This window comes from Herpailurus yagouaroundi, unplaced genomic scaffold (assembly GCF_014898765.1).
Source record: "Herpailurus yagouaroundi ecotype Mexico unplaced genomic scaffold, PumYag 166, whole genome shotgun sequence".
Lineage (NCBI taxonomy): Eukaryota > Metazoa > Chordata > Mammalia > Carnivora > Felidae > Herpailurus > Herpailurus yagouaroundi.
The window spans coordinates 28,339,582-28,403,321 of NW_024412407.1; the positions used below are offsets into that span (position 1 = coordinate 28,339,582).

Here is a 63,740-nt window from a genome sequence, read left to right on the forward strand (position 1 = left end):
CTGTGCATAAAAGGCAAAGATTCTTATACCTCCGGTACACAAAATGTCAATCTCTGAAGTTTATTGGGAACTTTATATTTTATATTACTAGAACCTAAAATAGATTCCTGAGGATTTAAATTAGGCTTCTAGGATTCCATTAGAGGTTAGTTATACTGGGAGTATCTAGGACATTTAATTTTATAAACTTTGAAGCTAGAAAAATATTAGCATTTATAGTTTGGGGAAAACAAAGGGAAACGGTAATAAAAAGGAAATACTCTGTTTATGCTTTCTTTGGGATTATGTATAGAATTGCATTTTGATACTTTGCCCAGAATTTCAAAACCTTGGATGTAAATATCAAAGGTACTACATCCGTGCTTTCCACTTTGTTTCTATTACCCCAGACACCCAAGTTCCCTCAAGCAGACATTAGAAGCCATGACTTTCTATCCAAAACATGCATATCAAGGTAACATGGCCTGAGTCAGGAATCGTCACACTTTCTCAGCTCTTCATGTTTTCTCAAATGCCCAAATAGACACAGCTCATTTGTAAGACAACTCCACTTTATAAGATGATGGCTAAATGTGAACCCATATCGTCCTTATAAAATGTGAGATATGGTGTAGAAGATCACTGAAATGGACAATTTCTGTCAGCCCACATAATGTAGGTGCCATGTTTATTCAGTTCCTTGCAAATTCTTCCAAGTTACCAACTTCTTCTTAAGTTTCAGGCTCTAGGATTGTGTATCCCACAGTTTTAAAAGCCTAGCTACTGCTGAACAAAGCAGGAATACCAGGCTTTGTGGACTGTTCATACAAAGCATGTTTACACACTATAGCATCATGGGGCTTTAAAAAAATGCAACCTATTTGACACATTCTAAACTTCTCTCTTAAATGAGTCAGAATGCCTTTAGATCCTGCTGTGGTATGAATCACAGCAAGAAGTTCCTAAATAAGAGAAGGAATGAACATAAATTTCACTCAAGCAGCCCTTGTTATCACAAGCAAGAAAGGCCAACATGTTTTTAGGTATTGCAAGTGATAAAAGAAATCTTTTAAAAATGTTGATAGTAAATGTAAAATGCAAAATTTTGAAATGCCTGGAAGATAACATAGGAGAAAATCTAGATGAACTTGGGTATGGCAATGACTTGTTAGATACAATATCAAAGGCACAATCCATGAAGGAAAGAATAATAAATTGGTCTTCATTAAAATTAAAAGCTTCTGTTCTATGATAAGACAACAGAGAGAGAATGAGAAAACAAACCACACACTAGAAGAAAATATTTACTAAAAACACAGCTGATAAGGGACTATTGTGTAAAATATACAAAGAACTCAAACTCAACACTAAGAAAAGAAACAATCTGATTAAAATATGGGCCAAAGACCTTGACAGACATCTTACCAAAGAAGATACTAAAGATATTCAGACAGCAAATAAACACATGAAAAGATATTCCATATGTCATCAAGAAAATGAAAATAAAACAATAATGAGATACCACTATTTACCTATTAAAATGGTCAGGATTTGGAACACCAACATCATGAAATGCTGGTGATTATGTGGAATAACAGGAACTCTCATTGATTGCTGGTGAGAATGCAAAATAGTATAGTTACTTTGGAAGACAGTTTGGTGATTTCTTCCAAAGGGAACATATTCTTACTATATGATCCAGCAATCATGCTCCTTGATATTTACCCAAAGGTGTTGAAAATTCATATCCACACAAACACCTGCACATAGATATTTGTATCAGCTTTATTCATAATTGCCAAAAGTTAGAAGTAACCAACTTATTCTTCAGTAGGTTAACATCTGTGGTACATCAGACAATGGAATATTATTCAGCACTAAAAATAAATGAGCAATAAAGCTATGAAAAGACATGGAGGAACCTTAAGCATATGTGATTAAGTGAAAGAAGTCAATATGAAAAAGCTACCTATGCATGACTCCAACTATATGCCATACTGAAAATGGAGACATTAAAAAGATTAGTGATTGTCAGGGATGGGAAAAAAGGGAAGGATGAATATGCAGAGCACAGAAGATTTTTAGGGAAGCGAAAGTGCTCGGAATGATTCTATAATGATGGGTACATGTCATTATACATTTGCCCAAACCCACGGAATGTACAGCAGCAAGAGTGGATCCTAATATAAAACAATGGACTTTGGGTGATCATGATGTGTCAGTGGAGGTTCGTCAATTGCAGCAAACGTACCCCTCTGATGAGGGATGTTGTTGATAAAAGAGAAAGCTGTGCATGTGTGGGGACAGAGGGTGATGCGGAGAAGCTCTGTACTGTCCTCTCGATTTTGCTGTGAATCTAAAACTGCTCTTAAAAAAAAACTAGTCATGGGGCGCCTGGGTGGCGCAGTCGGTTGAGCGTCCGACTTCAGCCAGGTCACGATCTCACGATCTCACGGTCCGTGAGTTCGAGCCCCGCGTCAGGCTCTGGGCTGATGGCTCGGAGCCTGGAGCCTGTTTCCGATTCTGTGTCTCCCTCTCTCTCTGCCCCTCCCCCGTTCATGCTCTGTCTCTGTCTGTCCCATAAATAAATAAAAACGTTGAAAAAAAATTAAAAACAAAAAAAAACAAAAAAAAAAACCTAGTCATTAAAAATAGTAATGAAATATTTTTTAAAGTAAAAAGAGTAGAGGGTAAATGACTGTCCCAACATAATTGCTAACAAAATTCAAAACAAGGAGTTTTGCTTCTGTAGCTTCAGTCTCCCTTCCTCTCATCAGTATAAAGATTACATGTGGATTCTGATGCTAGTGGGTGGAGCAGGTCTGGGATTCTGCTTTTCTCACAAACTCCAGGCAGTGTTGCTGCTGCTGGACTGTGGATCGTGCTGTGTACAGCAAGTCACGCAACACCTTGAGGGTCAAGGCGTGCCGGGTGTCTAAGGAATCACGCTACAGCAACGATGAGTGGAGCACAGGAACTTGTGTCAGCAACCCTTTCTGGACAACCTGCTGCTGAGTGAGCTGAAGAAAAAAATTACTAGGAGGAGGACCTGAGTTAAAATGTATGTATCTACCCATTGATACTAGTACTAAAAAGAGAACTCTAGGTAGAAATAAAACTGGGATGGTTGTAAACAGACCAGGATTATGTCTACTGATTATCCGAATGTCTTTCGTAAGCTACATAACTTCTGTAGAACTTCTTTTATTTAGCTTTCCAATTAAGAGGTTGGATTTAAGTAAGTCTTGGTCGCAGGGCAAAAAAGAGCAAACTGGGGTGGGTGGAGGGGTGGCGGTGAAGATCTGAGGATGTGTCAGGATATGACAGTACCAACAATGACTGGTTGAATGTGGAGAGCAGAGTATGGTCACAGCCAAAGCCTTAATATAACTGTCAAGTTCAGAGTATAAGACAGAGGTAAAAATAGGTTAGTAAAAAAAGAAGTTTAAGAGCAGAACATAGGGTAGGACAGGTTACTAGATATAAAAAATGAGTCAAGGGAGACTATTAAAGATGTATTCTATGAATCATGAATGGAGACTAGAGAGGCCATTCTATGTGATGTTTGTGGCAGTAGGGCCATCAACTTGAAGGACTGCTGCAGACGGCATGTGACTAATCTTTCAAATCCCTCCCAGACCTGTAATTTCATGATCATTGCTTCCCTTTTTCTTCTTCCTTAGAATCATCTGGGCCCATTTGCCTCATGGGATCCCATCTTCAGAGAGCATTCTTAACCTCTCTGGGGAAACTCAGAAGGTTATTGTCATAAGTCTTTCTTGTCTTTAATTGGCCTAATTTCTTATATTTATTTTGTTTGTCTTTCAACACACATTACATCCCCCTCTGCAGCATATTTTGTTAGGCCATGTTCTGCTTTATTCTTTAACATTTTTTAATTTCATGATCACACCATTCTATTCCTTTGAATTTCCATTGGAAGCAGTTTTAGTGGTATATATAATAACATTCTTCAAAACTCTTGTCCTGTTTTCTTATCCATAAGGGAAAAGTCCCAGTATAAGTGCTTTCTATGTATTTTTTTTTTTTGGTGCATTGATTTTTTTTCATACTTAGCAATGTTATAATTAAGTCAATAAATTCCAGTCCATAGACGAGTTCTAGCTCCAGAACTCTTCTTTGATGATTAGTATCCAGAAAGCTATGTGGTAACTTTATATTTAGTTACTGTTTTCAACCTCCTAAGAAGCAACATTTTTGTTTTATGAACTATAAGCAAATAGTAAAAAAAAATATATTAAACATTTTCCTCAGAGAATCTATAGTAGAAATAGATATGTCTTGTAAATGCAGATACAGAAATAGCTTCACATTTGTATATTCTATTACAATGACATATTCAAATACCGCCTGTTTGGGTGGATGTTTGTTTACATTACTCAGAGTTTTATCTATTTCTGTGTATTCTAACACTTGTAATTGACAAAAAAAAAAACCCTCTAAAATCCCCTAGCCAACCGTTACTGCTAATGATATGATTAAGGGAGACAAAATATAAACAATCCCTTAAAACCAATCTGCTATAAATAAAGAACATAAGCTTTACCTTGTTGTACGTCATTTTTTTTCAATTCAAAAAAAAGTCCTCCTATCAGCTCTCACAATACAAACAAATATTTTTATTCAGCTCCTTGCAATTCCTTTCCAGTTCTTCACTTACGATTCTCTATCTTAAATTTTAGACTCTGGAGCTGTATTACACACAGGTAAGAGCCTTGCTCCTGATGAACTGAACAGGAATACTGTTCACTGTGGACCTGGGATCATCCCATTCTCTCAAGACCATCTGCTTCAGAATCTCCTAGAAGCTTTTTAAGAATTAAAATACCTGAGCTCCCCTAGACCCACCAAATCAGAATTTCTGCTGATGCAGCCTATGAATCTACCTTTTTTTACTTTTTTTTTGCTACTTCTGGTGATGCTTATAAGCACTAAAGGTCAGGACACACTGTCCTAGAGTAAAAAATCTTAAAATAGCCATTTTCAAACATCCTTCTGTTTTAAAGACTTCTATTATCTGTTCTCTTTGCTAACCTATGAATGAGATTTGATTAATAAGAAAAACAATTATCTTCCAGGACCAAGAGCAATTTCTACTTTCTCCTACTTTTTTTTTTTTAATTAAGCCTAAGTGTGCTGATGTGTCAAACCCCAAATATGTTCCACAACAGCACTCCAAGTCACAAATGTATTACCTAAATGGAGGATGCATTTACTATAGAGCATCATCAGTTAGCTTAAAGTCATTTTTCCCATTTTTTATAAGTCTATGTATTGGGTAGCAGGACTCCCAGTAAAGTAGGTGGAAAAGAAACTTCTAGGACAAACTTCTAGCTATCTTTTTTTTTCTTTTGGGCCGTCCTACCTTACCCGTTTCCTTTCCTCCCGTCCTGAAGAACAGAATAATAGCTATATCTGTCTAAGCCTGCTTTTATTTATCTTCATGCATTTCTCCACAGCAATATCCACTGGAATATGCATACTTTAGCCCCTACGTTCAAGAAACATAATGAGTTATGCTATTTCTTATTTCAGACTGAGTTTTATCATGAAACATATTATTTTTCAAAAGATATCGAACTGTTCCTAGGTCCTTGTGCATACATGCACAAAAACTCAAGTTTGAAAAGCATTCATTCTCCTATATATCAGAGTCCTGGGTGATTCTGATTTCTTTTAATTCTAAAGTATTATTGGAGTGTGGGCTACATTTACTTGCAATGTGTATCCCCTCCTATTTAATTTTTGCTTTTTCTTGAATCACTGTGCTTGCTTTTCAAAGTTCAGTGTATTTCTACAGCACAAATTAAATTGTAACAAAATTCAAGTCTATACTTATCTTTATTATAGCTTTTTTACCAGGGCCTGAAGAACACAAGATAAAAGAAAGAAAATCTGGACTAAGCCGACCCAAATTTTAGTGACAAATCCAGGGCCACCACATTCAGCCAGATTGGCCAGACACACCTACCATTATAGAGAAACCCTAGGTTGTCAGTCCAGTGGATGGACAGGCCTCCCTAACTCCCCAACTTATAGCCCATAATATATGACCACACACCTGCACTGCCCTAGTAGTAGCCAATGTTTGACAGTGTGTCTGCACTGTGAACACATTTCATGAATTAGCCATTCTGTGCAAATGAATAAGACTATGCCTTTGATAATCTCAAATTCAAAGAGCTTAAACTGGATATATAATATTTTCCCATGATATTTTTTCTCTAAAACTGCCACTGTATTTCCCGACATTTAGATTCGATATCTAGGCTCAATCAATAGATATGGATGTGTTTTAGATCCCTGAGTCACCTAATACCTAAGTGCTCTGAACAGGTGTCTGCTAAGAAACATATAATCCATTTAGTGGAGACCTATAATACTCATTTTGTTTTCACAGATGGTGTTGGATTATTAAAGTGGAAATATGCCAAGAAGTTTTGAGAGTACCTTTCCATTTAAGGTGGACTTTGCATTATTTAAAGCTATGATAATTTAACTCAGCTCTAATCCTCTCATAGTCCAGTCGGACCAAATCCATTATTTTCTGTACCTCCTAAATTTCAGTTTTCCTGTTACTAACCTCCTGCATCATACAAAAAGCCTGGGGGAGGAAAACACATCACTCAGCTTCAAAGTGTTTCATTTGTAGCCATATCCTTTTCTTTTCCAAGGGCAGGTAATGGACAGTAGTAGGTTGAAACAGAGTCAGGAAAAACAAATAATGGTAAATCTACTATCGACTATTTGCATGGGGAAGCCATTTAGTGTCTCTTTCTCTCAGGTTGGTCATCTGTTACATAAAGTAATAAATTATTCAAACTACTAAATTTTTTAAGTGCAAACAAGTGTCAAAGTGGTTCAGGGTTTGTTTACTTGCTGAGAAATGCTATAAATCCAAAATATTATCACTGTTTACCTAATCATACACAGTATCTACCATGAGTCTTAGAGTAGAAAGAATTGCAGTTGGACTCTTTCACTTAGCTCAGTGACTTTGGGCAAATTACACTTGTGTTTCTTTGGCTGCCTAGAATCTGAAATACCTTTGTATATCTGGAGAATTCCCCATCATATGCCTTTGTTGAACTATCTCCCACTATAGAAGCTGAAAAGAGCAAAACCCACTCCTGTATTTGTCTCCCACTCCCAGCACTTAGGGTATTGGCATCTCCAAACAGACGCTTCCATGTTAGACTCTGAACTTGTATTGAGTAAAATAGGCAAAGAGGATGGAACTCATTCTGTCAGTGGGAGTTGCAGTTGTGCTACTATTTGGTGATTCCTACCAAATGGTGCTTACTGCATTAAAAAAAATTTTTTTTTAATGTTTATTTATTTTTGAGACAGAGAGAGACAGAGCCTGAATGGAGAGGGTCAGAGACAGAGGGAGACACAGAAACTGAAGCAGGCTCCAGGCTCTGACCTGTCAGCACAGAGCCCGACATGGGGTTCGAACTCACAAACCGTGAGATCATGACCTGAGCCAAAGTCAGACGCTTAACCGACTGAGCCACCCAGGCGCCCAGTGCTGACTGTATTGATCAAGATGTTACTATGACGATCCAGTTGGTTGTTAATGATATCTACTTCAACTTTATATGGAAGAACTGAGAAAATCCAGAGAAGGGACTTAGGGTATGATGTTTCATATCAGGATTATGCTTAGCAACTGACCTCTCAAAAATTCTCACTCAACAGTGGACTCAGTGGGGCCGGTTCCCAGCAATTAGTTTTAGCTCAGAGTTGGTGCCCATTAAGTATAAAAAAATCTGTGTATGTTTTTTAAGCTGCTCCAGAATATAGGGCAGACTAGAGGACCTGGAGTCATACTTCAGTGTGCATCCTCAAGCCAGTTAGCCTCCCCTCAGGTGACACCAGATCTATGAAAGTGCAGTCAGAAAGTTACAGTGACTTGCCCCCTCAATCTTCTCCAAGCAAATCAACTTATCAGAAACTACTTTGAATGTACCCCCTAAGTTAAAGTGCATGTTTCCAATGTGCTGAAACTTGATTGTCTAAAATAGACTAAAATCTCAAGCACATGCAAAGACTAAGCCTCACTTAATTAGAAAATGTGAAATCTGTCATTTTTATCACCAAAAAATTCACTTTGAGGTGTAAGCTGCATCAGGCCCATTTTATACTTGGAAAAACAAGTAGCAACCCATAAGTATCTTTGGTGAACACTAACCTTGAATTTAAAACTTGTGGTTCTTTAGTTTATAATATGCTGACTCTACAAATAAAATCCCAAATATACCAATAGTAAGAAGACATTTTTATTTCTTCCATACTAGAATATTTAATAAATGTCTGGTTTCAGAATTAACTAATTCCACTCCTTTCAAAAATGTATATTTTCAAAAAAATGTTTACAATGGATAATACCACATGCAAAATATATTTCATCCATAGAGATCATTTTTTAACCTAAGATACTACTTAAGGAAATTTAAACAATTGGAGCTTATGATGACACCAGGATAATTAAGACAATGGCTGCCATAGTAATAGAGACCAAGTGACCAGCAGAGTAGATAAAGAACTCCCAAAATAGGGCTACTTCAGGGTGGAAATTTGATATATGCAGAGGTGGGAAAAAAGGAACTGTTTAATAACTGGAGTTGGGAAAAAAGTTATCTATTACAGAAAAAGGCCAAATTTGATCCCTACTGCATATAATAATAATAATATTTAATAATAAAACAATTCTAAGTGAAATAGGGATTTTACATGCAAAAATGGAAATATAAAACATCTAGAAGAAAATATAGATGAATATTTTTAAGATCTTAATGGTAAGGTCTTACTTTTAAGTCTTTACTACGTATAGATTTCTTTTTTTATTTTTTTTTTAATTTTTTTTTTTAACGTTCATTTATTTTGGGGACAGAGAGAGACAGAGCATGAATGGAGGAGGGGCAGAGAGAGAAGGAGACACAGAATCGGAAGCAGGCTCCAGGCTCTGAGCCATCAGCCCAGAGCCTGACGCGGGGCTTGAACTCACAGACCGCGAGATCGTGACCTGAGCTGAAGTCGGACGCTTAACCGACTGAGCCACCCAGGCGCCCCAAGATTTCTTAATTTACAAAAACCAAAAACAAAAACAAAAAATAAACAGTACTGTATCAAAAGTAAGAAATTTTGTTCATACAAAACACCTTAAGGAAACAGGTGGGGATGGGGAAGGGTTATGATGAAGGAAAACATTTGCACATTTGCAACAACAGAAGACTGCTATAAAGAATATATCTTTTAAAACTCCTTAAAAATCAATAAGAAAAGCAGAAAGTATATGGATAAAAAGACACAGACATTTAACTGTAGGTAAAATGCATATTGACAATAAATATATGATAATAGGGGCACTTGGGTGGCTCAGTCAGTTAAGCATCTGACTCTTGGTTTTGGCTCAGGTCATGATCTCGCGGTTTGTGAGTTGGAACCCCACATCGGGCTCTGTGCTGCTGGTGAGGAGCCTGCTTGGGATTCTCTTTCTCCTTCTTTCTCTTTATCCTGCCCTCCTCCCTTCTTCTCTCTCTTTCTCTCTCTCTCTCTCTCAAAATAAATAAACTTAAAAAATAAATATATTAAATATTATTAATGATTAGTGCAGGGAAATTAAGACCATAATGAGATACCATTTTACAGCCATTAAGTTTGCACAACTTTAGAAATGCGAAAATGCCAAGTATCAGGGAGGTTGTAGACTCCCAAGATTTCTTGTATATTACCATTGTAAAGGTAGTGAAACCATTGTGGAAAACAATTTGACCTTGCCTCCAAAACTTGAACATTCACACACTCCATGACCAGAATTTTTAGTCCTAGGCATACATGCTACAAAAGCTCATGCATCCGTACAACAGGAGACATGGGCAAGAATCTTCTAACAGCACCAGTTAAAATAGCAGAGTTGAAAACTACCCAGGGACCCATCGATATAAATAAACTGGTGTATTTACACAGTGAAATATTACACAGAGGTCATAATGTCACAGCAATATAATTTGTGGTAGGCTGAAAAACTGGGTCCCCCCCCCCAAATACTCACTTCCTTATCCCCAGAACCTGTGATTATTACCTTATATGGCAAAATAGGTGGTCAAGTTAAGGCCCTTAAGATGAAGAGCTTATCCTTGTTAACCTGGTTGGCCCTAAATGGAATCACATGTCTCCTTATACAAGAGAAACAGAAGGAATTATGAGATGGACACACGTAGAAGAGAGAAAACAGTGTGAAGATGCAGCAGACAGAGAGATCTGAAGATGCTGGTGATGTGGCCACAAATGAAGGAATGCTAGCAGCCACAGAAGCCGAAGGAAGCAAGGAACAGATTTTTCCCCGAGAGCCTCTGGAGGGCTCAGTGCAGCCATGCCAGCACCTGATTTGCCTAGTGAAACTGATTTTGGACTTCTGGCTTCCAGAATTGTGAGAAAATATATTTTATGCCACTGAAATGTGTGGTAATTTGTTACAGCAACCAGAGGAAACTAATATACAAGTCATTGATACATTCATCAATACAGCAATCCATCAATACTGATGATTAACTGAAGGGGAAAATTAAAATAAAAAGCTTAATTGTCCAATGTGTAGATTTGTAAACTGAATTATGTTAACATAAAAGGATGTTAGGCCAAAATAATAAATCTAGAGAAATGGGGGAAGAATCTTCCTTAATTAAGACCTCACTGTATCAAGGCCAAAGTCCTTTCCTGGGCCTTCAGCACACAGCCTGATGATGCATAAAATTAAAATAGAATATGAAGCACCCTAGTTATGGTAATTAGATACAAGATAAGGTAGAATGGTTATGGAGTGGTGAGGACATTAGTTCTTTAGGATGTAAATAACTGAGACAAAGGAATAAGGTTGAAACACAGACAGGAAGAATAAGCAATTTGAAAAACAGGACTGAGTCCAGTTACAGATAACTTCCAGAAGGGATTCTGATTTAATTTGCATTTAGCAAGCAGCTCATGACACAGCCTCATCCATTTTTCCACCGACAAGACAGTGGTTCTCAAACCTTAGATGGAATCAGAATCACCTGGGAAGTTGGTATAACTCAAGAAGCTCAGGCTTATTCTCTTCAATAAGCCTACTCTTCAGTGTTCTTTCTGAGTTCTCCAGGTGTTCTGATTTGCATCAACATGTAAGAACCACTGATCCAGGAAAACACACAGAGGGAAAAGTATACTGTCACTGAAACAGTTTCCCTAGAATTAAACAGAAAATTCTGTTCTCTTCCCTAACTGCTCATTCAAATCTGTTCTGTGAGACTAATCCTGTGCCCCTTCAATGAAGTCTAAGCAGATCCCAAGGCTTTTCTGATCATTCTCAGAAAACAAAAAGTCCTCTGGTCACTTTTAGTCATAAAACATTTAATTTTAGTCTTTAAATGATCATTCCCAAATAATGGTCAAGACTCCCAACTGCATTTAAAACTTCCTCCATTCCCCAAGTTTTTGCAAGGATATAGAGAAAAAAGAAACTTGTGCACTGTTGGTAGGAATGTAAATTGGTGCAGCCGCTGTGGAAAACAGTATGAGAGTTCCTTAAAAATTAAAAATAGAAATACCATATGACTCAGTGATTCCACTGCTGGATATTTAACAACAACAACAAAAAAAACCCCGAAAATACTAATTCAAAAAGGTATATGCAGCTCTATGACTATTGCAGCAGTATTTACAATAGCCAAGATATGGAAGAAACCCAAGTGCCCATAGATAGATGAGTAGAGAAAATGTGGTATACACTGGATATGTACCATACACACACACACACACACACACACACACACGCAGAGGAATATTAATCATCCGTAAAAAAGAATGAGATCTTGCCATTTGTAACAACATAGATGGACCTAGAGGGTATTCTGCTAAGTGAACTAAGTCAGACCGAGAAAGACAAATATTATATCATTTCATTTACACGTGGAATCTAAAAATCAAATGAATAGACAAACAAAAAGCAGAAATAGACCCATAAATACAGAGAACTAACTGATGGTTGCCAGAGAGAAGGGGTGAAGAGATGGGGAGAATGGGTGAAGGGGAGTGAGAGATAAAAGCTTCCAATTATGGAATGAGTAAGTCACGGCCATGAAAGGTACAACATAGGGAATATAGTCAATGGTATTGTAATAGTGGTCCTTGTATGGAGACAGATGGTAGCTACATCTGTGGTGAACATAGCATAAGGCATAATCTTGTCCAATTACCATGTTGTACACCTGAAACTAATGTAACATTGTGTGTCAACTATATGTCAGTAATATATATGCCTGCCAAACAAGACCCACAATAATAGTTATTAAAAACAACAACAACAACTTCTTCCCTCCCTGCTCAGGTTAAGGAATGGGTTGTAAGCCTGCAGTGTGGGGAGGGCTCCAGTTACCTCCTTTATTTCACTGTTTCTCCTCCTTGTTGACAGCCTGGATCCTGATCTTCTGGATTTCACAGAGGTGTTAGCCGTAAACTCCAAGAAAGTTCTTATTTGACAGGCACCAGTGTCATCTGGCATTGTTTTCCTCTGGGCTTGGCAGGGATTTAAGGCTGATTCTTTCTCATGGAGCATCTTTGTAATTTCTATGGAACTGTCACTGGGCACAGGGTCTCCCATTATTGCATTCATAACACAAGTGAGGTCTCCTTTGCTTGGACATTCAGGACTTCACCCTGATTTTCTGAGGCCCATTACATTTTCTCAAGAGCTTATCACCCCTGAAAGGGGGCTGCAGTTATGTCTCTCTCTTCTATGTGGCCCTCAGGAGTTGCCAGAAAGCATTCATGAATTCTTCTTTCCACAGACCTCTGGCATTGCAAGTTTTTCCTAAGGCAGTGAGTCTTGTAGCTCTTGGGGCAACAAACTGTGCCCCAAACCCCAGCACACAAGGCAACCTCTTTAAGGGGCTTCCTTGAATCCCCTCTCATTTGGCTTGAGGGGAGACAGAAGGGACATTTCACAGCACTCCAAAATCAAATGAGCTTTACTTAAAAAGAACTTAAGCAAACCAGCAAGGAAAGGTAACACATAAAACAGTGGGTGGCAGTGAGTTAGGCATTATTAAGAAAAATGAGACAAATAACCTTATTAGTTTGAACAAAGTAGAACAGAAGGTAGATTTTTTTAACATGGATGAAAGAGGATCTTTAAAATAATAAAAAATAAAACTTGTAAAATGTGTCAAAATACATAAAGAAAATTTCTTGGCATTTAATGATAATAAGGCATAGGCACAACTAAATACACATTTCTTAGCCCTTAATTATATAAAATATATATAATGAAGACTAATAAATTCAGAATTGTATATATTTCAGATTTTGTAAGGCTTTAAACAGTTAACTAGTATACATGACCCTTAAAACATATCTATATATAGCAAAGATATATTTTGCCCAAAAAACCTACATAAATTCCAAGTGTCCAAAAATTGCTATCTATATTTACTTTGCAAAAGACTGAAACTAGATATTTATAGAAGAAATATTAAAGAAGGATCCCAATCATTTAACAATTCAAAAAGTCTTTTAAAGGGGCAGCTGGGTGGCTCAATCAGTTAAGCATCCGACTTCGGCTCAGGTCATGATCTCACAGTTCATGGGTTCAAGTCCCACGTCGGGCTCTGTGCTAACAGCTCAGAGCCTGGAGCCCGCTTCAGATTCTCTGTTTCCCTTTTCTCTCTGCCCTCCCCCACTTGCACTCTGTCTCTCTCTCTCTCTCTCTCTCTCTCTCAAAAATAAACATTAAAAAAATTATACAAGAAGTCTTTTAAATATTAGACAAAAACTATAAATCTGTAATTATAAACTATTCAGGAATTAATGATGATGACTAAATTATAGCCAAAATTTACAGGAACTAGCCAAGGCAATGCTCAAAGGTAATTTAAAATTTTTAAACCATAATTTAAAACAGCAAAAAAAATTGTTTTTTATTACATAAGCTTAAATTCAAATATTTGGAAAAATTCATAGAAATCTAGAGGAATCAGGAATAAAACATTCATGATTTTGAGTCTTTAGAATACAATGCTGAATAAGACAAAACACCTACCTTTCTGTTTATGAAAGAATATTGCCTGGTTAATTTGCGCTCAGTATTTTTCTACACATAAAATAGTGAACAAGTCACAGGTCTTGTCTTCAAGAACTTTAAAGTCAGTAGGGAATAAAGTAAATAGGTAATCAAAATCTAGGGGATCAGTTGTTCTCTGATAGTACAAGGGGCCAGGGAGCAGGTGGCTTGACTATGTACAATCTGCAAGGTGGTAGTGAAGGTCTTCCAAGGGACAGGGTACATAACCTGAGTCCTGAGGGTAAATGGCATTAGGGAGGTATGTGTTGTTAGCACAGGAAGAAGCATGTGAAAGGAGAGAGAACAGATTTGGAGAACTGAGAACATTTCAATATTGCCAGAGATTAAATGATGAAATGTGGCCTTGGAGAGGTGAGCCTGGACCGTATCATGGAAAGTCTCACAGGAACTGTTAAGGAATGTCAGCATCATCCCAGGGAGGTATTAAAGGATTGTAAGAAAGAGCATGACATGAGAAGATGTGCATTTTAGAGCTGTGACCAGAGGGGGTGTGACATGTTAACCCCTCCTGTCCAGGGTGTGACGCTTGCCACACTAGGAGCAGAAGGGGCTCATGAATCCTAGACACATGTATGTAGAGTCATATGCACACATGGCAGATGAAACCAAGTAAGGAAACGAATACTCCAAACCCCAAAATGACATACAGGGAGCCGGAACTGAATGTCAACAAATACGACTTAAAACATAGAAGTTCCAAAACCGAGGGATAAAAATAAAGCAGCCAGACTAAAGGGCTTGAAGGAAGAACACAAAATACAAGAATGGAAGTGCAATACTATAAAATGAACAGAGAAATTATAAACTATTGGAAGTGAGGACAATTGGCAAAGCATCCACTGGTAAACCTAGGGAAAACAATTTCATCCTCTTGGGTTTCCTTTGAGGTCAACTGGAGATGACCAACTGAGGTCAGCTTTTTAGAAACTGGCTGTTCAGTCCTATTATATAAGTTTAACTCCCTAATCAGTTAAAAACATGGACTATATTCCTACTCTCAAGATGCCTAATGGGCTGAATGCTAATACTTATAATTCAGATAGGTCTATGAAATGGATGTGATTCCCAGGAATTGGTAGTGGTGGGTACTCTAGGTAAGGACTTTAAATAAAACAAAATGAATGCTATATGGGAAATTTGAGAGCAATCTTTCAACTGGGTCATTAATTTTAATAATAGTAGATTTTTTTTTTTTATTTTAGAGACAGAGGGAGTGTGCAAGTGGGGGACAGGGGCATAGGGAGAGAGAGAGACACTATTGTTTTTTTTATTTTTATTTATTTTTATTTTTTTTTATTTATATATGAAATTTATTGTCAAATTGGTTTCCATACAACACCCAGTGCTCATCCCAAAAGGTGCCCTCCTCAATACCCATCACCCACCCTCTCCTCCCTCCCACCCCCCATCAACCCTCAGTTTGCTCTCAGTTCTCAACAGTCTCTTATGCTTTGGCTCTCTCCCACTCTAACCTCTTTTTTTTTTTTTTTTCCTTCCCCTCCCCCATGGGTTCCTGTTAAGTTTCTCAGGATCCACATAAGAGTGAAACCATATGGTATCTGTCTTTCTCTGTATGGCTTATTTCACTTAGCATCACACTCTCCAGTTCCATCCACGTTGCTACAAAAGGCCATATTTCATTTTTTCTCATTGCCACGTAGTATTCCATAGTGTATATAAACCACAATTTCTTTATCCATTCATCAGTTGATGGACATTTAGGCTCTTTCCATAATTTGGCTATTGTTGAGAGTGCTGCTATGAACATTGGGGTACAAGTGCCCCTATGCATCAGTACTCCTGTGTCCCTTGGATAAATTCCTAGCAGTGCTATTGCTGGGTCATAGGGTAGGTCTATTTTTAATTTTCTGAGGAACCTCCACACTGCTTTCCAGAGCGGCTGCACCAATTTGCATTCCCACCAACAGTGCAAGAGGGTTCCCGTTTCTCCACATCCTCTCCAGCATCTATAGTCTCCTGATTTGTTCATTTTGGCCACTCTGACTGGCGTGAGGTGATACCTGAGTGTGGTTTTGATTTGTATTTCCCTGATAAGGAGCGACGCTGAACATCTTTTCATGTGCCTGTTGGCCATCCGGATGTCTTCTTTAGAGAAGTGTCTATTCATGTTTTCTGCCCATTTCTTCACTGGGTTATTTGCTTTTCGGGTGTGGAGTTTGGTGAGCTCTTTATAGATTTTGGAGACTAGCCCTTTGTCCGATATGTCATTTGCAAAGATCTTTTCCCATTCCGTTGGTTGCCTTTTCGTTTTGTTGGTTGTTTCCTTTGCTGTGCAGAAGCTTTTTATCTTCATAAGGTCCCAGTAATTCACTTTTGCTTTTAATTCCCTTGCCTTTGGGGATGTGTCAAGTAAGAGATTGCTACGGCTGAGGTCAGAGAGGTCTTTTCCTGCTTTCTCCTCTAAGGTTTTGATGGTTTCCTTTGAGAGACACTATTGTAAGCAGGCTCCATGTTCAGCACAGAGCCCAGAAAAGGGCTTGGTCCCACGACCTTGGGATCATGACCTGAGCCAAAATCAAGAGTCGGGCACTCAACAGCCTGAGCCACCCAGGTGCCCCAAAAGTAGAGGCTTTTAATAAAATAATGTTAACTTCCTTAATGTTATTGTTAGCAATTAAACAGACATCACATTGAACTATAACCAAAGCAGTGTTTGTTAGAAGTGAGAGGCTAAAATCCAAAATGTGAATAATGAGAACATATAAAATTGCAGTAATAAGCTCTTAGGGGTGTCATTAGTGAAGCATCACTTTCTCTCTGTTGATGTGGCAAATCTTTTCCCAGGGCCACTAAGCCCTCTGACTCCATCAATTTGATTACCAATTATTTCCTGATATCCATCAATGCCAGCAACTAGTATTATTTTTCTATTTTCACGGTAATTTTAAAGTAATTTTAAGGATGAAATGGAATGGAAATAAATCACGTGCCTTGCTGTAGCAATTGGCCAACTCAAAACATTGCCAGGTTTGAGTGAGTGTCATTATGGATACCACATTAAATACATCAAATGCCCATACTGATTATGTTGATACACTCATGGATGAAGTTAGGATTTGCAGAATTTCAGCAAATTAGAATTCTAGGGTTATATATGCCTATAATTATTCATTCACTTATTTATTCATTTATTCAATCAGTTCTACATAAAATATTTATTGGGCATCTACCATGTGCTAGGTCCTGTTCCAGTTGCAGGGAGTAGAGTGAACAAAACAGACAAAATTTTGCTCTCAGTGAACATCCTCATGTTGCTTTATATGAGAGTTCATTCCATGAAATAAGAAAAATTCATTATGCGTTGACATTGTGCCTCCTTTGAAGAGAGGGCGTGGGTACTTTGAAAGCTTCAGAGGTTAGTTTGTGATATATGTTTTCACTTCTTCCCAAATGGATTTAAAATATTTATTATCTCTCTCTGACAAAAAAAAAAAAAAGAACAAAAAGGAATAATGCTTATTTTTTGAAAGCAAAGAAAAAGGGTCTGTAATATAATTTAATTTATTGCTCATGAGAAAGAATTCTAAGAACAGCACAGGATATTTAAAAAAAACGTTTTAAGGAAATTATAATTTTAAATTTGGAATCTGTCAGCCAAACATTCGATTCACCAGTCATCTGCTTATCTGAGGATTCATTCATCTCCAGATGCCATCTTCATTATACCAATATGTAAGATGAAATATACGTCAAGGTCTGTTTTGCAACTTTCATAGCTCATGTATAATATCTTTGTTCTGGTGACCCATTTTTAAGAAGTGTTCACCTTTCTGCACGTTCGTGAGTGGTATCATATGAAGACATTATAGAATTGAGAACTTTTCACAACTTTTTTACGTATTCACCAAACAATATCACTTGTAAATTCAAACAGGCATGATGATAAATGCATTATGTTTTCTTCTTTCAATTCCACAGGTACTTCATTAAAATCCCCACAATTTTGATTTTGTTGCAGGCTAGGCCACACATTTTATTGCAACTTGTTGCAGAGAAGTTTTGACACACTTACCTAAGTTGTTCCCAGTTATCTTTCCTACTTTGATGAAATGTAGGAGTTTCTTTTCGATCAGGATAGATTTTGACATTTTCATTGGGTCCCACCTACATTTTCCCTGCACAGTTTTCTCATAATGTGTTATTGAGTAAGCTGAGAAGAAACTGATCTCATTTACTATGTTTGATGATATTCTTACTTTTTTTCACTTAGCATTGAAGGTTTTCCCTTTTGTAGAAAACTACTTATAAATCACACATTGAAATATTTCTTTGTCTCTCATTCTAATCTAATATAATCTAATCAACCAGTTGGCTGGTTGATAACTCCAACGATTTTTAGACCTTTTACTTATCACTTTTCTCAGTCATGTTTGGTTCCCTCACTATTCTGGGAAGCCAGGATTCCCATTTGCTCCAGTCTTCTTCTTCCCTTCCACTTGATGCTATGTCATGCATGAAATTATGTAGCAGGCTCACCTTCATTTTCTAGCTAAGACCTTGTACATTAAAAATCATGCAGCATGTGTCATATGTTGATCATATGACACATTTTTTTCAAATTCCAATGATTTTCAACTGCTGCTTTACTGTCCGAGAGCATTTTAATTCAGGATAGTTAACATTACTGGAATTGCCACATCACTTAATTGGTAACACTATAGGTTTACAAGCAAAATCAAGCCTTGCGCTAGAGACAGCAAATCTACAAAACACTAAATAAAGAGAACAAAACCATCACGTTTTAAAAGTTGATGTCAGAAATGTCTCATTTAGTTCAAATAAACTGCTATGAAATAATCCTTTAAAACATGTGAATAAAGAGCCAACAACCTAAAAGTGGAAATAACATCTAGACAGGAGGTAGTTTATATTCTGTTGGATGATGGGATTAAATAACATGAAGACCCAAAATATTCTTTTATACAAAAGTCTGGTTCCCAAAACAATTATTAAATATTTCCACCATCTCTAAGGGAATGACTGGAATATTAACAAAGCACTCTATTAAAAAGAGCTTCAAAGAACATCTTTATTGTTGCATTTAATTTATTTTCTGAAACTCTGAGGAAATTACAAATCTATTATAGACGTTTATGATCCTTCATAAGTCAAGAACAGAAATTATATTATTTTTCATAATTATCAATAATAACAAAATCACTGAAGACATTCAAATAAAAAGATATACTTTTAGTTTGGATGCAACTGAACAAAAACACAATTTAAAGAGGCTGTACTTTTTTTAAACAAGCCAACATAGAAGTTCAAGCTACATATTAAATTTCCATTTCTACTCAAAATCTTAGGAGATTTTAAAAGACTACAACACTAGCATGGCAAGTGACATATCATATCCAATAACAGTATAATTAGAAACTCATTTATTCTATAACTGCAAAATATTAAAATTTTGCTGACTTTATTTCAGTCTTCACCACTTTAATTAACTTTTTCCCCCCATAGCTCTATTCACAGAAAGGCAGTATATAGGGTATTATGGTTAAGAGTGGTTAGTCACACTGTCCTGAGCTCAAATCCAGGTTCTATGCCATCTGAATAACCTTGAGCAACTTGTTCCTCTCCACTTGCCTCATTTTTTTTTTTAATTTTAACGTTTATTTATTTTTGAGACAGAGAGAGATAGAGCATGAACGGGGGAGGGTCAGAGAGAGAGGGAGACACAGAATCCGAAACAGGCTCCAGGCTCTGAGCTGTCAGCACAGAGCCTGACGCGGGGCTCAAACCCATGAACTGTGAGATCGTGACCTGAGCTGAAGTCGGACGCTCAGCCAACTGAGCCACCCAGGCGCCCCGTCAATTTTTAAAATGAGAAGAATAATATTTACTTCATAAGATAAGTAGCTTAAAGGGGTAGCTTATAGGGCTCAGAGTCTCAAATGAGAAGTGGGCACAAATGTCCAATACTGGTCTCATTTGCTCTCATTTATTTACTCGTTTTGTCTTTGAGCAGCAGCCCACAATAAAAAAAAAAAAAAAAAAAAAAAAAAAAGAACACACATTTCTGGCTGAATTTTAACTTCTTCCTTTTCTTCATCCACCAGTGTTCTTGATACACTGAAAGGAAACTTAAGGAATTTGAAAAATCTTATTTTCCATGTCAGAAGCTATTACATCATCCTTCTTGCAATAACATGTCTTAATCTTCTCCAGGTTTGATGAATTTTTGGGCCAACTAGAATAAATGTCATATACTTGAAAAGCTAGAAAAGAAAGCGTATTTGAACTTTCATTGTATCACCTCCTTCCCAACAGTAAAAAAAAAAAAAAAAAAAACAACGGCGGGGGGCGGGGAGGGCTCCTGAGTGGCTCAGTCGGTTAAGCGTCTGACTTCTGCTCCGGTCATGATTTCAAGATTGGTGGATTTGAGTCCCACATCAAGCTCTGTGCTGACAACTCAGAGCCTGGAGCCTGTTTCAGATTCTGTGTTTCCCTCTTTCTGTGCCCCTGCCCCACTTACTCTCTCTCTTTCAAAACCAAATAAATGTAAATTTTTTTAAACGAAAAGCTGAGAGATTGAGCTAAAGGGATAGGCAATACTTCTACATATCTGAAAGGAAGCCCATCAAACAATGTTAAAAAGTGATGTTATCTGGACTAAAGCCCTTGCTAAGCTGAGGTTGGCAGACACAGTGAATCTGTCCATTTTAGATCTGTCAGTTCCAGCTGCACACTTTACTTCATAGTTTGGGTACATCTATTCTTCCCCCAGCCACAGTGGGGGGAAGTGCTCAGCAATCAATAGAGAGGCTATTTAACAATTAGTGAGATTTTCTGGGATGTGCCCAAGAGGATCTCCTGCACTTCTTTACAGTTTCCTCCCCAAATCCTGGAAGAATGTCTACAAATAAGTTACTTTCTAAAAAAATTTTTAAATTAATTCCACATTAGGTTCTGTATTACTATGAGCTTTACTACTATTTGTGGAGAATTAACATCCAGTTACAAAACAACAACCTCACTGATTTAACTTCACATGGGCTTATATGATGGACAGAAGACTCCTTTGTACCGGTACTTCCTTATTCTGTTTGAGGATTATCAAAGATTCATGAATTCACCTTAGAAAATGTCAATCTCTAACCCACTTTTTAAACACCTTCTAAAAATCAATGACCTCATCTTCAATTAATTAAGCCAAGTGTACCATAGAAAAATGTTCATCTTGGTCATATCTCAGCAGTTACTGTACTTCAAGAAGCTGATTTTTGGTTTCCATGTGTCTTCTGTTATATGCAGAACATTAAGCTCTACTTTGTGGTTCTATATGTTAATTCTCATATTTAAAGGTAGAGGCATATACATTACATTTTAAAATATATTTTAAAATTTAAATTGCAAAGTCAAGCTCTTAAAAATTTTATATTACATCACGGTAAAATGTTTATTTTGCCAATGGAGCAGTTCCAACATGACACTAAGATCATTTAGCATTTTAGGAAACCAAATCCTGTAAGAAATGCTAATATTGTCTTCAAGCTTCCTGGAATGCAAAGGGATTTAGCCTCTCTTTTTCAGATGCAGGTGATAGCTTGTTAGGTGTTATTCTTAGAGAAATGATTCTTCTTGGCTTATTTTTTTAATCCCAGCTTTGGAGAGACAAAGGTGCATACTTACCCTCATATACACTGAGTCATACCTTCAACAAGTCACAAAGCCTAGGTAAGACCTATATATGTTCCGGTATGTTATCTATCACCAAGAAAACCAGGTATCACCTCCTTCCTCAACCCTCAGTATACTACTTTTGTGGGCATAAAAGCAAAGTGATGACAAAGGTGGCCAATGCTGAACACTTTAGGTGGTTAAGTGGCCTCAAAGAGGTGAAAATAGCGTAACGGAATGCTGAGCTAGCAATGAAAGGAGCTGTAAACCTAAATCTTCTCAACAACATTTATTTCCTAGCTATGACTCAGTCTCAGTTTGTTTTTGTATCAGGTAAGAAAATAAAATCAACACAGGTGACACACTGGAACCAGTAAAGGGTATACTTAGACCATGTAGGAAGGCAATGATTCATACCATGTAGAGGAATGGGGTTAAAGAAGTCTTTCCCAGAAGAGTTGATGCTTCAAAAGGCATAGGACTGAGCTGGCTGATGAAGATGTGGGGAGAAAGTCATCTTAGAAGATACAGGGCTATTGTGAGGATTAATGAGATGACACCCAAAACACTTACCCCCAGTGCTTGGTGCTTAATGCTAATTCTCGCTCTCCTTAGTTTGACAAGACAGAGTTTGCCTTTGATCAATGTGCTGCCAATCCCATTCCTAGCACTCAAATGAGAGCCCCATAGAATTATGGGAATGTACAGTAAAGGCCAGCTTCACGGCTGTACAACCTGTATAGTTGCACACACCCCACCTTAGAAGAGGTCTGAGCTTGGTTTAATGCTCTACTTTCATTGCCTTAAATTCTCAGTAATTCTGAGCAAGATGCCCCACATTTTTATTTTGCACTTTTATTTTCCACAAATTGTGTAGCCATTCCTGGGTATGGTATCAGAATATCCAGATTTGTGTTGATCAGACTGATTCACATCCTGATTTTCTTACTTCCTAGTTTCATGAATTTCTTGAGGTTCTTTTTCTACAGCTTTAAAAATGGCAAGATTAACAAAATCTATTCATTTGCAATGATCAAATAAATTATGATTGTAAAACTAAGGTTTGTTTTCTAAGGTACTGTAGAAACAGAGAGGACAGCAATCGTTCAGCTACCAGGACCCTTATGTTTAAAGAAGTTACTATTTGGAATGGTTTTAAATATCTGGAAATTAGTATATGCCCACTGCCCTTTCTTCTCTTTGCTTCTCTTTATTTTTCTCCCTTCTCCTTCCTTCCTTTGCAGTTGATCTCATACTATGTGTCAAATACTGCACTCAATGCTGAAAATGCAGGTGCAAGAAGACAGAGGTCCTTCCCTCAAGGAGTTTGTATTCACCTAGAGGAAAGAGAGGCATAAATTGACAGTGATAGTGAATTGTGATGGGTACATCATGGAGGAAACATGCAGTGTAATGAGAACAGTGACTCAGATGTGGGCACATGACGTGGACGGAGGTGGCTCAGAGAAGTCTTTCCCAAGAGAGCTGACGCTTTAACAGAGGGACAGGATTTAGAAGAAAGGAGAAGGCATTAGGAGGAAGATGTTTAAGGCAAAAGAGACAGTGTGTGTGCAGTCGTAAAAACTTGAAACGCATGACAATTATGAAGAATGCCAGTTGTTCTATAAATCTGTGCCAAAGATATACATAGAAAAGTGAAGGATGTTGAGCAAAATAGACAAAGCGCAAATCCAAAGATATTAAAGGGTAAACCAGAATATTTGGTTCACCCTGAACTTTCCTTGGGAATTATGGGAAGATAAAGAAAGGAGAGAAATGATATGGTAAGATACATATTTTACAAAGATGTGTAGAACTGAATGAGAATGAAACCTGAAGGGAAGACATTTTCTTGAGTAGCTCATGTCTCGAGCAAAGGTAAGAAGTATATGTGGAAACACAGCTGACTCTACCGATGCTATCGAGGGGGCATTTAGAGCAAGCTTCAGGCCCTCAAGAAATATTTTATGGAGCAACTGTTATAGAGCAGGTACTCTGTTATGTTCTGAGAATGTAGAGACAACGAAGATAAGCTTTCCACTTCTCAAAAAAGCAACGTTGTCAGTACAGTGAGGGGGCTGTACTCATAATGTTGAGAACAGAAGGGCTTCTGACCTTCCCAGGGACATAGGCAGTCTTTCCAGAAAAAAAAAAAAAAAAAATGACACTAAGACTCACAGGAATCTCCTGAACTGGGATGTATAGGATCCAAAGGATTAACCAGACACAGGATAAGGTTAATTTGGGGGAAAGAAGTGTTCTAGGAAAAAGAGATAACTTATGAGATGTGTGAATTTATATTGACTGTGCAGAGGTGGTAATGAACTGAACCAGGACAGTGACTGTGGGGATGGAAAAGAGAAAGAAAAGCCAGGTTTGTGAAATGTCTAGGAAGTATTGGCAGAAGTTGGTTATTAGTGAAGTGTGTGCAGTGGTGCAGGGGAACTACACACAACACTTCTGACATGAAATATGTGGGGGGAGGGTGTCCCACACCAACCAATTCTCCAGCTCTCTGAACCAGGTGTCATATAATTGAATTCTGACACTTACAACCCAGAGTTAGTGCAGGCACCACGGGATTCAATCCCAAGACTAACTCCCACTTCAGACACCAGTCACAAGACCAGGCCTCCAAACCTTCTGACTGGCCAGCGATAAATCAGGGGTTCCCACAATCCCCTCCCTGTGTTAGATAACTTGCTATGACAGCTCACAGAACTCAGGAAAACAGTTTACTTACTATTACCAGATTATTAGAAAGGATACAATTTAGGAACAGCCAAACAGAAGAGATGCCCAGGCAAGCTTGGGGGAAAGAACACAGAGCTTCCGGCCTTTTCTGAACACTCCACCTTCTCAGCACCATGATGTCTTCACCAGACCAGAGCTCTCTGAACCCCACTGTTTAGGATGTTTATGGAAATTCCACTACCATAAACTGGACTGATTAAAACCAGTTTATGGTTTAATGGTTTAATCATGACTGATTAATCATCACCATTAGCCATTGGTGATTAGCTCAATCTCCAGGCCCTCTCCTCTCCTGGAGGTTGGGTGAGGAGGAATTGAATGTTCCAAGCCACCAATCACATGGTCACTTCCTCCGCCAACTTTCCCTCATCCTGAAACTATCTAGAAGCCCACCCAGGGTCACCTCACTAGCATACTTAGGTGTGGTTGAAAGGGGTTTGTTATGAATAACAAAGACACTCCATAATTTTGACTCCGGGAATTCCTAGGGTTTTAGGAGCTCTGTACCAGGAACCAGAGGGAAAGACCACATATGCATTTCTCATTATACTGCAGTATCATGAGGGTGGGGTCAGGGAATATTGCAGTTTCATCTTGCCTCTTTCACTCCACAAATTATTCACAATAATTATTAAAATAATCAAATTATTCACAAATAATTTCCCAAACTATTCAGGTTAGTTACTTTTCCTCCTCAAGTTGTACTGAAGAGGGTCTATGATGTATATCTATAAGAACTGCAAATGTATACATCTACCAGTCACATTACTTTTTAATTCCAAGACAGATATACTGGAATCCCAGGATAACCTTGGTTGTCACAGGTTATGTCTAACCTGTAGACATAATCGTGGTCAAATATGTCCCCTTGTCAAACAACAAGTTACTGTTACCTTGATATATCATATATAAGACATAACTATATCTCCTCTCCCAGATCAATTTCAGATTTCCACCATGAAGTCACAGAATCTCAGGGTTGGACAGCATCTTAATGGTTGCAGAACTGAAATACTGGGGGCATTCTGGGGTTTAAGTTTCATCTACTTATTTTGTAAAATCAACAGACTACAGAACAAGGACCACCTGCTTTGATAAGTTTATCATTAACTCCTGGTTCTGAGAAATAAAATTTTGAGAAGCTGGGAACAATAATACATGACTACTATTTCAAGGCCCCCTGAACTTTTAAATTCACTTCCCTATTTCATCAAACAACTGTCAGATCAAGGTTGAATTTTTTCCATTCCTCATTTAAACTCTCTCATGCTTTCTGATATAAGAATCATGCTCAGATGAAATTAGGTCACCGTTTGCTTTTATTTTGCCTAGGCTTTTGACAAGAAAGAATAATGTAGCCTGAAAGGAATATAAACCGGAATGAATGAGTGAAGTAGGAATACACGAGTCATGGGGAATAAGGCTGTTCTATCAGAAACAATGAGAATGCCTGCTATATAGTTACCATGCTAGAAACTTATACATGATCTCATTAAGTTTCATTTTTAATACTGAGAACATTCAGTGTGGGGATGATAAAATATTTTAAAGTTCTAACTCCAGCAGTACAGTCATTGTAGTTAAAATTATTCAATGAAACATAATTTATCAACTACGTATAGGAGAGACAAAAACCTTATTTTTTGCCTCTTGGAAAATGATTACTTAGAATGTTCCTTCTTTAAGAGCCCAGAGGAATCTTTCAATATAGAGAATTACATGAACTTGTTTAACCTAGAAAACACACACACACACACACACACACACACACACACACATTCCATTCATATACACATACACCACACCAAATTTATAGTTCGTAGAATTTGGAGCAAGGAAAAAAGCTTGACATTGAAACAACAGGAAAAGGACATGTCACTTTTGGTATTTCATAAGTTAATCATACATTTCTGACAAAAATTCATGATTATAAATGCAAGGTATCTTTCTAATATATTATATCAGGTATGCTGTAAGTTCTGAAATATGAGATCAAATAATGACAATGGCTACATAAAAATTATGACTGAAGAAATGGGAAGACAGCCAAAGGAAAGACTCCCGTGGAGTAAAAAAAAAATAGTTAAATACCACCTGTTTAGCTTATTTTAATGTAATATTTTACTTGTTTTCCAAAATATTGCATCATTCAATGAATATGTGAAGTCCTACTATGTGCCGAATGGATTATTCTGTTTGTGGCAATCTAACGGTGACAAAGAGGTGCTGAAATCTAATCCGTCTCTAAGAGACTTTGTCTCATTCACTGCAAATCTTGTGCTCTTTTTCGTTGTTGTTGTTGAAATTGATAAATGTTCACCACATTCAGTAATGTTTTCCAGACTTCCAGACAAATTAATTCAGAGCATATGCATTCACTTCCCCTTGAAAACGCAATTTTTACAGTTTCTGTTTCCAGAGAATACAGAGTAAGCTTATTTTTCAGAATTAATGAAATAAGTAAACAATTGCTTCATTGAGTAGTCTAGCCTCAAAGCCACGGATAATGTAGAGAACAACTCTAGTGACGTACTTCGTTTTCCACAGGGGCCTGTTCCAATTAAAATGAATCTAGTCTCCCGTAAAGCTCTATTTTTCTAGCCACAATGTACTTAATGAGAACTCCACTACCTGCTCTCTCCTAATCAACTATGCTTTCAGGACAAATTCCTACATTTTGCTATTTTAAATGTTGACTTTGTAATGATTTTTGTATAAATACTTTAAATGATAGTCTTATTTCTTTTCAATTATTCTACTATGATCTACTAGAAGAGGGGGCAATAATTTTAAGAATGTAATTTTCTAGGGTTTTGTGTGTGTGTGTGTGTGTGTGTGTGTGTGTGTGTGTGTGTGTGGTTGTTGTTCCCTGCAGGTATCTGGGTTTTTGGTGGTGGTGGTGGTGGTGGTGGTCTGCCCAAATTTCACTTCAGGGCAAGGGGTGATATTTACAGTTTTACACTGCACTACAATTGAAATATCTTTTCAAATCACACTTCATTTGTTTACTATTCTCTTGGAGATTATATACGTTTATTTAGACATGTTATATTACACCAATCTAATAATATTAACATAGATAGTAGTGATTTTGTAATGTGCCAAACAGCTAATTCATTAGGGTTTCATAAGATTGACACAGTAGAATTGGATTTCTCTAAATATTAGTCTGCAGAGATAGCTTGTGCAATTAGATTGTGGACATATACTAACTAGTGTTTAAGGCTCACTAAAAGAATCTTATTAGCCTTAATTCTTCTTCAGTTATTCAGTGTTTTATTAGGTAACTTGATTACAAGATCTATTCCTTTTTTCCAACCTCTGCTTTTTTTATTGTAATAAAATAGAAATAATGCAAATTGTACCTGTTTAGCCATTTGTAGGTGCACAGTTCAGTGTCATTAAGTATATTCCCATTGTACAACCATCACTGCTATGCATCTCTAAAACTTCATCTTTCTGAACTGAAACTCTGTACCCATGAAACACCTATTGCCCATTCCCTCCTCCTCCTAACGCCTGGCAACCACCACTTTACTCCCTTTCTCTATGAATTTGGGTACCACATACATACACCATTTGTTACGAGATCTATTCCTGAAGCTCAATTGATATCTGTCTCAATTTGACTTGATTTCTTCAACAATTTGCCCAAGGTCCCACAGCAAACAACAATTTAGAAGTAGGCTCATATAACTAAAGAGCTTGTACTTTTCACACTAGGCAGAATTATATCAATGCCTTGTTCCTAACCTCCACCCACAACCTGCTTCTTTTCCTGTGTTTCATTCATGAGTGAATAGCAACCGAATCTACCAAGGCCCCCAGGTCAGAAATCCAGAAGCCATCTAAGACTGCTTTCTCTTCCTCAGACACCTTTTATAATTAGTCCTTAAGATCAGTAGGGTTTACTTTTTTTAACATTCCTGGTACCTGAACTTTCATTTCCATTTCTATTTCTCCTGTCTTAGATAAATTCCTTATCTTTTTCCAGTTAAAGTTTTCTTCCTTCTCTCCCCTACCCTCCACTATCAAATCTCCATGTCACAGACACATTTTCTATAAGGAAAAACTAACTTTGCACACACCACCACCATTACTACCATCATAAAATTTTTGAGTGACATCTAACCAAATCAAGTTCAAATCCATTAGTATGTCCTATGTTGTTCTCTGTGATCCAATCCCTGCCTATCTCCCTCTAGCCCTTCCTGACATACCACACCCTATACTTTACTCTGCAGTCATGTTAAACCACTCATTCTTCCCTCAATACATTAAAGGTTTTTATGTTTCTGCAACTGTGTTCAACTTCTCCAATTATCTGAATGTGCTTTGCTCCCTTCAATCTCTTCAGGTCAAATACTGCTTCCTCTGTGAAGCCTTTTCTGAGTCTCTCCTATGGGGACATTATTGACCTCCTACCATGAATTTCACCCCGAATTATTGGCTTAAATAAAGATAATCTCATTCCCCTGTTTTATGTGGCCTCAGGATGGGGTATGACACTAATGCCAAATTTAGTTCCCCTGTTTACAAGATTGACATCTTTTACAAAGTTTTGATTTCTTTAATGGCAAGACATCTATCACATTCAGCTTTGTAAGTGGTCATTTGCAATTCTTAGGCACAATCATATGTTCAATTGTTTATATGGGAGGCTCTGTCATTTACTAAGCAGAATTATATTTATATTTGTCATATAATAGACTACCATGTAGAAGACTCAATCATACTTGCAATTGTTATATAGTAGGCCCTTGAATGAGCACATAGTAAATCGATATCTGAAAAGCGGTATTTATATATTAATTCATGCAAAGATATGAGTTAATTTTTTAACATTCTTCAGCATAATTAATTTTCGCTACACTAATACCATAGTTGGTGTTTTAATATTGCACTTTATCCAACATTTTCATATTCTTGAGTGCTTGTGATAAACTTATCATCTTTCAGATAGCCCTGTCCTTAAAAAGATCTCTATCATATGTCATTATACTGTTTACTGCTTTCATGAAATTATATACCTAAGTCAAATTTTTTAAATCAATTTTTAACCAAAGTTTTAAATCAAATTTAAATAATATTTGCTTTAGTGTATTTTTTACGGCTTTATTGAGGTATAATTGATATATTTTTAAAACTGCATACATATTTATATATTTAATATAGGCAATTTTATGAGTGTAGACATAACCATATACCCGTCACTACAATCAAGGTAATAAACATGTCTATCACCTTGTGTCCCTTTGTTTTTGTTTTGCTTTATTGTTTTGTTTTGTTTGGTTTTTGTGTAGTAACAACATTCAACATGATATCTGAACATGAGGGTACTGTTAACAAATTTTTAAGTGCAAAATACTGTATCATTAACTTTGGGCACTATATTGAACAGCTGACCTCTAGAACTTACTTATCTTGCATAACTATAACTTTATAGTCTTTGAGTAAGAACTGCCCATTTTCCTCTCCCCCCCGTATCCTGGCAACCACCGTTTAACATTTTGGTTCTATAAGTTTGACTATTTTAAACATCTCATGTTATGTAATCATGTATTGTTTGTCCTGCTCTGACTGACTTATTTCTCTTAGCATGTTAAATTATAACCCTGTATACTATTGGTTGAAATGCAAAATGTTGCAACCACTGCAGAAAACAGTATGGAGAATCCTCAGTTAAAAATAGAGGGGTGCCTGGGTGGTTCAGTTGGTTAAGCATCCAACCTCAGCTCAAGTCATGATCTTGTGATTCACGAGTTCAAGCCCCATGTCAGGCTCTGTGCTAACAACTCAGAGCCTGGAGCCTGCCTCGGATTCTGTGTCTCCTTCTCTCTCTGCCCCTCTCCTATATGTGCTCTGTCTTTCTCTCTCTTAAAAATAAACATTAATTTAAAAAAAAACGTAAAAATTGAACTACCTTCTGATACAGCAATTCTACTTCTGAGCAAATATTCAAAAGAATTTAAATTGTGATCTCAAAGAGATATCTGCACTTCCATATTGATTGTAGCATTATTCACAATAGCAAAGATATGAAAACAACCCAAATGTCCACTGACAGATAAATGGATAAAGAAAATGTGATAACATACATACAATAATGTATTAGTTAGCCTTACAAAAGAAAGAAATCTTGCCATTTGTAACAACACTAATGGACTTAGAAGACATTACGCTTCAGTATATTCTTAAAAGAGCTGATTTGACACTGTGTTGCCCCATTTCATTTATGGGAATTCTAGGTACTGAAGAACTTATCTGGCACTGTGGTATTGTTCTAAATATTCATTCATTTAAACATTAGTTTTTGAACACCCACTATTTACTTGCCAGGCTTCATGGGGGCAGATGAAATTTCTTGCATTATAGAAGATGAGAGAGAAATAGAACAGTTTGGCATTAATTAAACCATATAAATGTCAAAGGTCGACGTACCAAGATTCAAACCTTGGTCTTCACTTTCTAACCACTTTCTAACCAGATCTTGAGCAAGTTACATTATGTCTGTGAAATTCTCAATCCTTCTATCTGTTATCTGGGGTAAATTGTAGGGTTATTATAAGATCAGATGTCTGTGAAAAGTATTTTGCATTGCGCCTGACCCTTAACGAGGAATCATTAAGAGGTAACATTACAACTTAAATTAATACTTACAGGTAGACATGTGGCACAAGGAAGAGAATTGTTGAGGGAGGAAGATGAAAGCTTAAGGGAAGGAATGTCACAAAAGGTTTAGATGTGGAATGTTAGTGTAGTTTAGTAAGCAGACAATGGAGAAAGAACACTCAGGTAGAGAAAGCAATGTGAGCAGAGACATAGATACTCACATGAATGGGGACCAAATAAGAGTTTGGTGTGGCCACCATTTCTGTCAGCAGACTGGCTAAGTTCTAGCACCTTATCGTTGGCCATTTATATGTGCCAACTAATGAAAAGCAGATAGGATTCATGAGTAATTCAGGAAGCTGACAGTAATCTTTGGGCAATGCTCAAACCTCAAACACATAAAAGATGGAATGCTAGCTATCATCTTAAGATGAGCCACTTGGTATGGGGAGTTCTGTGTCATAGTAGCCAATATACCATTTAGAGTTCTGAGCTGCTTTGTTTTTCTATTTCTTGCTTAGTCAGAGTCTTGTCCTCTCAAATACATTCTCCAAGGCAACTAGAGAGGCCCACAAATTGAAATCACAAACCTTGAAATGTTGGCCACAGTATTTAAAAGCCTTTAATGGTTTCTTATGACTTCAAAAAACTGAAATTTAAACTTTTTAGTATGGCAAAACTGTCGTCCAATGCATATTCTTCACATCTCTCTCTGACTACAATATTTTCACCTGTTTCTGCTTTTGCATTTTGTAATAAAGAAATAACAAACTGCTTAAGATTCCCTGTATACATCAGGCTCTTTCAAACTTTGTACATTTTCTCACCTCTTCCCTGTACCTTGAATACCATTTTCCCCTTCACTGTCAGCCTAGCATTCTTCAAGACATGTTCAGATGTCTTTTCCTTCCCTGATATCCAGCCTGGACTGAGTTCACCAACTCTGTGCTGCCTTAGAACTTGTGTCCAAGTTACTTGTTTTTTTATCTGTTCCACTAGAACACAACTTCCTGAAAGATTGTGAGTCTTAATCATTTATTAATAATCCCAGCACAATTACTGCTTCATGGTACCTAATCAATATGCCTGTTCAATGAAAGGTAACTTGGAATATAAACAATCATTCCAATGTAGCAGTCTGCAGAAAGTCATGTTGTTACTGATTTATAGCCTTTTAACATATACATTAAAGTTTCTTCTAGGCCCCTGGCTCTGTCCTAACCAAGCTGGCAGAGAATAGGATAAAAATGGACCTTGTTGGTTTGGATTTTATTGATTACAATTAACAGGAAGTGTAGAAAAACATCAATTTGTTTACAACTAGTCACACCATTATGAAACATTTCAACAATCAACATTTTCACACACACTAAAATGCCTACCACATGGCACACCTAAGGACCTTGGGGAACTTCATGAGGTAGACGGTACTGTATAGTAACTGCTACTGTCCTTGTCTTCTGATGATGCCACTTATATTGAAGAGACAAAATACAATTAGTTCTAAGATTTCCCTACTGCCTTTGCACCTCTTTATCTGCTGAGAAGGCAAGAACACAGTGGCTCTATCACAAGTTGGCCTGTGATCCCAATGTAATGCTAGGAATCTGTTGATAGATAGGGCCAGTCGCCCATCCAGAAAGTCTCTAACTATGAGCTTGGCAACAAATAGGATATGAAGAAGCCAACAGTTTTGCCTCATAATCAGTTTTGCCTTCAGGGCTCTAGCAACTCTATTTTTACTTCCATTTTTGCTCCATTTGTATAAGAGTTGAGCGGCTGCCACTAAATCAACCTGATACAATTCATACCACTCTCTTTCATCACAGAGTTGTTCCTCATTTCTGTCCAACCAATTTCCAGAGAACAGCATGCTTAGAGGTCAAGTGCATTGACTTCTGTTTTCAAATAATCTGCTGAAAACCACCTGAGTTATTCTCTGAAAACCACCTGAGGTATTCTTTTCTTGCTATCTTAGTGCTTCTGTGTGTATTATTGTACATTTCTGAGCAAAAATAACATTGCCACTATGGTCTCCTATGAGATTCCTTTCACCGACAGAATAATATTATCAGAAATGCCACCAATACCAGAAGGCAGAAGTTCCTTACCTTTTGAGTTTAAATGCAGGCTGGTCTACCCTCTTGGGTTTTTTCTTAGGATAGAGGAAGATATGGGAATAGCATTCCTATAAGAATCTCATGATAGTTCTTCCATCTTTACATAAGTGGCTCATCAGCCTATCAGCTGGGAATTTCCTCAGACTGGCCAGTAGTCAGATTCCACCTCCAGATATACATTTATTTGGATAGCTTCTCCTAGAGGTATTCAAAATTAAAAACATCCTGTCATTTATAACCAAAATAACCTTAAATTTTCTTTGTAACAATTTGCAAGAGAATGCTTGCTTTGAAATAAAAAACAAACTAGGTTTAAATACCAGGTCTGTACTGAATTTCATTAACATAGAAATAATACTACTAACATCAAATACCTCCAAGGAGTAAATGTCAAATGTTTCAAATAGTACCAGGAACATAGCAGTATATGAAATGTTTTATAGTTGTCTACAAAATGTTTTTTTTCCCTTAAAATGGAACATGAAGGGAGTCTTTGTTATTTTTTACGTCAGAAAACATAAAGGCACGTGAGATTCAGCTCACTAAGGCCAAAACGGTCTCTGAATCTTAAGTGTCCTAGAGATTCTGAGCAATTATACAAATGTTACAAGTGACCCTACATGGTCTCACAGTCACTGGGCTAAGTAAGGTATGTAGCCAGGAGTCTGATGTAAGTGGTGAAGGAACAGACACTGTAGCTAGGTTACCACTTACAGCCGTTTGATCTTGCTCAAAGAACCTCACCTCTCATATGTTTTAGTTTCCTCATCTGTAAAATAGTTTTCTGCTTCATAGGTTTGTTAAGAAGATTTAAAGAGTTGATACATTAAAGCATGCCAGAAACATGGGAAGTTCTTAATTCAATGTTAAATACTATGGTTATAGTCAAATTAGATAACTAAGGCAGAATGATTAACAGGGAGTAAAAAATACAGGTGTCACACTGATCCACTCTCTCTAGACCTTAGAGAGTTTACTTTGGCCTGAGGATAATTTTATGTGATTATTAAGAATGGCTATGCACTTTCTACATGCTGAAATTTCACTAGCTCATACATCATGTAACCTTTCTTCCCAAGTGGTTTCTCTTATTGAGCCCCTCTTCCCAACTGTTTTTCATGCATAAGGCACACATGCTTCCCTGGAAATCTCTACCACGTGCACATTCAATTCCAACTAGACTCAGAATTTAACTCTTCATTCCCTTGGTATCTTTTTCTTTGCTTAGTGTTTAATCATGCTGAGTTAATAAAAACCTGCAAGGGGGCGCCTGGGTGGTGCAGTCGGTTAAGCGTCCGACTTCAGCCAGGTCACGATCTCGCTGTCGGTGAGTTCGAGCCCCGCGTCAGGCTCTGGGCTGATGGCTCAGAGCCTGGAGCCTGTTTCCGATTCTGTGTCTCCCTCTCTCTCTGCCCCTCGCCCGTTCATGCTCTGTCTCTCTCTGTCGCAAAAATAAATAAACGTTGAAAAAAAAAATTTTTTTTAAAAATTAAAAAAAAAAAAAAAACCTGCAGGGATATTTCTATTCCGTGTTTCATGTTTGCCTTTTAATATATTTTAAATGCTTCATCTCAAACATTTTTGATGAAACAAAAATTCCAAGATTTTAGATACTCCATCACACCCCATTTAAGTCATCCCCAAATCAAAGAGACTCGTGATTCGTAAACCATTCATTCTCAAAGAAAGGAAAACATAGACCAGTACAAAGAAAAAGAGTCAGGAACAAATATTGGTGTGACTGCACCTCTTAAATAAGTTCTGCTTAGGCCCCTTGTAAAATTATGGTTATCAGGAACCAGCAGGTTTTGACTGATAGCTCTTATTCTATTTAAGCCCAATAGGGCCAACTAAATGTCATAAAAGTGCAGTGTGGTGTGTTTTGTTTTGTTTTTTCCTTTTCTTACTGGGGTTAAGTCAAGACATGCCTTATTTGGAACAAAAGTATCCTTATAAGCAGCTGACTTAGTTTCATTTAAGAGAATCAATAGGCAAAATTTAAAGGAGCTGACCAAGATCAAGCAAGAAAAACTCAAGACTCAATACTCTCAAGAGCCCACTGCAGTGTAAGATTTATTAAAAAAAAGAAAATTAATGTTTATTTTTGAGAGAGAGAGAGAGAGACAGAGCGTGAATGGGGAGGGAGGACCCAGGGGGAGACACAGAATCAGAAACAGGCCCCAGGGTCTAAGCTGTCAGCACAGAGCCCGACACAGGGCTTGAACTCACAAACTGCGAGATCATGACCCGAGCCCAAGTCAGACACTCAACCAACTGAGCCACCTAGGCACCCCTGCATAAGATTTATTTTAAATGAATGTGGTATCTTGGTTCAGATGTCTCAGTTTAGGATTCTATGATGGCTGACAATCATACCACCTTATCCTTATGTCCTCTCTCTATATTTTTTAATCATTCTATCATGCATTTTATTTTAACAAAGTAAACCCTAGGTCCCTGTGTCACTTCAGAGAAGGCGCTCTCGGGAAGGTTATGAGAGGGCTGGTCAGGAGGGCAAAACACTTCCTGATAAAAGCTGTTTCTAAGAGATATAAATAGAAGCTTTTCCAGGACTGCAGCCTGGTGCTATATTGGGAATCATGTAACATTTACAATATACTTCCATGTGAGACAATCTTGTGCTAAGGCATTGCTAAAAGAGACAGCACCTTTGGAGTTTATCATATGTGATATTCAAAAACAGTGGTAGGTTTAATCTCTTACCTTGATCCTGACTTGTTATTATGGTAAGCAGCCTCCTGGTTTTCTTTGTCCAGGTAGCACCATAGTATTTTGCCCAGTAGAAGTAGATAGTAGACATTTCTCTCAAAATTCCATTTACTTCATCTGTAGCTACTATGACAAAAATTTAAATTTCTTTAAAATATAGGATAAAATCTTACATTTGAGCTCTTTTTGAATGAAAGAATACATTTAATTCAAAAAGAGAACTCAGGAGCTCTGGTGGCTCAGTCAATTAAGTGTCTGACTCTTGGTTTCAGCTCAAGTCATGATCTCGCAGTTTGGGAGTTCAAGCCCTGCATCAGGCTCTGTGCTGACAGCGTGGAGCCTGCTCCTCTCTCTCTCTGCCTCTCCCCTATTTGCTCTCTACCTCTTTCTCAACATAAATAAACATTTAAAAACAAAACAAAATGAGAATTCATTCAAATGTCTAAAACTATACCGTGCAACGATCTAAAAACTTTCACAAAGAGCTCACAAGAATGCCTAAAATCCCAAATGTAGATACTGATAACTATATGTGATCATGTAGTGCAAATATTTGCTCACTGCTTTCCTTAAGCAACTTCACATTTTGGTATCTCAGTGTTGTTTTTTTGTTGTTTTTTTTTTTTTTGCATAAATTCTAAATTATGATTGACATGTTCAATAATTCCTAGGAGGAAATCTCATGATTCTTATAGGAAACAGATGTGCATGATTAAGATGTTTGTGAAGCTTTGTAATTAAAAAAGTCTTGTGAACTTGGATACTGATACCACTATCACCATATTTCCTTAACACTCTCAGTTTTGTCACATGTTTTAGAGTTATTAATGTAATTCTTAACTTGAAGATGAAGAAAAAATGTAGCCAAATGAAGTGATATGTAAACCTGAGTATGGATGATAAACATAAGACTACAGACAAGATTCTTCTCAAAGATATTAAATTGCTCACAAGATACTCCAGAATTTGTTGGAACAAGATACGGTAGAAAACAAGTAGTCAGACATATAAGCTAAGGTACTCAAAGCATACTAAGAGTATTATAGACCATTCCTGCAGGAGTAGTTGAAAGGCTTAGCAGTGCTTTTGGTGGTCTTGTGGGACTGGAGAAATAGAACTCAAAATCAGGAACTTTTTAGGAGAAGAAACATTAATAATTTACCCACTGCAGGGGCACCTGGGTGGCTCAGTTGGTTAAGCTTCTGACTTTGGCTCAGGTCATGATCTCACGGTTCATGGGTTCAAGCCTGGTGTCGGGCTCTGCGCTGACAGCTCAGAGCCTGGAGTCTGCTTCTGATTCTGTGTCTCCCTTTCTCTCAGCACCGCCCCCTGTTCATGCTCTGTCTGTCTTTCTGTCTGTCTCTCTCTCTCTCTCACAATAAACATTAATAATTTTTTTAAATAATTAACCTACTACAAAGAGCTATACCTAGAAGATAAGCTGGAGGTTAGCAAGCCCTCTTTTGAACATGTGACTCAACATTGCACCATCTGTAGGGATGCTGAAATCTCAAACTTCATTTAAAGTGGTTCTGGACTGGCAGGACCCCATATGCCTAGAAAAAGCAACAGAAAATCCTCTATGAAAGATGATATATAAAAGACATAGGAAATATTTTCCAAATAATGTTTTTTTATAATTTTTTTCTTGTGATAAGAACTTTCAAAATCCACTCACCTAGCTACCTTCAAATATGCAGTGGAGTATTAAGTGTCATCACTATACTGTACATTACTATACATCCCATGATTTACCCATTTTATAATTGGAAATTTGTATATTTTCACCCCCTTTACTCATTCCCTCACACCCCACCTCAGGCAACCACAAATCTGTCCTCTGTATCTATCAGTTCATTTTTTTCTTTTTTTTTTTTTTAGACTCCATATATGAGATCATACAGTATTTATCTTATTCTATCTGATTTATTTCATTTGGCATAAAGTCCTCAAGTTCTATCCATGTCGTTGCAAATGGCCAGATTTCATTATTTTATAGCTGAATAATGTTCCATTGTTATGAAAATAACAGCTTCTTTATCCATTCACCCATCAATGTACATTTGTTATTTCCGTGTTTTGGCTTTTGTAAATAATGCCACAATAAACATGGGGTGCATATATCTTTCTAAATTAGTGTTTTCATTTTCTTCAGATAAATATCCAGTAGTAGGATTGCTGGTTCATATGGTATTTTTAGTTTTAAATTGTTGAGCAGCCTGCAGTTTTCCATAGCGGTTGAAACAATTTACATTCCAACCAATGGCGCACAAATGTTCCCTTTTCATCCACATCTTCACCAATACTTGCTATTGCTTATCTTCTTGATAGTGACGATTCTAACAAGTATGAGGGGAGGCCTCCTTGTGGTTTTGAACTGCATTTCCTTATGATTAGTAAAACAATTTTAATATAATATCACATAGTCAAATAAAATCAGGAACACAAGGAAAGATAAGACCATGAATGAAAGCCAACAGACAAAATAAACAATTAGACACCACCCAAAAAAGAAGCAAAACAAAAAATATGACTTATTGGAATCATCAACCTCAAATGATAAAATAATTGTATATAAAATGCCTGCAAAAGTCAACAAAAATTAACAGTTTTTTATAGGGGAATAGAAAGTATAAACTGTGACATGGCAGATATGAGAAAAAAACTGAATAATAATTCATTAACTGAAAAACATAACATGAAATTTTGTGGATTGGAAATAGCAATTAGCTATGAAATACTATTTATTTCATTAAATAGTAAATCAAATTACACATGAAATATTAAAGATATAAATCCACACATTCAAAGAACTCAGTGAATACCAAACAATAATTAAAGATAAATCTATATTTACATACCTTCATGTGGAATTTAAAAATCAAAATAAGAAGAAGATATTAAATGGAGTCAGAAGAAATAAAGATAGACTGCTTTCAAAAAGGCCACAGAAAGACTCACAGCTGACTTCTCAATGGCAACAGAGGAAGCTACAATGACATTGTTAATGAGATAAAGAAAATAATTTCCAACCTTGAATTGTATACTTAGGAAAAGGATACTTTAAGATAAAAAAGAAGGGACAGGGTGCCTGGGTGGCTCAGTTGGTTGAGGGTTTAACTTTGGCTCAGGTCATGAACTCATGATTCATGGGTTTAAGCCCTATGTTGGGCTCTGTGCTGATAGCACAGAACCTGGAGCCTGCTTTGGACTGTGTTTCTCTTCTTCTCTGACCTCCCCCATGTGCACTCTGTCTCTCTCAAAAATAATAAACATTAAAAATTTAAAAAAAAAAAGAAATAAGGGAAGTTATAAGACAAGAAAAAATGGAGTTTGCCACCCATAGAAAATCCCAATCAATGTTCTTCATTCACAATAAAAATTATTTCTGATGAAAAATCAGGATGCATAAAAGATTACAGAGAAAAAGAAAAGGTATAAATAAAATAAAGGTATATGAATTTTATAAACCAATGGGGACTTAAAATTATTTGTATTGTCCAAAAGGATAGTAAAAGTACCAGTTAATAGTAGATTTAATATTTAAATATACTCTTATAACTTCATGTGTAATGTTAAATGAATAGACTCTGAATAAATAATTTCTGAATTAGGAGGGAAATGGAAATATAAAAATCAATCAATGTAAAAGAAGAGAGAAAGTAAAGAATCAAGAACAGTTTAGAAGAGTAAAAAGTAGAAAGTAAAATGGTAGATGTAAATTCAAACACATAATTACATTAAAGGTAAACAGACTTAGTTCTATAGCTAAGTGACAAAACTTTCCAAGTAAATCTAAACAACAGTTTGTTTTTAGCAAAAGGACATCTATGACATGGAAATACATAAAGATTGATAAAACAAAAGGGAAGAAAACCAAACAATCGTAAGAAAGGTGATGTAGGTTCTATGATGGCAGTGCAAGTGTCTTACAGCCCATCCCTTTTACTGATTACGACTAAAAACTCTGGAAAAAAATAAACTATTTAAGGACTCCTATAATTTTAAAAACTTACCTGAGGACTCTCAAACATAAAGGCAGGGGAGTCAACACTTGGAGAGGCAATCCACACTGGGGTAAATTTCACTTAATTTTTGTCTTATTTCTTTGCTCTAAGGTTGGGCCCCTGTTGGAGAGTAGCACAGTGCAGACACCTAAAACTCAGAAACCCCAGCATCTTGGGGTACTTGTGTGGCTCAGTTGGTTAAGTGTCTGACTTCAGCTCCAGTCATGATCTTGCCATTCATGGGTTCGAGCCCTGCATCAGGCTCTGGGCAGACAGCTCAGAACATGGAGCCTGGAGCCTGCTTCAGATTCTGTGTCTCCATCTCCCTCTGCCCCTCCCCCGCTCACGCTCTGACTCTCCCTCTCTCTCTCTCTCAAAAATAAATTAACATTAAAACAAATTTTTTTTAATATAGAAATTTATTGTCAAATTGGTTTCCATACAACACCAGGTGCTCATCCCAAAAGGTGCCCTCCTCAATACCCATCACCCACCCTCCCCTCCCTCCCACCCCCCATCAACCCTCAGTTTGTTCTCAGTTTTTAACAGTCTCTTATGCTTTGGCTCTCTCCCACTCTAACCTCTTTTTTTTTTTTTTCCTTCCCCTCCCCCATGGGTTTCTGTTAAGTTTCTCAGGATCCACATAAGAGTGAAACCATATGGTATCTGTCTTTCTCTGTATGGCTTATTTCACTTAGCATCACACTCTCCAGTTCCATCCACGTTGCTACAAAGGGCCATATTTCATTCTTTCTCACTGCCACGTAGTACTCCATTGTGTATATAAACCACAATTTCTTTATCCATTCATCAGTTGATGGACATTTAGGCTCTTTCCATAATTTGGCTATTGTTGAGAGTGCTGCTATGAACATTGGGGTACAAGTGCCCCTATGCATCAGTACTCCTGTATCCCTTGGATAAATTCCTAGCAGTGCTATTGCTGGGTCATAGGGTAGGTCTATTTTTAATTTTCTGAGGAACCTCCACACTGCTTTCCAGAGTGGCTGCACCAATTTGCATTCCCACCAACAGTGCAAGAGGGTCTCATTCTCCACATCCTCTCCAGCATCTATAGTCTCCTGATTTAAAACAAAAAATTTTTTGAAAAGAAACCCCAACATCTCTTTTTGCAAAAAGGAACTCCTAAAAAGAAGCCCCAGCAGTCAGGAGAATAGAAGAGACAGAGCCACAGAAGGTTTCTCCTAATACTGTGTATAAATCCCCACAAATCTTACCCTACATTTTGAACCACATCTGCACATAGACCCAAGAGAAGCCTTCGAAAACTGAACAGAGTTGAAAACGCTTGTCACAAAAGATGAGCCAAAGCTGACAGTGTGCAACTACTTGGGAAGATTGCCTGCTAAAAGAAAAGCAACATTCTCCAGAGGAGTATGACAGCACCTAGAACATGCACATATCATATTCACAATGTTCCAGATAATATCCAAATTACTTGACATACAAAGACCCATTAACAAGGAAAAGCATCTCTAATAACTATGTCCAATGTAGTATAGGAAAATACAAAATGCGGGAAAAGATAGAAAATCACAACAAAGAAATACACCCTATAAAAAAGGGAAAAAGTGAAAATTTAGGAACTTAAAAATAAAATACTTGAAATAAAAATTCCGATGGATGGCTTCAAGAGCAGAATGAAGTTTACAAAGAAGTCAGTGAACTTGCAAACATACCAATAAAAATTATCCAAACGAAGAACAGAGAGGGAAAAAAAAGATTAAAAAAAAATAGCAGAACCTCAAGTACTTATGGGACAGCATCAAATGATCTAAGATAAGTTTTTTTTTTAACTCTAGCTGTGTTTGAAAGTTTAAATATGTGTATTGTAATCTTTATGACAACCACTAAAAAATAACATAAAATTATAACCAAAAACCCAAGATATAAATTAAAATGGAATATTAGCAAAAAATTCAAATAATCCAAGAAAAGGCAAAAAAAAAAGGAGAAAAGGAACAAAACCCTAAAGAACAAACACATACCAAAATAAAAGGTACACTGAAATCCAACCATACCAATAATTACATTAAATGTTAATGATCTAAACAGGGTATCACAAAATTTAGCCTGCAGGCCAAATCCAGCCTGACACTAGTTTTTATAAACAAGGTTGTTTTGGAACAAAGCCATGCTATGTTATTTTTATCTTATTTCTGCCTGCTTTACACTGCAGAGAGAGTTGAGTAGTTGCAACAGAGATCCTATAGCCCACAAAGCCTAAAACATTCATCTGGCCCTTTTACAGAAAAGGTTTGCCAACTACTGCTCTAAATTTGTGCTGTCCAATAAAAATAAAATGTTCAACACATATGTTATTTAAATTTCTCTAGTGGCCACATTTAAAAAATAAAAAGGAAAAAAAAAAGACTTTAAAACAAGTAAAAACAAGTGAAGTTAATCTTAATAAAATATTTTATTTAACCAATTTTTCAAAATATTATCATTTCAATATAGAATCAGGGAGTGATATCAATAAGAAGGCAACATAGGTTGTTCCCGACTTCAGTCCCCTTCACAAGAACAACTAGCAACTATCCATAAACAAGATACCACTGTGAAAATCCCAGAATTGGGAGGTGAGACAAAGTACCCACCCTGAGAAAACATAAAAAATAAAAAATAAAGTACTCACCATGGACCACATCACCCTTCCCCAAGGCCAGCACAGTGCCTTACTGAGAGGATGCCCTGGCCTTCAATTTAACTAGTGAGTAAAAAGAGTGCAAGGTGGACATCAAATCCCCCCAGCATTCTCGGACACATCAAGTGGATCCAAGCCCACTTGAATCTTGCCTCAAGGGGATCACTGGGAGAGTTTGTGGGTCTTGACCACTGGGGATCAGACAGACACAGAAAAGTTGGCCAGAGCTTACAGCAACCAACACTCAGATCATGGTGGAACACATTTTTGCTTACAGTGGAGCCTGAGCTGATCCTAGCTAGGAGCTTTGCCTCATGCTGTCAGGGAGTTCAGTTGGCTGTTCTGCCTAATTTGAGTCCCCAGCCAATGAGCTGTATGGGCAGCAGAGCCCATTCTATGACCCAGCCTGGGCAAGGAAGCAAATTAGAAGGCATACCCCACTGCCTTCAGTCCTGCCTGACCAGGAAGCTCAACCAAAGAACCCAGGCAACCATGGAGCCATATTCAGCCATGCTTGGGTGGGGACCCAAGGCAGCAGCCCTATCCAACTGCTAAGTATAGTCTCTGGCCTTGCATAACCAAGGAGCCTAAACAATGACCCTGGCAAGCTGCAGAACCCAATGTGTGGCCCTGACTGATTGCTGAACATAGCCAGTAGGCTCACCAATGCAGGGAGCTCAGCCGGTGACCTTCCCCAATTGCATAGCATAGCCTGCAGCCCCACTGATAAGGAACATGGAAAACAACTCTACTTAACCACAGAGCACAGTCTCTATCCCCATCCAACTGTGGGACACATCTGGAGCCCCCTCTTGACCTAAGAACCTAAGAACCTAAGAACCTTGCCATACAGTGGAGACTTGCTAGTGGCTTACCTGGGGGAAAAGTTCAATTTGTGCCCCTGCCCAACTTCAGGACACAACTTAGAGCCCTGCCTGATCACAGGGCACAACCTGAGGCTTCATCCAATTGTGAAGCTCTGCCTGAGGCCCTGCCTGAACACGGAGTCTAGCCAATAGCACCAGCTGGTTGGGGAACATAGCATGAAAACCCACATGACCAGGAGCAATTGTTAAGCCCACCCCATAGACCTGCCCAATTGTGGAGTCCAACCAGGGACACTAGTATGTTAGGGAACACAGGCTGTGACCTCACATGATCAGAAGTGATTGAGGAATCCTGCTGGCAGCCCCATCTGACTACAGAGTATAGCCAGCAGCCCTGCCCAGTGAGGGATCCCACTCAGTGGCATTGCTTAAACATAGAGTCCAGCCTGTTGCACTCCCACCCCAACCTCAGAACATGGCCAGTAGCTTTATCCAAATAAAGACCCTAATAGCAAGCCCTGCCTGCCCAAGGATAGTACCAGCTGACCTGTTCAATACTCCAAGCTGAGCTCACTGGTGAAGGCCTTTCCCCACCAAAGTGAACCAGTAACGTCTGGAAGCAGAGACAAGTTACTCAAATAAGCAGATACCAAGGCAAGAAATTCAGGATCACAAAGCATCAGGTAAACATGATATCACCAAAGAAAAGTAATAAAGCTCCAATAATAGACCCTAAAAAAACAAAGATCTATAAAATGTCTAAGACTTCAGAACAGTCCTCTAAAAGAAGTTCAGTGAAAACACAGACAAAACTAAACAAAATTAAGAAGTAAAATGCACAAATAATATGAGAAGTTCAACAAAGAAACAGGAGCCACAAATCAAACAAAAAACAGAAATCTTAAGACTGAAGAATATAAATGCTGAATGAAAGAATTCAATAGACAGCTTCAACAGCAGAATCAACCAAACAGAAGAACAAACAAATAATTAACCAGGAAATAGGTCATTTTAAATTATCCAGAGAGAAGCAAAAAGAATAAAAGTGTGAAGAAAGTCTCTGATACTCTTTTGGGATACCACTTTAAAAGCAATATATCCATTATGGGAATTCCAGAAGGAGAAAAGAAAGAGAAAGGGACAGAAAGTGTATTTAAAGCAATAATGGCGGAAAACTTTCCAAACTTGGGGAGAGAGAGGAACATCCAGATTCATGAGGCCCAAAGAATTCCAAATAAGTCGAACCCCAAAAGGGCTATACCAAGACACATTATGATTAAATTGTCAAAGTGAAAGACTTTATACCAATTAACACATGCACACATCAAGAAAAAAAAAAAAAAAGATCTCAAATAAACAACCTAACTTTACACCACAGGACACTAGAGAAAGAAAAACAAACTAAGCCCAAAATTAGCAGAAGGCAGAAAATAATAAAATTAGAACAGAAATAAATGAAATAGAGGACAGGAACACAATAAAAGAGGCTAACAAAACTAAGAGTTGGGTCTTTGAAAAGAGAAATCAAATAGACAACACTTAAGCTAGAAAGAGGAGAGAAAAAGAAAAAGAGAGTCAAGAAAAAGGGAGAGAGAACTCACATGAAATTATATTTTATTAATAATTTATAAAATAAAGTTATAAATGTAAGGGGAGATGTTGAAACTGAAAGCACAGAAATACAATGACTCATAGGAGGCTACTATGAACAACTGCACACAACAACAAATGGCACAAACTAGAAGAAATGGACAAATTCCTAGAAACATGCAACCTATTGATGAATCAGAAAGAAACCTAAAATCTAAACAGATCAATAATGTATAAAACAATTGGAAAAGTAAGCAACCTCCCCACCCAGTAATAAAAAAAGTCAAAGGATCAGATGGTTTCACTGGTGAATTTTGCTAAACATTTAAAGAATCAATGCTAATTCTTCTCAAATTCTTCCAAACAGTTGAAGAGGGAGCACTCCCAAATTAATTTTATGAAGTCAGCACTACGCTGATACCAAAGCCAGATAAGAACACTATAAGAAAACAATAAACCAATATTCCTAGTGAATACTAATGCAAAAATTCTCAAAAAAAAAAAAAAAAAACAACAAACAAACCTCAAACTATCAAACCACATTCAATAGCACATTAAAAAGATCATATGCCATGATCAAGTGGGATTCATACCTGGAATGGAAGGATGATTTAACATGTGCAAATCCATAAATGTGATACATCACACTAACAGAATGAACAATAAAAATCAAATAATTATCTTAATAAATGTGGGAAATGAATTTGGCAAAATTCAACATCTATTCATAACAAATACCTTAACAGATTGGGTGTAGAAGGAATGTACCTTAACAAAAGTTCCTATATGATAAGCCCACAGCTAACATCATACTCAATGATGAAAGGTTGAAACTTTCAAGAATAAGACAAAGGTGCCTACTCTCAATACTTGTATTCACCATAATACTGGAAGACCTAACCAGAGCAATTAGGCAAAACAAAGAAATAAGGGTACCAAAATTGAAAGAAAAAAGTAAAGTATTTTTATTGCAGATGACATTATCTTCTCTCTCTCTCCATATATATATAATTCTACATATAGAATTATAAAGACTACACCAAAAAACTGTAGGAACTAATAAACCCAGTAATACTGGAGGACTCAAAATCAAAAATCAGTCATGTCTTCCTTCCTTCCTTCCTTCCTTCCTTCCTTCCTTCCTTCCTCCCTCCCTCCCTCCCTCCCTCCCTCTTTCTTTCTTTCTTTCTTTCTTTCTTTCTTTCTTTCTTTCTTTTTTCTTTTCTTTTCTTTTCTTTTCTTTTCTTTTCTTTTCTTTTCTTTTCTTTTCTTTTTCTTTCCTTCTTTCTTTCTAGGCTTCATGCCCAGCACAGAACACAATGCAGGGCTTGAACTCACAACTCTAAGACTAAGACCTGAGCTGAGATCAAGAGTCAGACACTTAACCAACTGGGCAACCCATGCACAACTGGGCCCCAAATCAGTTGTGTTTCTATACACTAACAATGAATTACTGAAAAAGGTATAAAGAAAAAAATCCATGTACAATAACATCAAAACAATAAAATATTTAGGAGTAAATATAAGTAGGGAGGTGAAAAATCTACACTGAAAACTATAAAACTTTGATGAAAGAAATTAAAGAAGATACAAATAAATAGAAAATATAAGTCATGTTCATAGATTGGAAGAATTGATACTATTAAAATGTCCATGCTAACCAAAGCTATTTATAGATTCAATGCAATCCCTATTAAGGTTCCAATGGACTTTTTTTTTTTTTGCAGAGGAAGAAACCACAATCCTAAAATTCATATGGAACCACATGCAACTCAGAATAGCCAAAGCAATCCTGAGAAAGAGGAATGATGCTGGAAACATCATATTTCCCGATTTCAAACTATATTACAAAGCTATAGTAAATCAAAAAAGTATGTTATCAGCATAAAAATAGACACATAGACCACTATAGAATCCAAAGCCCAGAAAACTGCATGCATATACGGTTAACTAATATTTGACAAGAGAGCCAGGAATACCCAATGGAGAAAAGATACTCAATAAACTAGATATTCACATGCAAAAGAATGAAACTGAACTCCTATCTTACACTGCTCATAAAAATTAACTTGAAATGGAATAAAAACTTAAATATAAGACCTGAAATCATAAAACTCCTAGGAGAAAACAGAGGAAAGTTCCTTGGCATTGTCCTTGGCAATAATGTTTAGGACATGACACCAAAAGCACAAGCCACAAAAGCAAAAATAAACAAGTGAGACTAAACTAAACTAAACTAAAAAGCTTCTACAAGGCAAAAGAAATCATCAACAAAATGGAAAAGGCAACCTAAGATATGGGAGAAAATATTCATAAACCATATATCTGATAAGGAGTTAATATCCAAAATATATAAAGAATTCAACTCAACTGCAAAAACGTAGAAACAAATAACTGATTTAAAAGCAGGCAAAGGATTTGCAATGATGTGGCTGGAGCTAGAGTGTATTATGCTAAGTGAAATAAGTCAGTCAGAGAAAGACAAATATCATGATTTCACTTATATGTGGAATTTAAGAAACAAAACAGATGTACATAAGGGATGGGAAGGAAAAATGAGATAAAAACAGAGAGGGAGGTAAACCATAAGAGACTCTTAAATACAGAGAACAAACTGAGGGTTGCTGGAGGGGAGGTGGGTGGCAGGATGGGCTAAATGGGTGATGGGCATTAAGGAGGGCACTGGATGTTATATGTAAGTGATGAATCACTAAATTCTACTCCTGAAACCAATAAAAAAATAAATAAATAAATAAAAATACAAATATAAATATAAATAATATAAATAAAAGTGGGCAAAGGGCTTGAAAAGACATTTTTCCAAAGAAGATATTCAAATGGCTAACAGGCACATGAAAATATGCTTAACATTAATCATCACAGAAATGCAAATCAAAACCACGAGATACCACCTCACACCTGTTAGAATGGCTAGTATCAAAAGATAAGACGTAACAAGTGCTGGCAAGGATGTGGAGAAAAGTGTGCCATTGGTGGAAATATAAATTGGTACAGTCACTATGGAAAACAGAATGGAGGTTCCTCAAAAAACTAAAAACAATTACTATATGATATAGCAATCCCACTTCTGGGTATATAACTGAAGGAAATGAAAATGCTATTTTGAAAAGACATCTGTACCCCATGTTCATTAAAGAATTTTTACAATAGCCAAGACATAGAAATGACCTAAGTGTCCATCAACAGATGAATAAAGAAAATGTGTGTGTGTGTGTGTGTGTGTGTGTGTGTGTGTGTGTACAGTAAAACCTTGGTTTGAGAGCATAATTCATTCCACAAACATACTTTTAATCCAAAATATTTGTATATCAAAGCAAATTTCCCCAGAAGAAATAATGGAAACTCAGATGATTCGTTCCACGACCCAAAAATATTCATATAAAAATGATTACAGTACTATAATACAAAATAATAAAGAAAATACAAAATATAAAGAAAAATAAACAAATTAGCCTGCAATTACCTTTGAAAACCTTTGTGGTTGGTGTGAGGGAGACAAGGGAAGAGATTTATTGTGTAGGACAACTTTCACTATCACTAACAGAATCACTTCTATCCATTGGCTCAATGGATTCTTTTTATTTCATGTAACTTTAGCAAGAAAACTATCCAATGACACGCCTCCTTTTGAGGATTTTGCAGAAATGTGACATTGCATCGTTGTTAAACAGATTCATTGCTCGCTCTGCTACAGCCTTATTTGGATGGTGCTTTTCTACAGAATTTTGCAGTTTCCCACATTTGACACATCTACCTAATCTCATTTGAAGTGAGGGATTCCTTCACCTTTTTCTCTTCCTCCTCTGCAGACAAGATGCAAACATAGACTTCTTATAAAATCTTGCAATTTCAGCCACTTGCATACTTCATATTTCCAATGATCTTCTTAACTTCCACTGTAATCATCACCTTCTTACCTCCTTTTCAATTTTTTCTGCATGGGGACCATTATATACGCTCACACAGGCGTTGACTACAGTATAGTATTAATAACCTCTTGTCATACACTGTGTAACTGGCAATGAGGCAGCAGAGGAAAGGTTCTATATCTGCAGGCAGCCTGACCTAGATTGCATCAAAGCATTCCTAAGCTTACTCCTGCATGAAAAAGCAGAGGACTATCCATAGATGCCTTGATGTGACAAAAAATACACTAGTGCCAGAAATCTGAAAAACATTTCTGATTTTCAGAAATCAGATTTTCTGATTTCTGCCAAACACCATGGCCTGAGACCAAGTAGCCAAGCATGGGAGATTATCACCCACAATCCTGCAGTGAGAGAGAGAGACAGAGAGAGAGACAGAGAGACAGAGAGACAGAGAGACAGAGAGGAACCTTGGCTCAGTTGTGATCATGTGACATTCAGTGTCACATACTACTTGTATTGCAAGACATCACTCATTTATCAAGTTAAAACTTATTAGAAATGTTTGCTCATCTTGTAGAACACTCACAGAACAAGTTAGTCGCAATCCAAGATTAATATTACTCAACTATAAAAAAGAAGGAAATTTTGGCATTTCTGACAATATAAATGAACCTTGAGGTCATTAATGTAAATGAAATGTCAGACAAAGACAATACTGTATGATCTCACCTCATTGTGGAAATAAAACACTAAACTCAGAAACAACAGATTGGCAGGGGTGGCCTTGGGGGGTGGGGGGGCAGTGGTAGAGAGAAATGGGCCAAGGTGGCCACAGGGTACAAACTTCCAGTTACAAGATGAATATGTTCTGGGTATATAATGAACAGCATGGTGACTATAGTTAACACTACTATATTGTATAATTGAAAGTTGCTGAAAGAGTAGATCTTAGAAGCTCTGAAACACACACACACACACACACACACACACACACACACACAAAGGGTAACTACGAGAGGTGATGGATGTGTTAATTAATCTTAGTATGGTAATCATTTCACAGTATATACCTATATGGAATTACCATGTTGTATACCTTGAACTTACACAATGTTATATGTCTATTATACCCTTGAAAGCTGGGAAAAATAGAATCACTATAAAAAAGTATTACAGAGATATTTTATATTCTTCCTACTAAGTCTTTGAAATCCTATGTGTATTTTAAATATCAGCACATCTCAATTTGCAATAGACACATTTCAATTGTTCAATAGCCACGTGTGGCATATGCTCAAAGCATTGCTTACCACAAGGTCTCAGCACTCCAAGAGATGAGGCTTTTTTGGAGGGATGAGCAGATTTTGCATAGCCAGAGGGCAGACTGTGGTAGATTGAATATGACCACAAATACTTTGCAGTTCCTCCCATTAAATAGTGGAATCTATTTTTCCACTCTTTGAAGCTAAGCTCTCACCTTTTGACTTGCTCTAATGAAATGTAAGAAAAGTGCTGTTGTAGGAGTTCCAGAACCTAATTTTCAAGAAGGCTTTAGTTTTTTCTTCACACTCTTGGAAAATATCCTTACCATTGGAGGAGGCCTGGAAGCAACTACTGAAACATGAGAGATCTCACAGATCATTGATCATGGGCAATAGTCAACACTAGGTCTCCAGACATGTGAGGGAGGCTACCTTAGACACCCTCTCATCCCCCATCAAGCCATAAGCTGACTGCTGCAAAACTAAGCCCCGGTGATAGTAGCAGAAATGCCTAGCTTATCCCAGCTATCTTAGCCTGTTCTGCCATTGAGATTCTCCAAACAGCCCTCTTTACTAATTATTGGCATTTATATGGCAAGGACACATCTGTGACACTGCTACTTTCCAGCATTCCACTAGACAGAGGCATTCAACCTCTCTATTCTCAGCCTTACATTCTTAAGTATATTAAGATTCTATCATAGTCCCCTTTTCAATATTTTCTAAGACCTCTGTTTCTCTCTTTCATCCCCTCTAACCCTCCCTGCCTGCATAGTTTAGCAATCATAGTTCATATGCTACTAGGGTGGGCAGCTGCTTCTGTCCAATCACTTCTTCTCCCAATTTTTTCCGATTTACAGCTAATGAGTGAGAATCTCCTTTTGGACAATGCCTACCTAGATAAAATGGGGTTGCATCGCAGCCCCAAAGTATACAAATGAGGGTGGAGGAAGAATGGGAAATATATTAATTATTTGTACAGCATCCTATCACATTCATCTCTCCAAATAAATTGCAGCATGTTCAGTAAATTAGCTTATGATTAGTATTTACACTGCCACACTTCACACAGTTAAATGTATAGTAGATACCAAATAGGTCACTTCAATTTCTTGACTGAGCCAATAAGTCCACCCAGACAGAGTTCGTACCCTTTACACGTTCAGCTTTTTCTCCCCTCCAGAGCAAGGTTTTACCTCCAATCCTTTCGAAGTCAATAAGCATAAATCTTTCTCTAAACACTATTACTGGTACCTACTGGATAATTTTCTGCTTGGAGACAAATGGAAAAGAGGATATGAGAGAGGGAGAGGGAGAGTTCTTGCATAGTTCACATCCATGAAAGCATATTCTTAGCTCCATTCTGTCTGGAAATAGAGAATCAGGCTCAGCAGTTCTTGATCTATAATTTTTTTGGTGCTTTGATTAATTCAGTGGCACAATAACCATAGTTTATAATGTTATTCAATCAAATAGATTTTATAGCCTGCTGATAAGTTCTAAAATGTCCTTATAAATTATTCTTTTATTATTATTATAAGACAGTGTGATATCTCGACATTGATACAACATATGTGGGGATCAGTGCACGACCTTGAAGTGTTGAGCCAGAAGGAAACATACATCCAATATCATTCATTAAGTGCATGAATAAATAAGAATTCTCCACTCACTTCCCAAGTTATCAATGTAATTAGCAGATGTCAAGATCTCACATTTATCCAAAGAGCAGCATTTTTAAAAAAAAAATCCAAATTATTAATTATTTACCTCTTCCAGACCTTTAATTGAAAATTTAAGGCAAAATAATAAAAATATTGTTGGAAAAAGAATAAAATAAATAAATAACTTATTTTATATACATGTGTATGTCAAAGATTACAAAGTAAGGGAAAATCTGCTATGCAATTCTAGAGAGACAAGAAGTAGAACAGCATTGGTAAATATGGAAGACACCTAGAAGTTTCCAATAAAAACTGAGACTCAGCATTTATGATTTTGGAGACCTGATTTCAAGGTCTGATTAGCTCTTTTGGATTATGAGCTTCACTTAGTAAACTAATAATTCCCAAAAATGAATAATTGAGGTACATGAGCATCTAATAACCAGGTATTCATTGCAATTGATGCTGTTTAAGAAAAAGTTCCTTCTTTTTTAAAAATATTTTTAATCCAAAAAGAAAGACATGAAAAATAAATAATCCTCAGTGTGAGTTTTGTCCTCCCTCTCCTGTTTATTTTCTTTCTGAATCTAGATATTAAATTTCAACAAACCAGATAGTTTCATCATTATCCTAGATTTTTAATGTCAAATAATACTGGATTTCATAGAATGAGGGACTATAAACAGACACAATAAAGCACAAGGACTTCTCAGAGAAACACTTGGAAATAACAAAATATAAATCATGAACATAGTTATTTTGTCTTTAAATAGTGAATAATTTTCTAAATCTAGATTTTTAGTTCCAATATTCTGATTCAAAAATTATTATGTTAGCAATTTGGTTGAAAAAATGTACTGAGCCAACTCCTCCCTGGTGCCATAGTCACTCCCCAGTAGTAAATGTTAACAGTTCCAGAAAGCAGAGTTCCAGTAGCTTGAGAGAGTTAACGCTCCTCTTGAAGGATTAACTTAAATCCAAAGAAAATACAAACCCATAAATGTAGAGATTTTCATTAAATGGAAATTAAGAGGAGTACTTTGGAGGACTGGTACAGAGAAAACTAGGTTAAGAAATATCCTTTCAAATGGAAAGAATAATAACCATGTAAAAACTACTAAAGGTTATTTAAACACAAATATTTTATGACGTCTCTTTGGCCATAGTTTTTGGAATGTTTAAGAATACTGGGGATTGTAAAAACACAATATGCAAACTTTTTAATACGCATATGTATTTTTCCCTCAGAGTCTAAACACAAGTGAAATTTCCGCTCTAGATCCCAGGTATCTAAGCCCATAAAAAATGCCTTCAAGCTGACTCTCCCTCTTGGCTCAGAAACTCATGTATGGTTTGCATGTTAATGAAGTTAATTACTCAACCTATGGTCAGGATGCCAACACACTTCATGACCTCAGGGACCTTGTTCTATCTGTAACAAACTCTTTCTCCAGTATCTTTGACATCTTTATTTACCCAGCCAGGTTGGCACCCTAAATTTTTCCTTCTCTGCAGGGCAACCAGAGCTCTACAAGAGTGGTGGCTATGTTCCCAATGCATAGGCAATTTCTCCAGGATCTACTTCCTACAGTTTGCTTCAATGACTTTCACGACAGCTTTATTTACTCTGTTTTTATCTTACTGCCTTAAATCAGGAGTCTCCCTTTAGATTCATTAAAGTTGAAAAGTTGGCCTGCTTTTGATTTTATCTCTCCTCTCAGAGGACTCTTTCCCTTTGTTCTGCAGCCCAGAGGCCAGCCCTTCCATCCCTTACCCAGCTGACTGCTTCCTGGTTCTTGTACCCACTTCATGGCCTGGCCTTAGCTGGCCTCTATTTATCCACATATGGAGTTAGCCAAAACTGAATCTTGTCTTACAGCTTTTAAACACATTCAGGTCTGCCCTATTTAAAAACATTTTCATTACTTATCCTAAATTCTTCTATAGACTTAATCCTTCTCTCTCCTTCCTTCTTTTGGTCAAGCTCCTTCAGCATCTACTTCTTTACCTCACAACCCTCAGAATACTGGCTTCTGTTCTGAGCAGCATATTGAACTTGCTTCTACTAAGAATGTCATTGACCTAATTACTAGCTCCAATGGATACTCTTCTGAATTTATTTTAGTTCAACTTTTGTGGCCTAAGCCTCTGTAGACCATTCCTTTTTTTTCCTGGAATTCTTTCCTATGATGTGTATGCTACTTCTTTCTTCTGGCTTCCTTTTAGGAAACAGTGGAATTGAGTACTAAAGAAATTGATCTCAAACACGCATAAAAGCATGGAATATGAATCTGCATGTGACTTATAATATCTAACTTCTTAGGAGTACCACATATTGGTACAAAGTGACACAAAACTACATATACATGCTGCCTTTTGGTCTTAAAATATCTACTTGTTAAATGAGGGAGCCAAGAATTATCTCAAGTTGGTTGTAATTTTTGAAGACAAAGAAGATGGTCTGGGGCCTAAGTTAGATTGATAGCCCTTACCAGACAAGGCATGTCAGAGCTAATACTTCTCCACCTGGGAGGTCTCCTATTCAGAGCTGGGATTCTACTGCAGTTGAGGCATATATGGTTCCCTAAAGCTTCCTGATGGAAAAAAATGGGGGAAAATGGAGGATGAGGTAAAAAGTAGGACAGAGTCAATACTTTGCTTCCACTGAAATTTTCAGAGTGGTTGATGAGACGATACGCTAAAAGCTAGTTGGAGGGTAAGGAGGTGGTTCTAACACACAGTGGCTCCCCTAGAACAATATGGTGGAAGAATAAGTGTGGGCCTGCTTTACCCTGCCACTGAAGTTTCTTATAGTTCAACAAATAGTCATCAAGTGTCCATTATGTCCCAGGCCTTATTTGGGGCAATGGAGATATGAGGATGAAGAGCTATGGTTTTTATCCTCAAGGAGCAACAATCTAGCTGACACTTTCATCAGGTGAGCATAAAAAATACAGTAAAACATTGGGAATCCTTAATTTATCTGGTGGATTCTCTCCCTCTTCCTCTGCTGTATTCACAAACCCATGTAGATGGAATTTCAAATTTCAATTCCCAGTCCCCTTACAGTCTATTTATACTCACACTTCCTAGCTCCCATGATGACACCTTGGATAAAGAATTTATTACTATCTTCCATTTGTCAAAAGAATTTCATTTCCAGATATCAATGTATCTCCTGCATTAGTGTTTAGGATATGATGCTTCTGTTGGATAAAACATTGGCAGGGTCTTTTGGCTCATCCCATGTTATCCACATTTCTGTTCTTTCCTAAGTATTCCTACTGCTTTGGGATTTTAGTCATTAAGAAGACAACCAAATTGAATCAAAACAATTATGCAATAATGTGCATGCCAAGTTTTCCTGGCATCTCTTACCAGAAATTCTACAGTGTGAGAGTGCATTGCCCAAATATTTTATTTACATTCAACTTGTCCCAAGGTATTGCTAAGAATAGGAATGAATATATAGCCTGTTTGTTCAGAGTATTAAGCCACATAGCCAAATTTGGACTGGTTAATGTTGTATCTCCCTCATGAATAGAGAATATGGAATTGAAAACGACTAGCATGGAGGACAGAATGACTCAGAAATCTAAGAATAGCCAAATCATGTGAAAAGACCCAAAAGCTACTTCAGAATGAACTGCATCCGCCTGCCTCACAAACCCAGCAAATTACAATATTTAAATCTATGCAAAACACCATTTTACCAGCATTTTATCTGTATATTTAATTTTGCTTTGGGTTGGTATGTGTTTGTCTCCTTACTGTGAGTTAGTTTATTAGCAAAGGTGTATGCTAGCTCAAAAAAATAATCTAGTTTATTTTGTTTTGTTTCTTTTAGATTATAAATTAATAACTTGGGCTGCTTGGAATCATTTTAAGAATAGATTTGAAAGTAGATTTTGGATAAACCACAGACTCCTCGGAGGTCTAGGAGACACTTACCACCAAAGCACTGAGAAAGGCTGATAATATGAAAGACTCAGACACTATGGGAGATCCCATGTTGCCTTAAGTAAGCTCATCATCTAGGATTCTGGCAATAATCTGACACCCTAAATAAAGTGCTTCCTCTGCTTTAGTTATTATAAGCCACTTTATTGGGCTCTAATTAGGAACAGAACTGAGAGTAATCTGATAGGACATGTTCTTTGCTATTCTCATCACCATGCACATCACTGATAGTGAAGAAAGGAAGGACTGGAACTGAGTATCATCCTTCATTAGCCACTTTGGTCAGCCACACTCTCTGCCACCACACTGTGCCCTCTAAAGTTCCCATACTTTGATTAGTAAACAAATCTTTACCTTGCTTTAATTAAAATCTGTATCTCATCACAGGCTCAGCTCCCCCTGCAGCCCTTTCCGGTGAAGGTTGTTCTTTTCTCCTAAGTGGTGTAGGTAGTTACCATCCACCGTTGCCATTTCCACATGATCACTTCATGGGGATAACCCGTGCTTCTTCCGGTTTCCCGTCACTTGGAGAAAACACCCAATGCCCCCCTTTCCCGCTGCGATGACCTGGGAGTCATCCCTGTATTTTGTTTAATGCTCTGCTGTTGCACATTTTCATTCTGCACTGGGCCCCACAAAATATGTAACCTTGTCCTGGTCCTAAATGTAGTCTTGCATGTTCTAATTTGCTCTACACTAACAACTGAGGTTATTTTTATCACATGAATCATGCCACCCCCTTGGTTGAAACACATTTATGGCTTTTCATTGCATTGAGAATCAAGCCCTCACATCAAGGTCTGCAAAGACCTGCCTTCTTGGGGTGCAGGTGTCGCTTCCCCACTTCAACACCCTCACTCACTGAGGCTGCAGGCATACTGGCACCTTTCAGATTGTTGTCCACAGCAGTTCCTTCCCTTTGCACATGCCTCAGACCCTTTGCACATGCTATTTCCTTTCTCTGCAACACTCTTTCCCACACTACATCATTCTCATCTCTCAAGATTTAGCTTCAATAGCGCTTAATGTATCAGGATGTGCTAATTGCCATAACAACCCCCAAATCTCAGTGGCTTGTTAAAAAAAAAAAAAAAAGGTTTATCCCTCAGTCATGACAGTCTAATCAGCTCATGTCAGGTTCCTACAGCCAGCTTTCCTAATGAGGATTCAGGGTCACTCCTCAGTAGGTGGCTTTATCACTTTCTAAGGCCTCAGAGTCCTTCACTGGACTGTCTGTGCCCAGCAAGAAGACAAAGGAAGAATGTGTGGAGCATCACAGCAGAGGTTTAGCATCAGGCCTCAAAGAGGAGTCTGCCAATTTTGCCCAGATTCCACTGGCTCCATCAATTTGTAAAAGAGCCTGGGAAATGCTGTTTAGCTCTGTGCCCAGAAGGCAAAGTAAATGGTTTTGAGTACTTGTTACCATCTTGGCCACCGTCGCCTTACTCAGAGAGTTTCTCTCTGACCCTTAATCGCAAATAGCTCACTTCTATTTTACTCTACTCTTGTAATCAATTTCTCTCTCACCTCAATTTGTGGTTATTTTTTGCATTTTACTTGTTTAGACTTTCTCATCTACTAGAATGTAAATACCTTGTGGGCAGAGATCTTACCAGTCTTTTTCACCATTATAGCCACAGGACTTACAGCAGTACTAAGCATACAGTAGATTTTTTTTTTAATGTTTTATTTCTTTTTGAAAGAGAGACAGAGTAGGAGCAGGGGAGAGGCAGTGAGAGAGGAAGACACAGAATCTGAAGCTGGCTCCAGGCTCTGAGCTGTCAGCACAGAGCCCGACATGTGGCTCAAACCTCTGAACTGTAAGATCATGACCTGAGCCGAAGTCTGATGCTTATCTGACTGAGCCACCCAGGTGCCCCAGTACTTAATTAAAAAAAAAAAAAAATTCTGTTGAAATAATTGAGTGAGTGCAGGAAAAATGTCTGTCTTGTTCTTCCTTGCTAGTAATATTGATAACTATTCCTTTCTATCATGCGGGAGTGATAGAATGGCAAGATTCCCTTCTCCCACGATGAAATTAATGGTGCTTTTAAAGGCAGTATATAATGTTTAGAAGTAAATGTTCTGGAGTGCCTAGGTGGCTCAATCACTTAAGCGTCCAACTCTTGATTTCGACTGAGGTCACGATTTCATGGTCATGAGATCCAGCCCCATGTAGGGCTCCACACTGACAGCACAGAGCCTGTTTGGGATTCTGTCTATCCCTCTCTCTCTGCAGCTCCCCCTGCTCTTCCATGCTCTCTGCTCGCTCTCTCTCCCTCTCTCTCTCTCTCAAAATAAATAAATAAAAACATTTAAAAAGAAAAAAAGAAGTAAATGTTCTGTAATCAGATTCCGTAGGTTCAAACCCTAAGGTCATTGCTTATTATTAGCTATGTAATCTTGAGTAACCTACTCAACCTCTCTAAACTCTAATTTCCTCTTCTGTTCAAAAGTGTAATAGTAGTATCCATATCCCAGCATTCTTGTGAGGAAAATGAGATCATCTCTGTAACATACTCAGAACCATGCTCTGGTTAATGGCTCAATAAATGTAAGTATGATTATTATTAGTCACCACTATATACCCAGTGCCTGGTCCAGTACGTTGTAAAAGCAAGCACTCAATATATATTGGTTGAATGAAAGAACAAACGATTAAGGGAAAAACCTTCTCTCACAGCTATTGACTCCAATAAAAACAAGAGCTATCTTTACTGGACCTTGAGTCCATGAAAGATCTTAGTTTGCTAATGCTCAGCACTCAGAACTTGCTTTCATGCATAACAATAATGGACAAGCCCTAGGGAACACCCAGTCTTTTGAAACCATCTAGCAATGTGTGTAAACTTGAACAAGAGCAACAGATCTCATTCTCTCCCCATCACAATGTTTTAATTTTAATTTGTTCCAGTTGTATTGAGATATAATTAACATACATCACTGTGTACATTTAAGGTGTATAGCCTGATGGTTTGATTCATACACATTGTGAAATGATTACTACAATAATTTAGTTAGCATTTATAAAAAGAGAAAGCATTTACTTAAAAATAATATAAATTAAAAGGGGGTCACCTGGCTGGCTCAGTTGGTGGAGCATGCGACTCTTGATCTCAGTATCTTGGGTTCAAGCCCCACAATTGGTATAGAGTTTACTTAAAAATACAATAAATTAAAAAATAAGAAAAGAGAGAAAGCAAAAAAAAAAGGCAAAAAATTTTCCTTGTGATAACTCAGAATTTACTTTTTATAACCTTCATGTACATATATCATATAGATGTTAACCATAGTCATCATGCTATACATTCCATCCCTAGTACTTACTTACCTGATAACTAGAAGTTTACATCTTTTGACCACCTTCTTCCGATTCTCCTTCCCCTTACTCCCTGCCTCTGATAAACACAAATCTGATCTTTTTTCTATGAGTTTGGCTTTTTGTATTTGTTTATTTTTAGATTTCACAGGTAAATGAAATGATACGATTATTTGCCTTTCTCTTTCTGACCTATTTCATTTAGCGTAATGTCTTCAATGTCTATCCATGTTGCTGCAAATGGCAGATGTTTTTGTCATTTTTTATGGCTGAATAATATTTAATTTGGTGTGTGTGGGGGGGGGTGGGTGTATATACATATCACAGCTTTTTTATCCATTCATCCATTAGTGGACACTTAGGTTGTTTCCATGTCTTAGTTATTGTAAATAATGCTGCTATAAACACAGAGGTACAGATATCTTTTAAACTTAGTGTTTCATTCCTCTGGACATATATATCCAGAAGCGGAATAACCAGATCATATGATCATCCTATATTTAATTTTTTGAGGATCTTCCATTCTGTTTTTCATAGTGGCTGTGCCAGTTTACAATCCCATCAACAGTGCAAAGGTTTTCCTTTAGGTTTGCTTATTCTTGTTACCAAGAAAAACAAAAAAATGCACTCCTATATACAAAGTATTCAGCCACATGCACTTCCCCCCTCCCTTTTTTTTTTTTTTTTTTTTTTCTAAAAATAAGCACCTTTATTACATGAACGAAGATGGGAGGACAGAGGATTCGTTTGCCTTTCCAGGCCTTGATTTTCCTCAGATAGACAGAACTCCAGTTCCCTGCCCTCTAGCACAAGGCCATCTGCCCTGCCACACTGGCCTGCTTTTCTTGTGATACACACAAAAAGCTTGCCCTGCTGGAACTCCTCCTCCAGAAGATGCTGATTTGGGCATTCTTTGACCTTTCCTCATATTTCTTCTTCATTTTCTTTGATCTTTTTTTTTTAATCTCTTCCTCCTCAGGAGTCAGCTGGGCCTCCTCCCCATCCAGGGACAGTACATAGTGGGATTCATCCATGGTTGGGAGGTGTGCTGTCATCATCATATAGTTCTTCACAGAATCTTGGTGAAGCAGTTCATTGATAGATGCATTTGCAAACATCGATGATCCTTGCTTTGTATATAGAACACTTGGAGCTCCAGGAGAGATTCCCCAGATCCAGCCTCCAGGCACGGTAATTACTGTTGCCTCCCCAAAGTCAGACTGTGTGTATACAGCAGAGACCAATCTTAGTGCAACAGTGTGACCCAGCTCAAACTTCTGCTCCTTGTGGAAAGGCTTTCTTTTGCCCCTGGTCTTGCCCAGTTGTCCCAAGGGATGCCCATCACTCACAGACCGCTGGAAAGAAAGCTAACAGATGCTTTTTTTTTTTTTTATTAACAATCTATCTTTGTCATTTTCCCTCAACAATGCATTTCCCATGCCTTTTATTGACAGCATGATATTCCATTGCATCAATATACTGTTACTTACTTTTTTTAAAAAAATTTTTAGTGGTATGATTTTTATCAAGTTTTATTAAGATAGAATTCACAGCTCATATAATTCATTCATTTAAAGTAGAAAACTCGGAGGTTTTTTACTATGTTTATAGAGTTGGGCATCCATCATCACAATTTTAGAACATTTTTCCTACCCCCAAAAGAAACCTCATACTCTTAGCCATCATCTCTCAGTTCCTCTACCCTACATCAGCTTTTGTCAATCACTAATCTACTTTCTGTCTCTAAAGACTTGCCTGTTCTGGATATCTCCTATAAATGGAATCATACAATATGCAACCTTTCACTTAGCTTTATGTTTTCAAGTTTCAGCCATGTTGTAGCATGTGTCAAATATACTAGTATTTATTAATCAGGCTTGTATTAGTAGATATTTAAATGCTTCTCTTTGTTTGTTCTTGCATATGGCCCTGCAATCGAAATCTTGGTACATTTATCTTCGCAAACTTATAGGAGTATTTATGAAACTCTTAGAAGGGAATTCCCTGGGTCAAATACTATGTGTCTTTAATTTTGAGTGATTTTTCTAAGCTAGTCTCTAAAAAGTTAGGTCATTTTATGTAACATGCAAATGTACATCACACTATCTTCTTAATTAGCATTTTAAAATCAAGAATGAAAAGGGTCTTTTCATGTGTTTGCTGGATGTTAGTACTTTTTTCTCTCTTTTCTTTTTGGATGAAATATCCATTGAGTCACTTTGCCCATTTTATGTGAGATTATTAATTTTTTTCCATTTCTGTGTAAAAGTAAGAAAAATTAGCTTTTTGTTTGCTATATGTGTTGCACATAATTTTCCCATTTTTTTCATTTTTCTTTCACTTTGTTTATGGTGATTTTTGAAATACAAAAGTTTAAAATTTGTAAATAGTCAATGTATCTTCCATCTTTTCCTTCCCTGGTTATTTCATGATACACAGAGATGACTGTGTATTTGCTGATTTCTGAATTTCATTTAAATCTTGGACCCATCTGAAATTTATTTGATACAAGAATGAGGTAGGTCACAAACTTACTGTCCTTTTAAACTTTAAATTGTTAGGCAAGTGTTTCCTCCTTTATTGACTTTTCCTCACTGATCCGAAATGCTACCATCATCATCTACTAAATCTCTACATGAATCTAGATCCATACCTTGCTTCTTAAAGCTAATCCACAATTCTCCATTTCATCAGTCTCATATCCTTTAGGTTATGATAACTGAACTTCAAGTTTAATATCTGATAAAACATGGTCTAGCTCACTACTCTTTTTCTTTCCAGAATGTTTCTAATTATTGTCAACTGATTGCTCGTCAGTTAAAAAAAAAAAAAAAAAAAAAAAGGAAAGAAAAAAAAACCTTTGTCCATTTACCCCAAAATATACCTACTGGTATTTTAATTCCACGTATCAAGGGAAGTGAACCTTTTCACAATATTGATGCTTTTTATCACAGAGTAAGGTATTTTTCTCTACTCTTTTAACTCTTTATGTCCATCAGTAGAATCCTACACATTAATAGTTAAACTTATATTTAGCTATTTTGTCTTTTTTCTTATTGTTATATTAACTTTGAACCATTTGCCTTGCCAAATCTCTTACTGTTTGCAAGAGCTTTTCAATGGATTTTCCAGAAGCTTTCTAGTTATTAATCAGACCATTCATCAATGTATTCAATAAATAGTTATAAAGCACTAATATGTGCCAAGTATTAATGAGAACACTAAACAAAAAGCAGTGATCAAAACAGACAAATACCTTACTCTTCTGGAACTTATGTTCTAAGAAGAAGAACAGGATAATAATTTAATATATAATATGTTAGGTGATTATAAATACTAAGAGGAAATAAATTAGATAAGAGAATAGAAAATTATACGGGTATAAAGTAGTTATTTTAAATTGGGCAGTCAGTAAATTCTGGCCTGAATGAAAGGAGAGTGAGTTATTTCAATATCTGGTGTGAGGGAAAAAGGAATAGTAAATGGAAAGGATCTGAGTGAGAAATATGCTCAAGAGACCAGGGGCTGAAGGCAGTAAGTAGGTAAAAGCCATAGCAAGAAGGACCATATAGCATTTTATGGGTTTTGCATTTTATTCTGGGAGATATGAGAACCCAAAGTTGAAATCTGTGAGTGAAAATGGCATGATTTAACTATTATTTTAAAAAGATCTCTCTCTCTCTGTGGAGAAAGAATTAATAAGCAAGGTGTTAAATGCAGACTGTGTAGGAAAATGGTAGAGGTGAGATGGTGGAGGCTGAAAAGAGGTACCGGGAAAGGTGAGGAAAAGTGGTCAGATTTGGGTTGTATGTAGAAGGTTGGACAGGTAGGTTTACTGATGCATCAGAAAATAGTATGTGGAAAATAGTATGAGAAATACAAAAATATGAGAATATAGTTTTTTTCCAGCAAAATACTAGCCATTCTTATAATTTACATTATTCTTATGTCCTCTTCATTTCTAATTTTGTGTTTTTGTGCCTTCTCCAGTTCTCTTTGAGAGTTAGCCTAATAGGTTTTCTATTTTATTGTTATTGTTTCTCAAAGAATCAGTTATAAAATGTATTTATTCTAATGTTTTTCTCTTTTATTACATTTAATTTTTGACTTTCTTATTTCTCCCTTTATTTATTTATTTATTTATTTAGCAGGAGGATGTTTTATTTATTTTTTTAAATATAATTTTCAATTAGCTAACATACAGTGTATACAGTGTGCTCTTGGTTTCGGAAATAGAGTCCCATGATTCATCACTTACATAACAACACCCAGTGCTCATCCCAATAAGTGCCTTTCTCAGTGCCCATCACCCATTTTCCCCTCCCCCACACCCCCACACCTCCATCAACCTTAGTTTGTTCTCTGTATTCAAGAGTCTCTTTTGGTTTGCGTCCCTCTCTGTAATTATTTTTTTCCTTCCCTTCCCCCATGATCTTCACATAATCAACAATAGCCAAATTATGGAAAGAGTCCAAATGTCCATCGACTGATGAATGGATAAAGAAGATGTGGTGTATATCTATATAGATATAGATATAGATATAGATATAGATATAGATATAGATATAGATATA

At 37.0% G+C, this 63,740-nt stretch overlaps 1 pseudogene; it reads right to left on the reverse strand.

Moving 5' to 3' along the window:
- Positions 1–2,783: 2,783 nt before the first annotated feature.
- Positions 2,784–60,508, reverse strand: LOC121038410 (40S ribosomal protein S8-like; annotated as a pseudogene).
- Positions 60,509–63,740: the final 3,232 nt, after the last annotated feature.